Raw genomic sequence first — 72,089 nt, 5'->3', positions numbered from 1 at the left:
AGGCTTCGGATCATATTTTGTGCACAGACACACCCCACACACACAAAAAAATGTGTACCGTGGGTTTTTGTTGCTTTAAAAAAGATCATCTTAGCTTCCCAACTTATAGATCAATCATTTTTGCTTGCCCATTACAGAGAACCAAGAAGCAGAAGGACGAGAAATGATATGGAAGACTTCCTATGAAAAGCTGTGGTGTACAATGATCAGTAAAGTAAAAGGTAAAGGACCCCTGGACGGTTAAGTCCAGTCAAAGGCGACTATGGGGTTGTGGCGCTCATCTCGCTTTCAGGCCGAGGGAGCCGGCGTTTGTCCACAGACAGCTTTCCGGGTCATGTGGCCAGCATGACTAAACCGCTTCTGGCACAACAAAACACCACGACGGAAACCAGAGCGCATGGAAATGCCGTTGACCTTCCCGCCGCAGCGGCACCTATTTATCTACTTGCACAGGCGTGCTTTCGAACTGCTAGGTTGGCAGGTGCTGGGACAGAGCAACGGGAGCTCACTTCATCGGGGGAATTCGAACAGCCGCCCTTCTGATCGACAAGCCCAAGAGGCTCAGTGGTTTCACCACAGTGCCACCCATGTCCCCGATCAGTAACAGCACATGCAGTCAGGGTACTCTCATTGGCACAACTGTGTGGCCCCAACTTCACCGGCACCCTGCCCCCTCCCCATCCATGTAAGAAGAGACAAGTGTGGTGTTGGTCATGTGGGTCTGCTTCACCACACAGGCTGCTATTGATGAGAATTCATGTGTACTTTGTTCTTAAGATTTGAACCTTTCCCAGTTTCCGACTCTATCAGCCCTTTTCTCATGAGTAAAAGATGGGCTATCAAGCCTATTCACAGACTGGCTTCATCCTACTAAATGCTCCTTGGCTTGCCTTGAGCTGCAACACCTCCGCTTTCAACTCATTGCACTCCCTTCCTCCCTCTCAACCTGAGCAGCACACACCTGTCTCACATGGCAGTACAACTCCAAAAGACACACGTTCCAAGTTTCAATTGAAAAATGTAAGTGGCTCTGCTATAGAGTGCCAAGTATTCTTGACTGGATTTTGAGGCGTTGAATACACAGCTATGGGGGGGGGGAATCATACCCACACTTCGATTTTTCATTGAAATGATTGAGGCTACAAGATAGTTTGGTTGCTTATGGGGGGGGGAGTTTGCATATGGAGGAAAATAGTGAAAATGGAACAAAAGCCTTAAAATAACAAGTTATTTCACACACACACATACACACACACACTAGATTATACTTGCTTGTTCAGTGTAAAAAAAAAGTAAGACAAAATTCTGTCTTGGAGACATTGTACTATCTAATTTACAATGCAATGCCTCCTTCTCAAATGACTCCGTGCATTTTGTAGTTCATTACAGTAGCTCTGGCATTAAACAGAGAGAATAATATACTGTTTGCAAAAAGTAAAAGATTTTAATTAATAAAACAAAAACAAACCTTTTTTTTTTTTTACTGAGCTCAAATTAAACCCTGGATACTAAAAACACAAAAAATATGCTTATCAGGCTTGCAATGCTAAAAATGCATGGAATTATTTTCTTTCATGTGCTAATACTGACAGGGAAGACAACCTTTTCTCCCTTTCTAATCAACATTTCAAGAGGGCAATGCAAAGTAAATCTGAACTAATTAGCAGGTCTCCTTTCCTCAGGAGAAAGGCAGGAATCTGAAGACACTAATGAAAAATGACTAAATACTTTTAAAAGAGCCTTATAAACCTGAAGTGCCAATATACGTACACCTGGGTAAAGTATTGATCTGGAAAAGAGAACAACAAAGAGTGTGTTTGCCAGGAAGAGTTCGTGTGTGTGATGTGATTTTTCAGTTTAGAGAGCATAGGGTGAATTACTGATTTCTCACTTACTCAATGCAGTTGAGTGCATGTACTGCCACAAATTTCCAATAATTTGCAGTATCATATCTGTATCATATCCATGGATGATGAACTCACTCACTTTTCTGGCCTATTATAGGTACTGTATTTTTTATTTCATTTTTATTTCACATCTGACTGATTTTACATTTTTCAAGTACATTCACATGTGATGTTAAGCTCTTATGCTATGGAGAGACTTTGTAATTTCAAGAGCCCATACTTCTTGTTTTATAAATCCAACACGTAATGTGTGTAAACGAAAACAACAAAACCACCAATCATGTACATTGTAAGGTGTAAGCCTGTGTCTCCTACTTGTATTCAGGCAAAAGGGAACAAAGCTTGCTTTGCTATTTCCCCATGTAATCTTTGCCTTGATGTGAACAAACACTCAATGGAACTTGACTCAGTATTTCTAGTTTTAGACCTATACAATAAAAATTTAAAGCCTTTATTTTCATAAACAAATGCCACTGCAGAGATAAGGAAATTTTGTTTTAAATATTGAAGTGCTTGAGCAATTTAGTTTTGAAATCTGTGGTTTTTTTGAGGGATTTCTCATTGGTTCCATGAACATTTCGTTGTTGTTGTTGTTGTTGTTGTTGTTGTTGTTGTTTTGGCAAAGAGTCCATATTTACTTAGTATTGCACTGAAGGGAAATAAATGACAATTGGCATTTCATTAAATTGTGCTTTGACTTGAATTGCTGCTGCATTTGCTGTATTAAAATAACCTTTTAAGGTGAACATTGGCTCCAGATAATGGGAATCCATTTTTAACTCATGTCCCAGAAAGATAATACCGATACTAATAAGTGCAGTGTGTGTGTGTGTGTGAGAGAGAGAGAGAGAGAGATTCCAAACAACAGTGCGTTGATAGCCCCTCAACTCTGAAAATAAAATAAAAAAATGTTATGAATGGAAGCATAATAATAATAATAATAATAATAATAATAATAATAATAATAATACCTCAATCATCTGGCTGGGTTTCCCCAGTCACTCTGGGCTGCTTACAGCACATAAAAAATGTAAAGCATTAGACATTAAAAATTTCCTGATACAGGGTAGCCTTCAGATATCTTCTAATAGTTGTGTGCTTCTTTGCCTCCTTGACATCTGATGGGAGAACATTCCACAGGGAGGGCATCATTGCTGAGGAGGCCCTTTGCCTGGTTCCCTGAAACTTCACTTCTCACAATTAGAGAACCAGCAGAAGACACTCGAAGCTGGGCCTCAGTGGCTGGGCTGAATGATGGAGGTGGAGATGCTCCTTCAGGTATACTGGGCCAAGGCCATTTAGGGCTTTAAAGGTCAGCACCAACACTTCGAATTGTGCTTGGAAACGTATTCAAACATCTGATCACATTCTAAACAAATGCAAACACGGTTTTTTTTTCTTTAACTTTGCTTTGGCTACAAAAGTTACACATCCAGACTCTCTGTTTTCCTCAAAGGGTTACAATTTTCAGAGTTCCCCAAGAGGAGGGATTGGCTGTTAAACCACGCTGTGAATTGTAGGTCTCTGAAGAAAATAGTGGTCTCCAAACAAAACTTGGCACCCTTATCACACTACATTTCCCAGGATTCTTTGACGGGAGAGCTATGACTGTTTAAAGTGGTATGACACAGCTTTAAATGTGTAGCGCAGATGAGGGCTGAGATATGAAAGCAGGAGTCTAATTTAAGAAGCAAAAGGATGCAAAGCTGAAGAACATAGACAAAGGCAACTAAAACAACAGCAACCCTTCTTTGGAGGAGCAAATTGGATAGCAAATTAGGAGAGCAAATATTTAACCCATGCTATATAACTAGTGTGGAGAACTTCAGATCTAGGGCCTAATTGCAGTCTTCCATGTCCCTCTTTCTGGCCTTCTGATGTTGCAGGCCTGAGTTTAAGTGTATGAATCAGCTGCTATCATGCCTAGCTTGGCCCTTGATTGCCAGCAAAGAAGTCCACAATGAATGTATGGAAGAGATTTTTTTTTGAGGCAAATCAAAAGATGTGCTTGTGTGAATTTTCCCTCATAGATATATAGCTCCGCATCAAGGTCCTATTCTGAAAGAGCTAGACTGCTTTACAGTGGTGCCAAATTACATGTTCAGATGCCTGTTATGAAGGGTACAGTGGCAATGCACAGATATCAAATAATGTCCAATCACAAGGGAGCCAGTCTTAAGATGCCATTGATTGAATGCACTTAAAGAGAAATCCAAGGTACATTTGGAGTGTCCTGTCAAGGGGAAGCACCCATCAATATTTTGAGGGAGTTTAATGCCTATAAAATTAGCAAATATAATCATGCTATTCTTTCTTCTAGATATTTTTTGCCAGATGCGGCCATGTAAGTAAGCCACTTGTGAAACAAGGGACACTGAACATAATTGTTGAAAAGCATTTTCCTATAGTCCCAGGCTTTCTCCATCACTGCTACAATATTCTGAGTTCCTTTCCACCTCCTTAATACTTCTTAGTTCAATTATCAGCCCTTGCTGACTGTGGCGTCCCTTATTAAAATAACTCCACTAAGCATTTTGGTTGCTGAAAAGCCAAATAATCAATGTATTGAAACATCCACGGTCCCTTCCAGCACTGCTTAAATACATTTGCACTCTAAAAGCCTGCTGTTTATAATCCCTCTGACATTCTACATGGCTTCACTGTTGTATTTTCAAGCCCCATAGTACAATGCTAGCCTTCTCATTATTTCCATTTTCTAAAATTCCACCTTCTTTGCTAGCATCCATTCTGTACAAAGGCTCCATTTGTACGTTCCTGAGGTATAAAGAGCTGACATTCTCACCTCCCAACTAGATAAAACTGACAAGCATTTGACCCGGATCCAGAACAGACAGCGCTATTCCATAATGGTTACTTGATGGGAATTAAAGTCTAACAAGCATCTGAAGGGCATGTGCAAATGTACAGAGAAGGCAGAGTTTGTCACTATGTTGGGCCTCCTTCCTGGTGCCCTTATCACTTATATTCCCATGTGGTCTGCAGGAAAGTATCTCCTGCAAGTTCAAAAGATACCAGAAGCCGGCTCCTCAGTACCTTAGAGCAGGGCTTTAAAGTGTGGCTGACTCTGTTCTGTGTGGTAGCTTTTTTCAGGAGTTCAGGCAGGAGCCAGGCCCTGTGACTGGTAGGGCCTCGCAGGAATGGGTCCTTCCTGAGTTTGGCCTGGAAGGGCAAGGCATGGCTGCACAGGCTTGGCAGAAGACTCGTAGCACCTGGTGGCAAGGGCCGGGAGGGGTATATAAGACCAACATTTCCCTCTGGCTCTTTGCCATAGCAACACGCTACCCACCTAGCTGTGCTTCGGCTTCCTGACTCCTGGTATCCTGGCTCTTTGACCCTTGGCTTCCTGACTCCTGGTTTCCTGACCCTCGGACTCTTGGCTTCTTGACTCCTGGTTTCCTGATTCATGGACTCTTGCCTTCTGGATCCCTGGACTGCTGATTCCTGCTTCCCGTCCTCTACCCCGGTCCCGACATACCAAGCTAGGACTCCGACTGCCTGTAACCTAGACCGTGACAGCTTTCCTGTTAACGTGTGCCCTCCATCTGCACTTTCCAGAAACAATTGCAGACATTTTTGTTCCAGCAGTCTTCCCAGTAGGATAAATGGGCCAGGAAAGCCTGTTCTGTATTGTTTTAATTTTGTTTTAAACATGTTGGCTGATTTTTTTAAAAAAATTAATCGAATTTTGCTGTTTTTATTGCATATATTTGTGCAGAAGCTGGTGGTGGCAGTGGTGATGATATTTTTTCACTTTTTTCTATGATGTAACTATTCCCTCACAATGTTATTAGCATCTTCTCTGCAAGGGATGTCTCAAGTAGTTTAGCATTGTCGCATTCTTTTGTCAAATGCAATAATCTCCATTTGCCCTTATCAGCTGCCCAAGATTTGCAGGGTCTTTTATTTCTCGCGGCGTGAGTGCCAAACTCAATCAGTTCAAGCACTAGACTACCAGATGAATATGGGATGAATTTGCTGCTGTTGGTTCCTTGGCTGATGTTATTAGGTCAGATGCTCAGATTATGGCAGTGGGACCACATTTCTCCCACAATCCATCCAATAAGAGCTTTTAGAAATGATACACAGCCCCCATGTGATATCATGTGATATCCCAGAAGGAAATGTGGCCCTTGAGCTGGAAAAGGTCCCACCATAACAAACACATGAGCTAATGCTGAGCTTAAATGGAAGGCATTTTAAGGAGATTTCCCTTTTCCCCATCACTGCCCCCCCAAAACACTTTGCAGATTCCCCCCCCCCCAAATAGATCCATAGATGTTTTATTTCTTGCAGTGGTTTTCCTTCTACAGTGCCCCACAATGGTATGTGCCCAGGGCAATGTGAAAGATGCCAGACAGTGGCCAGGTTGCCAGCCGAGCTCCTACTGGTACCAAAAAGCAACATTCACTCTTTGTGGGAAGAGGAGGGAAAAGCTGTGCTATTGTCACTGCTAGTGGTGAGCTCCACCCTGGAAAAAAAAACAGTTGGAGATTTCCCCCACATTGGATAAATTTGGTGAAATTGTCCCCCCAATTACTCTGCCTGCAAAGAGAGAATTTAGTGAAGTCATTTGTGTACAGCTCTTGTTGTCGTTCAGTCGTTCAGTCGTGTCCGACTCTTCGTGACCCCATGGACCAGAGCATGCCAGGCACGCCTATCTTTCACTGCCTCCCGCAGTTTGGCCAAACTGTACAGCTCTATCAGGGATTAATTGTGCTCAGAGACAGAACATCTGTTTTGCATGCAGAAGGTCCCAGGTTCATCTCTAGTTTGAGCCGAGAGAGATCCCTGTGTGAAACCCTGGAGAGCCACTGCGAGTCAGTGTGTGCAATATGGGGCTAGATGGACTCAGTACAATGCAGGTTCCTATGTTCCTACAACCCACCTGATTATAATTTTTCTGCTTTGCTGTTAGATGCATCAAGAAAAAGCAGCATTTGGCAAGTTTTCTCTTTGCCGTGCCCTCCAGCAGCTCGTCAAGAGTATCAACATTTGTGACATGATGTTTCCCAATGTCCATCTTTATTGTAATATTCCTTTCAGTTGAGAAGTGACATTTTTCAAAACCAGTTCAATAAAACAAGGCATCTTCTAAGGAGTGTTTTCCTCTCTCTCCTCCCAAGGGCTTCTCATGCAGGATGCCCGTTCTTGTTGTTATATCGCTTTAAGCTTATTCAGAGTGCATCACAGCACCGATACAATTACCTGAGATTTCGGAAGGAAATGTATCTTGTTATATAAGCAAACAAAAGGTGCCTGGGGTCAGTTACTGGAGCTGACTCGTGATTATATGCTACATTCCTCTCTGCTCCACCTATATTAGATGTTTTCAAACTTTCAGGGTCTCCTTTCAATTGAAGGCCAAGTTCCTCTGCTACAAAGACCCCTAATTGTTGCAAGTGATTAGGGGGACCATTTGAACAAATATACTCAATTTAAATGGCATAACTGCCAGGGCTGTTTAGCTTCACCACCACCCCTGATGAAGTAAGAGCACAAAAATACAGCCAGTACTGCAAAACAGATCCTGAAGTTGAGGCTCCAGTACTTTGGCCACCTCATGAGAAGAGAAGACTCCCTGAAAAAGACCCTGCTGTTGGGAAAGAGAAGGGGACGGCAGAGGATGAGATGGTTGGACAGTGTTCTCGAAGCGACTAGCATGAGTTTGGCCAAACTGCGGGAGGCAGTGGAGGATAGGGGTGCCTGGTGTGCTCTGGTCCATGGGGTCATGAAGAGTTGGACATGACTGAACGACTGGAAAACAACAACTGCAATTGTGCTTTATCAGGGAAGGCTGGTCACGGTAGACTAGTAACATTGCTCATATTTTCTCCAAGAAACTCCAGGGTTCTTTGGAACATAGACAGAAAACCACTGAGCTACATTCAGGCTCGTTTTTGATAGGTATCCCTGAAGTTAGTTTACTTTCATATTGTGTCACCAAAGTACATAGCACATTGCAGAGTGCCATAGAGAAAGAGAGAGAGAACAGATGCAGGTCCCTGAATTCTAGGCTTTTAATGTGTTTGTGGGGGGAAGCAATAATAGGAGGGGCAGAGAAGAGTTGTGAACAACAACTCATAAGGCAGACTGCTGCCATTGGATCCTGTTGTCAGTATTAAAGAAATATTTGACAACCAGTTCAGTTGGCTTGTACATGGAATGAGGCGGAGGGAGACATGGGGATGACATTTTCTCTTTTCCCCAACTCAACAAAATGTCTTGTGCCAGCCCTGGCCATGCTCCCTGCAGTTTTGGAGCGTACCCAAACCAGCATCCATGTTAGGGGCATGGTAACTCTTTCTGGTCTGGCAAGAGAAAGAGGACAACAGTAGGGTCTAGCATTAGAAGCGGTCTCTAAGAAGCATGAAAATGTTACATCTGTTGGTTGGAATAGTCACTGTCAGAAAACACAATCGATGATAAGTGAATTATCTGTCCTTTTCAGGCAATTCAGTCCTCTCTTTTAAACTGAAATCATTTCTCCTCTACCTATAGAAATATATAATGCAATGTACTGCAGGCTTTAAATATTATGCATGTGGCATAAGCACCATGGACAGTTGCGGGTGCAGAGAAAACCTCTCAGCCCTGCCCCTGTCCATCATAATGAAGGGTTTCTGCCAGAGCACCAAGGTAGCTGGCAAGACGTACAGCTGGCAAGAGCATGACCCTGTCATTTTCATACATCTCCTCTATCACCTTACCACCATGCCCAAGGTTGACACTGTCTATTGCATTTGATGGACTTATCTTTAGGAACCTGCATGCATATGACTCATTTGCAAGATGGTTACATTGCTTTAAAAAGAAAAGAAAAGGCTGTAGCCAGGCATATTCTGAATTAAAGAATGAAAACTGCACTAAATCAAACAGGGGTGTGTGGGGTTTGGGTGTGTAGGATTACTCAAATTGTGCATGATGATGCTGATATATTTTATATGCCACCCATCTGACTAGGTTGCCCCAGCCACTCTGGACAGCTTTCAACAATTAAAACATTTAGCACAGTAAAACATCAAACTTTTCTACATCAGTACAGGGATGCATGTACAAACTTGCATCTCCTGTTCAAACTGCAAAACTCTTTATTTTGTAGGAAGTTGAATGCTTCCCCTTTACTTTCCTAGTGTTGGAAACATAGGAGGAGAGTGGATTGACATCAACATAAGGACAGATTGACAAAAAGGGTATTGATGTATTTTGCTTGATAATCAGTACAGAGAACCAAGTGGCATGGGAAGGAGAAGTTACCCAATGACCCTCTCTCAAACTGGCCCCACAGAAAGAAACAGAACCACCATGCCCCCAACTCCACCAAACCAGTCCAGCAATATACCATGGTTGATGGCATGAAAATCCATTGAAAGTCCCAAAAGATTCTACAGGGTTGCACCCACCTCCAAATCGCTAACCCTAGACAGGGTCATCCATCTGGGTGGCCATAGCCATTTCAGTACCAATCAGAGGTCTAAACCCAGACTGAAATGGGTGAAGATTATCAATTTCTCCAAAGAGCATGTGTAAGTCGCCAGGGGCCACTCTCTCAAGAATCCTGCCCCCCCAAAGGGGAGATTGATGTCTGATCATTCTAATACTTTTGGTTCCAATGGAAGTGCATTATTGAGTGGTCAGACCACCACTTCTCTCACAAAGGCATATTAAGTAACTCTAGGACCCACCCAGTCAATATGCTACGTCTAGATTTTATCAGCCATAATGGCTAAGCGTTCAGACTAGCCGGCAGCTACAAGCATGTTTTCAACATCCCTGGACCTTAAGGATAAAACTGATCCCATGAATTCCAACTAGATGGCATGCTGAACACCTCCACAGGCATCCAGATCCAAGTGTATCTGTGTGATTTGGTCTTAGCTTTGCAAATTTCTCACAGCAAGCTACCAAGGGTTCCAGTATTCATCTGTCTGGATGAGATTCCAGTAAGCCCATCGCCACTCAAAATAGTGCAGCTCGATGGCTCTGTCAATTCCAGGGTGAACTCCTTAAAATATCAGAAAGAATATATTTCATTTGCTTGTAACAGACAAATTATTTTTATACCAAAGGGCAGGGGTGTGGAAGGATAGAACCACGCAGAGCATCAAAATACATATCTGTCCAAGTTGCTTTTGGCGATACCGACTTATTAATAATTCATTCCAAGCATCCCATTGTCCTCTCGGTGAGAGGAGAAATGAAGTGACATTGTCACCATTTGCTATGTTTTTAAACCCAACATCTTGTCAAATTGTCCCAAAATAAACTCTGGACTGGGGCAGGTTCCCTGGGCAAAACAATAAATTATATCAAGGTCTTTCACAACGGCTAAGCTAGAACATCACTATGCTAAGAACCAATTCACTCACTGACTGCCCAGATCTAACATGCACAATAAGACAGTGGCTTCTTATTTATATGGAATACAAACACACACACAGAAGAAAAACAAAAGCTTGACTTCGTTCATTTTTTTTTTTTTTTTAGAAGGGCTGGATGACAGGAATCAGGTATGTATATATGGTTTTACAAACATTTGCTCCACTTCACCTTTTTCATCAGTGGGCACAGAGAATGCATTCAGGGCCCTGCTGCCCTCTCTCTCTCTCTCTCTTGCATGCACAATATGTCCAGGTTACAAATGTGTGAACTGGCCCGATGCCACTCCACACACTACTATGAAGGCTGAGACATAAATCGTGGTGTTTTGTCATTCGTGAAACAGCCAAGGTTTCCGGCATGCTCAAGTGGCACTTTTGAAATTAATATCCTCACAGAAAAAGAATGCAAGGAGAGGTACTGGTAGCTTTCCTTGTGTTTCGGGTAAAGGGAAACAGTCTGTGTTGACTGGAAGTGGATAATGCCTCATTATTGTAGGGAATCATGCCAACTGCCTTGAAAGAGGTGGTGAAAGATGGATGGTGGCTAACAGATTAAGGTTGAATCCTGACAAGACAGAAGTACTGTTTTGGGGGGACAGGGGGCAGGCGGCTGTGGAGGACTCCCTGGTCCTGAATGGGGTAACTGTGCCCATGAAGGACCAGGTGCTCAGCCTGAGAGTCATTTCGGACTCACAGCTGTCCATGGATGTACACGTCAATTCTATGTCCAGGGCAGCTGTGTACCAGCTCCATCTGGGACACAGGCTGAGACCCTACCTGCCCACAGACTGTCTTGCCAGAGTGGTGCATGCTCTAGTTATCTCCCGCTTGGACTACTGCAATACGCTCTATGTGGGGCTACCTTTGAAGGTGACCCAGAAACTACAACTAATCCAGAATGCAGCAGCGAGACTGCTGACTGGGAGTGGCCGGTGAGACCATATAACACCGGTCCTGAAAGACCTACATTGGCTCCCAGTACGTTTCCGAGCACAGTTCAAAGTGTTGGTGCTGACCTTTACAGCCCTAAATGGCCTTAGCCCAGCATACCTGAAGGAGTGTCTCCACCCCCCAATTGTTCTGCCCGGACATGGAGGTTCAGCACTGAGGGCCTTCTGGTGGTTCCCTCACTGCGAGATGTGAGGTTACAGGGAACCAGGCAGGGGGCCTTCTCGTTGGTGGTGCCCACCCTGTGAAACGCCCTCCCATCAGATGCCAAGGAAATAAACAACTATCTGACTTTTAGAAGATATCTGAAGGCAGCCCTGTTTAGGGAAGTTTTAATGTTTGATGTTTTATTCTGTTTTTAATCTGTTGGGACCCACCCAAATAATAATAATAATAACCATAATAACAATGAACTTTACTTCTTCATTGAGCTGTCTGCATAGCCTGGAAAACAGTTATGCGTAGATTTAAGGGCATTAAAAACATGTAGTACTAACTCAGTCCTCAGTTAAAGTTAAAGGGTACACATTCTTTGCAAGTATCCTTGTTAACGGTCTTCCTTTGATAGCATTGAAATATTCATACATTTATTTGTTTCTTCATTTTACCTTCCTAAAGATACATGTTGCTTCAGTTTATCCTCTTAGAATGGCACTATCCCAGTTACAATTGATGTGGTATTTCTTTTCTATTTCAAAGCCTTTTTTGAAAGCACAATACATGGAAACATAGGAATATCTCACTTATCCCTAATTAAAGAGCATTCCCTCCAGCAAAACATTCAATCTGAAGTCTCTGATCCCCCCCCCCATTCCCAATTCAAAACAATGTTTTGAGAGTTATCATTTTCTCATTCAACATTTCAGGTCTTTTTGTTTTGAGACACACAATTTTCCGGCATCCTCTTTTATGACAATTCACTGTGATAAATTATGATGCAATGTCAAATTTCCTATCATTTTTCATGTTACATTGATTTCCTTTGTGAACATGGTTAGTCATTATTTTACCTAAGAGTCTTATTGCATTGCCATTCCAATAAAAAAATCTGCAGAAGCCAGTTACCCGCAGCACTTACGTGAGGAGGAAGCAGAGGCTTTGGAAGAGAGAACTAGGGAAATAATTTGAGCCCAAAGGTTAGCCAAATGTTGGGAGTAAACAGGTTTCCTACACTGGAGAAGTGAACAGCACCAAGGCTACAAATAGAAGGGCAGTCAATATCTGCACATATGGTGGGAACATTCCGTATGCAGCGAATTTCATTTATCTGTGTGCATGCAGCTATCAGAATAACAGTACACGAGCATCATGGCATTTATAGAAAGTGCTACTCATTTTCTTTTAAAAGCAGTTACTAGCTATGCAGATACACTATGGGGCAGGGAAATCTTCAAGGTGATAGTAAAATGTAAAGGACCCTGGACGGTTAAGTCCAGTCAAACTTGACTATGGGGTTGTGGCACTCATCTCAATTCAAGTCGAGGGAGCCGGTGTTTGTCCGCAGACAGCTTTCTGGATCATGTGGCCAGCAGGACTAAACCGCTTCTGGCACAACATGACACAGTGATGGAAGCCAGAGCACACGGAAATGCTGTTTACCTTCCCACTGCTGTGGTACCTATTTATCTACTTGCGCTGGTATGCTTTTGAACTGCTAGGTTGGCAGGGGTTGGGCGCAGAGCAGTGTGAGCTCACCCCGTCGCAGGGATTCGAACTGCCAACCTTCTGATCAGCAAGCCCAAGAGGCTTAGTGGTTTAGACCACAGCACCACCTGCTCCCTTAAGTGGCCCACACTAATACATGTGTCAAAACAAAATTAAAAAATTCCTTCCAGTAGCACCTTAGAGACCAACTAAGTTATTGGTAGGAGCTTTCGTGTGCATGCACACTTCTTCAGATTTATTTAGTCATTCAGTCATTTGTCAAAACATTTCCAATATGCTTATGGACCATCGTTAATCAAGTGAGGATTGAAGTGAGCAGTACTAAAACAAGTCACTGATAAAGTACACACAACAGGACCACAACTAGGTCCAGATTTGTCTTACATATATTGATAGAAAACTTAGGAAGGGGTGTGTGGAGACTGATACATCCCACTACCATTTTGATTGTAAAGTATAAACCAGGGGTCAGCAAACCTTTTCAGCAGGGGGCTAGTCCACTGTTCCTCACACCATGTGGTGGGCAGGACTATATTTTGGGGGGGAAATGAACGAATTCCTACGCCCCACAAATAACCCAGAGATGCATTTTAAATAAAAGGACACATTCTACTCATGTAAAAACACACTGATTCCCAGACCATCTGTGGGCCAGATTTAGAAGGTGATTGGGCCGGATCCGGCCCCCGGCCCTTAGTTTGCCTACCCATGGTTATAAACTTTGCCACTCAATTATAGCCCTATTATTAGCCAATAATCCACTGGTCACAATCGAACAAAAAGTTAAGCCCGCTGAAATCAATGGATCAGGATCAGTATATAATATAGTTGTTCACCATGACCTGTGACCCTCCAGGTATTGTTGGACTACAACTCTCATCATCCCTGACTATTGACCATGTTGACTGGGGCTGATGGGAGAGAAAGTCCATCAACTCTTGGAGGGTCACAGATTTCCCATCCCTCAACATGTCCATGGGCAAAATCAAGAAAGCAAGGAAAGTGTCGACTTCTTAATATGAGTTAGACAACTCAGCAATAGGAGCAGTAGCCTCATCATGATAAGAGCTGACACTATCTGAAATAGTTCTTTCACTAGTTCCCTACATAGCTATGTCCAATTTTTGTCCTTTTTTGGTGTTAACATTTAGCTGCTTCTTTCTCCTTCTCCTTCAGAAGAGGGCTATGTCTATTAAAAACCATCCTGCTAATTTATTATTCCCTTTTATCTGCTGCTCACCTAATATATTTTTGCCAGCGGATTAATAAAATCAGACTCAGGCTTCAGAAGGTGACAAAGCATGAGTCAGTTAGGATGATTTATATTTCAAGGGAAGAGCAGAAACTCTGCTTTAGATAAATATGCCAATCAAGGTAGAAAGTCAGCTCCTAATGAGGTGGGTGAATAGGCGCGATAACAGCATATTACCTTGTATTTTGTGGCACCTAAGTGTTAAAATCGCCAGCAGAGAGGCCATGATACTAAGGAGGTACACTGATTATATATTCTCACTGGGGACAATCATATTTTATGATCCCTGGTTTTTCCTTCCAAAGAGGTAAGAGGCATTAATTCTTTTCTTATGCATGGAGCTCAAAAATCCTTTTCGGAAAGCACAACTGATTTTCACGCTGTGTTCTTGGTGGATCCTGGGGTTTTTCAGATGGTTACTTCTGCTTATAACCTTGTCTTACCTCTAGCCAACATTTTATCCTTGCTTGACATTTCCGTCTCCTACCTCCCTACCCCATGCCTGTTAAAACAAAAGAGACTGGCTCTCAGTTGCATAGAATAGTGATTTCCAGCATGTTTCAGAAAACCATTGTGTTCCTCAGAAGCTTATAGGAGCCCTCAGTGAGAAGACCAGCAATGAGGGAGAAAATAACTTGACCACCATAGTCCCAGGAGAGTGTTTAATGTGTTCTAGGTTGCCCTACATTAATATATTGCAGGACCTAGAACAGGGTGACTCCAACTCCCAGCAGCCCCAACCAGTGGCGGAGCTTCATGCTCCGGCACATGGGGGGCGGAGAGCAAGTGGGGCTGGGGCTGGCGTGCATCCCAGGGGCATGGCACACTGCCCACAGGGGCATGGTGTGGCACACCACCTGCGGGGCGTGGTGCCCAGCGTGGGGGGGGGGATCGTGCTGTTGGGAGTGGTGCGCTCCCCCCGCACTCCTCTTCCTCCGCCAGTGGCCCCAACCAGCATGGCCGATTGTCAAGGATTGTCAAGGATTTATTTTCAAGGAGTTGGAGTCCAACATCTTGAGAACCTTCAAATCCTTTGCAGTATGTTCAGGGTCCTTGATGCTGGGGTTCTTCAGGACAATGAAAAGGTGGAAGATAAATGCTTGTTGAATGGGGTGTGGGCGACTAAATTTAAACATTCTTTAATCTCCACAAAGCTGTTATTCTCACCTTGTAATATCCCTGAATGACGTTAAGGCAAAATAAGTCTGCAGAAGCAGTTAATGACTATGGCTATATTCCTCTTATAAACAGGAAGCTACAGTGAACATCTATTATGCTGAGGGAAAGTGACTCATACCACAGAACATGTTGGCAATGAATGCCTGCAGACATGGACTTTCAGCCAGCATCAGCAATTTTGTGAAGAATTGCTATTCATAGAAGCACAGAGCTGAACAGGTGCAAAAATGACCATCTAGAGACCCAATATGCAATGCAGGAGCACACCTGTGCTTCCCACTTTTCTTTCTTGTTGGAATTGTCTGCATTTGTGCCTTCAATATTTCACCCTTAAGAAAATCCCATCCATCTTGGACCTCCTTCTCTAAGAATATATATCCTCAAGAAACAAAGGAAAGCCAAAATGATTGTTATCTATTTGCTACTATGTATATATCTCGCCTTATCTCCAAGGAATTAAGTAGCGTACATGGTTCCCCCCCCATGTTATCATCACAACAACCCTGTGAGGTAGGTTAGACCAGTGTTTCTCAACGTTTTTCTAACCGTGGTCCCCTTCCGACCTTGTTTCCTTCCTGTACCCCCCCCCCCTCCATGGACGTAGCCAAGGGGGGGAGGGGTAGCTGTCCCCAATAAGTAAAAATCAATACAAATCAATACAAATCTGAGGTTCTGCCCTGCACCCCTCAGCAACATCCAAAGGCCTTGATCTGCTAGCCACTGGGGTGGATTGCAACCTGCACCTTGCAGAGTCAGGCCCAGGCGACCACCGGGCCTAGCGCTGGCAGAATAAAAAAGCAACTCTGGCTTGCCCAGCCCTAACCATTGCCACCCCACCACCACACTTACCTGACCTAGGGGTTCTGGATTGCGGGCTCCACTGGTCAAAATAGGAGTCTCAGCGATAGCCCTCTCCCACCAGAAACAAACCAGGACTGCTCCCCAAAAATGTGTGTGGCCAAAAGGAGCACTGGGTCCTGATAGACTGCCCCCTTGCACCAGTGTGGTGTAGTAGTTCAGAGCGGTAGACCGTAATTTGGGGAACCGGGTTCGTGTCTCCGCTCCTCCAGATGCAGCTGCTGGGTGACCTTGGGCTAGTCACACTTCTTTGAAGTCTCTCAGCCCCACTCACCTCACAGAGTGTTTGTTGTGGGGGAGGAAGGGAAAGGAGAATGTTAGCCACTTTGGGACTCCTTTGGGTAGTGATAAAGCGGGATATCAAATCCAAACTCTTCTTCTTCTTCTTCTTCTTCTTCTGATTGGCCAAGGGGATAGCAAGCCAATCTGGATTTTTTAAATAAAAAAATGATTCCACCTTTCACTTTTCACTTTCCTCTGTGGCTCCTTAGCCTCGTGCTGTGCCCCCCATTTATGCAATTTTCACCTGTGGCCCCCTTGGAACATCCTGGGGGTCCCCCAGGGAGCCATATGCCCCTCAGTTGGGAAACACTGGTTTGGACTATTAACTCTGACTGCTATGTTCCACCTCCACTGTTGGGAACAGTATGTTTTGGAAATCCAGGAAGGGAGAGTACTGTAGAGATCGTAGGAATCCCACAGGTCTCTGGTTGGCCACTGTGAGACTAGATTGCGGGATATAAATATTACAGTGCACATCAGCCCAAATCCCTTTTACATTTGTAATTGCATCCACATTGTTTCATTTTATTTTTTTCCAGTTTATGACAGATGTACTGTCTGATTTGATTTCCACCTACTGATGTTTTTCTCCCCATCGCAAAGCCAGCTCCAACACAGCTTCACTAAACAGGAAGAGAGGCTCTTGTTGGCTTGGGTTGGGGGGGGGGAGAGAAGGATGACTGACAGCAAGCTCTTCCGATCTACAGCAGTGGGTATTGCTATGCAAGGGAACACAAGAAAATTACCGACAACTCTTCTGTACTCACAGGGTCTGTTTCTGTAGATTTGAAGCTCGGCTGCCCATTGCATTTGAAAATTAATTTCACACATTTGAATCAGAACAAGCATTACAGGCAGGTCTGCTGTGATCAGAACTCCCTTGCAATGAAAATTCAGAATCACAGAAGCCTATTATAGCAAATTGAAGGCACAATAATGCAAACTAGGAATATTAAAAATAATACTTTTTTTTTAACTTGAGTACTGTGCTTATTGTAGGTAGCTTGCTATAAGTAGTTTCTCGATATTAAAGAATTAATCCCTCTTCTTGGAGTTTTCCAAAACTACAGTGCTCATGGTATAGCAAATCAGCATCAAAACCAGAGTTGCCAGACCAGAGCCTCCTTAACTAGAGATAACACACAGCAGGATACATTTCTTCCTGCCTTTGTGGATTCTCTCCCATCCTAGAAAAGATGCTGAAAATCTCAACCAAAATTATCAATGGGGTATAGCATCTTCCCTACAAGGGCTGACTTATTTTGGTCTTGTTGGTTTAGAGCAGGGTTTCCCAAACTTGGGTCTCCAGCTGATTTCTGGATTGCAATTCCCATCATCCCTGATCACTGGTTCTGCTAGCTAGGGATGTTGGGAGTTGTACTCCAACAGCAGCTGGAGACCAAGGTTTGGGAAACCCTGGTTTAGAGTAAGGTCAGCTAAATGGGAAGAAGGCAGAGGTTTATTAAAGCATTCACAAGACAAGGCACTTAATTTTTTTAAAATATATATATATTATTAGTTTTACATAAAAGTTATACAGCATAACCATAACATTTTCACACACTAAAAAGAAAGAAAGAAATGGGTTCTTTCGAACCTTGAGACCTCCTTCCTTTCCTCCATGGGTTCCAATTCTAAATTTTATTTCTGCAGATTTAACTGTAATCTATCTGTTATATAATCATAGTATCCAAAATCTATGTTACATTACACGTGTCGTTGTATTCCTGCCAATGATTTCAGCTGTTCACAGTGATCTCTCAAATATGTTAGAAAGTTATTCCAGTCTTTTAAAAATACCTGCCACTCTTCTCTGGTCCGTACTTTTTCTTCTTCTCATCTCTGGGCAAGAAGCAGCCTTGCTGCTGTCATTGCATACATAAACAGTCATCTATCTATCTATCTATCTATCTATCTATCTATCTATCTATCATCTGTCTATCTATCTATCATCTATCTCTATCTATCTATCTATCTATCTATCTATCTATCTATCTATCTATCTATCTATCTATCTATCTATCTATCATCTATCATCTCTACACCTATAATGCCTAACAAAAAAGCCTCTGGTTTTTTTTTAAAAAAACAAGTTATCTTAAACATTTTTTTCAACTCATTATATATCATTTCCCAGAAAGCTTTTACCACCCCACATGACCACCACATATGATAAAACATGCCTTCTTCCCTTTTACATTTCCAGCACACATTTGAACTGTTTTTATACATTTTTTTGCAATTTTACTAGGTGTCAGATACCAACAGTACATCATTTTCATACAATTAAGACAAGGCATTTTATATGCTACTACCTGAAATGTGTAATGATAATTAATAAATGTGCACAGGACCTGGGACATAAGATAGAAATGAGTGAGTGGGAAAAACTTTGGAAGGAGGATTTAAAATTTTCTGCATGTACAGCACTAAAAGAGAACTATATGAAAATGATATGTTGATGGTATTTGACGCCAGTGAAACTAGCTAAAATGCATAAAACAAGTTCTTATAAGTGTTGGAAATGCAGAGAAAAAGAAGGTATATTTTATCATATGTGGTGGGAAGGTAAGGTTATTAAAAGTTTCTGGGAAATGATTAACAATGAATTGAAAAAAATGTTCAAAATGACTTTTGTTCAAAAAAGAAGCTTTCTTAATTAGGATTATTAGGAGCTGAAATACCCAAAGGACAGAAGAGGATATTTATGTACGCCACAACAGCGGCCCAGATCCTGTTAGCTCAAAGATGGAAGTTGAAACGATACCAACAAAAGAAGAATGGCAAATTAAACTTACAGACCATGCAGAGATGGCAAGACTGACAGCAAAGCTCAGAGACTGTGATAATGAGAAGTTTAAAAAAGAGTGGGAAACATTAATTGTATAGGTGCAAAACATTGTAAACAAGTTGAAGCATTAGCAGGCTTCAACTAAATGCTTGCAATTACCAGAAAGTTTGATAATTAAGGATAGAAGGGACACATACCTGTTTTTGATGTTATTTGTAGAATTATTACTTATTGTGGAAAGAAGAAAAGAAAATCTATCTATCTATCTATCTATCTATCTATCTATCTATCATCTATCTATCTATCTATCTATCTATCTATCTATCTATCTATCTATCATCTATCATGATAGATAGATAGGAAGCGTATTAAGGCCATTTACACCATTTACCTGGTAAGTCTTACTGAATTCAATAGGATTTCCAAGTAGACATGATTAGGATTGCAGTCTTTGGCAACAGATGGCCAATGAAGAAGGAAATCAGAGGCACCTGTATATGCAAATAATGTATATTGCAAACCACTTTATGTATTTATTTATGTGTGTCTATGTTTTAAAAGCAGTTCATTTTAGAGAACCAAGGTGAACAGCTTTCACAGCAGGAATCCATACCACAATAGACAGATGGAAGCAAACCCGCTTGATAGTCCATTTTCAGCAGATTCCTCCAACATCCCTAAGTGAAGCATAAACTGATCAGAGGAGAGCTAGCATGCCCTTTGTACCCAGTGGGGATAGATCGGGTAGATCAAAAGTGTGATCAATGCATCTTTGCAGGAAGGCTGCGTTCATGTGGTCCTTAAGGAGGCTATAGTGCACCAACTCCTCATTGATTTCAGAAGTTGTCAATATCTCCCTTTCAGGGAAAGTGCTTGAGAGGGTAGAGGCTATCTAGTTTCACATGCTCTTGGATGAAGCTGCTTATTGAGACCCATTGCAATTTTGATTCAGGCTTGCATTTGAGACCAAGTCAACATTGAACACCCCGACAGATGACCTTTACTGAAAAGGGGCTGGGGATCTTCCTCGATCTTTCAGCGGCCTTTTATACCATTGACTATGGCTTCCAGCTGGAATGGGTCTGTGGGTTGGAAGCTGGTGGTGTGGCACTACTTCTGTTTGCAAGGCTGCACGGTAGCCCCGTGGCAGGGCTCCCATATCTTCCCAATGCTGTTTACTAGACAGATGCATGAAGACATTGGGAGTGGCTGCCACAAGGTTGTCCAAGTTGCCCAAACTTGTTTGAGGCACAAAGTGGCTCCAATGGGAAGGGGAGTTTGGTGGATGCCGCCTGCCTCCCTTCTGCTAGTGGGAATATCGTGTGAACAGAACTCCATTCACAGAAGAACCTTAATTAGGATCTCAGACTGCAATTCTAACCATGTCTCCTCAAAAGTACTTTAGAATTTACTTGGCCTTACTCCCAGGTAAGTGGGGTTTGGGGTTGTAGCCTACAAATTTATCCTTTCAGCACATAGGAACCTTTGTTCTAGCACTTTGGGGCATAAATATTGGATCTCATTAGTATTTTTTAAAATTAATACTAGTGTGATGCTGTTACTCTTTGGTGTGTACGCACACAGGTTTGTATTATGCTTCTTGTGTTGTATTGTTCTTGAAATACAATACGTGTGTGTGCATAGGTCCAGTTTTCTGGTGTTTTTAAGCCGATTTAATGTTGCTGTTGCTTCGAACCAGCTTTGAAACACACAACATTCTACACCCACTGGAAGTCTTCAAGAGTTATTCCCATGGATTCAGATTTGTGAAAATGTATCACTGGTAGTTCAGCCAAAGACAATTCTAGTAACTGAAGCTGGATAACATAAAAAATAGTCTTGGTTATGCTTTCAACTCAAATATATCCTCAGGGCAGTTTATAGTCAATTACATCCAAAAAATAGTCAAATAACTACCTAAGAGCAATGCTAATTCAGTTATTCTGCAGCTTCATGAAAACCAGTTGGCAAGGAAAGATAGAGCTTGTTATCAATGGTGGTTTCATGTAGATCTTAACATAAAACATGCTTCTATAGATGGGCTTTCTGATGAAAGATTTCCACATTGTTGGATCCATGGGAACTGTTCTCAAAATAATCCAACAATTGCAAACTATCTCATTAGAAGATACTGTTGGGTATTGGTGTATTCTTCCTCAGAAACTAAATATTAAAATGAGTTGAGCATTAATTAAACTGTGCAGTTTACATGACAGGAATTAAAATCCCCACCCCTGGCATGTGAGAAATTCTAATTTTACTGAGGTTTACTGGGCTATATAGTTTATTCAACAGATTAAAAACCTATTATATCCCTTCATCATAAAAGGATATTAATTGCAGCATTGTTAAAGAATGACTTCTGGTTTGACCATGCTTAATGCTTCCTCAGAAATAAATGTAATGCGGTAATATTTACAATAAAATTAAAGGCTGCTGGACAGCAAATGTCATGTCCCAGCATTATACAACACAAAAAAGGTTTCTGTTTATAGATTTCATTATCAACCGGATTTATGTTCAAAATGTCTAATCTGTCCTTTTTATGGAAAACCCTGCATTGACCTTCATTATCTGCTGGCGGATTTAAACTGTGTAGAATGCTGCTGTTTAATCAGCTTTATTTTAGCTTCTCTGAAAGCAGTCCAGAGGCTTAGAGAGCCCCCATTAAAATCCAAATTCAACACAGACAAATGTCCTACTCATTCCCTTGCTGTTCTTACAAGGCTGGCTAGAGTGACAGAGGTCAGTTACTAATAGATCTATTGATACACAGCCCCTTCACTTGTGATGGACCCAAAGGAGAAGGCTCCAGGGTCATTCCCTTTTGCCTCACACTCCATGCCACACAGCTCTTGCTGGTCCCACCTCCATCTTCCATGAGTTAATGTGGACATCTGGGGCAGGGAAGCCTTTGAACGTAGCACTCTATGTACAGAAGCTCTCCCAAGATCCTGGCGTAATTCTTGGGACCCAAGTAGCTAAAAGAGTGCTTTTCCCCAGTATCAACCATCTTGGGCCCTATGTTTAGCAAGTGAGGCCTTGGTGGTGGCACTACCATTCTGGGCTGCCTGGTTGGTGTAGGTTCATGATAGGGCCTTTTTAGTGCTGGTTCTCCTTGTGTAGAATGCTCTCCCTGCGAGGAGCTTATATATCCGTCATTATTGAAGTTCGGGAGCAATCTGAACACATTCCTGTTTACCCAGGCTGAGAAGTTCTGGCAACCATCAAACTATACCTGGCAACCCTGAGATGACTGGATGTAAGTCCTATAGAATTCAATGGGGCTTACTCTGAGGCAAGTGGGGTTATGTTCACAGGCTTAGTCAGGATCCAACTTCTTCTTCTTCTTCTTCTTCTTCTTCTTCTTCTTCTTCTTCTTCTTCTTCTTCTTCTCTCTTTCTCTACCCCCTTTCCCCCTTCCTCATTTTTTTTCTTCTTCATCCTCTTCTATTTCTGCTCTGTGCATTTATTTAGATCAGCTTTTTAGCCTTGATAAAAAGATATCTCATATTAATATTTGCATTTTGCCCCAAATTTTAATAAAATGCATTCAAAAGAGAGAGTGTGTCTCAGTTGGTTAGAGCGTGGTGCTGACAAAAGGTTGCATGTTTGATCCCTGTATGAGCAGCTGCATATTCCAGCATTGCAAGTGGTTGGACTAGAATTCAGTGTTTCCCAACCTTGGGTCTCCAGCTGTTGTTGGACTACAACTCCCATCATCCCTAGCTGGCAAGACCAGTGGTCAGGAACAATGGGAATTGTAATCCAAAAGCAGCTGGAGACCCAAGGTTGGGTAACAGTGGACTAGATGATCCTCAGGGACTCTTCCTACTCTACAATTCTATGATTCTATGAAATGGCAGGCTGTGTGCTACATCGTGCCATAGTGGTCATACATTTACATGCCTTCACATTGCATGCATTTCTATTAATGTGTGCAAGAGACAAGATTGGCTGCACACCCACCCATCTGATATTCAGCTCTAGAGACGGGTGCCTAACCTTTGCCCCTCCAGAAGATGTGATGCAGTTTGGGAATTACAGCTGCAGGCCATACAATATGCCAGTTGTGGGTAACCTCTGGAGATCTACAGCTGGCATGGGCAAACTCAGCCCTCTAGATGTTGAGACTACAATTCCCATCATCCCTAACCACTGGTCCTGTTGGCTAGGGATCATGGGAGTTGTAGTCCCAAAACATCTGGGGGGGGCGAGTTCTGATCTAGAGACTGGAGGGAGAGACTTGAATGAATGAATGAATGAATGAATGAATGAACAGTGCTGGCTCCAGGATTTCATGGGCCTTTTGAACAAGCCACCCCAGTGAACTTAACTTGGAAGAGTCATTCCATGTCTCTGGACATCTTGTGTGCTGCATGTTCATCCAACTGAGAAGGCTTACACTGTTTGGGCGCTCTTTTACCATTCTTTCAGCCTTCCCAAATGACCAGCCTTCCCATTCTTCTGGAGCCCGCTCTGATAAATAACACTTCTGCTGCAAAGACTTTTAACATGGTGCGTAAAAACATTTCTAAAACTTCTCCCAAAAGACAAAATGAGGAGAGCGGGCGATTTATCAAGGATAGTTCCCAAAAACCTGGAGCTCCTCTTCAGCCAGCCACACACCAAAGGAACTTTTTTTCTGCAACACGGTGACACTGCACTGCTGGTTTTGCAGCTTATTTACTTTAATCACTAGAGGTCAGAATTGTGCTGGTAGATTCATAGCAGCTCCATTGCAAATAACTTAAAACTAATTAATCATATCCTGACATGGAGACAGAAAAGAAAGAGTGATATTTTAGAAATGGTCTGGAAAACCCCTGGGACACAGCTGTTTGCAATGCAATTAAGAAGAAGTATGTCCAGGAAAGGGAGGGAAGGAGGGAGAGGAATCCACAAAAATACTAAGTTTCTTCTACTCCATAATATCCTCACAAGGCCAATATCAAGAGTGAAAAATAGAGAGGTCATAAAAAAAACCATACAGTACTGGAGGAAAGAAATGCATCTGTTGCTACTTTAATTATATTATTTATTATTATTTACAGCTGCCAATTTATTCTTGAATTTTAATCTTGAATTTGATTTCAGGATTTAATGATGATTAATGAATTTGATCTGGGGGCTCTCAAACCTCTCCATGGAAGTGTCAGGTAAAAGCCTTTTTTGCTTCCCGAAAGCATCCTGCACTGCTAGAGGGGTCCTGGAGGACTGCATGAGTTTTCCTGCCACTGGAATATAAGGATGCTTAAGGAATCCCCCTCCCCAATTATTATTATATAAATTAAACTTATATACATCTCCCAGACTAAGGTACAGATTGAAACATAGATATCCACTGGTCTCTACATTTCCCAGATGTTCTGAAATAGTTCTTGGCACACAAACTGTTTTAAAATGTGTGTACTTTGAGAGAAAGTGCAATTGGGAATGAGTATTTTGACTGAAAATATGTTTAGAAGTTTGTATTTTGAGGGGAAATATGTGAAAACATGCATTTCATATGCAAGTGGGTTTTGGTTTTTTTTTTAATTGAAACATAGATAAATGCAGAAAGTGACACAGCCTGGAAATAAAATGGCTTACCCCTCCTTACCAGAACATCTCATATTAACTAAGCAGCGATGGAAGGCAGCAAAAATGTCTACACACCATCCTGGGCACGGGAAATATGTGGTCCTCCATATATTGCTAGACTATAGCTCACACCACTACTAACATGAGTTTGGCCAAACTGCGAGAGGCAGTGAAGGATAGGCGTGCCTGGCATGTTCTGGTTCATGGGGTCACGAAGAGTCGGACACGACTGAACGACTGAACAGTAACAAATAGCTCACACCATCACTGGCTACTGACCATGTGGAGGGGGAATTGATGGGAGCTGGAGTCCAGAGTCTGGGTGGACATAGGTTCTCTGCTCCTACCAGAGATCAAAGCACAAAAATAGTGATTTTTTTGGCCTCCTACCTCCTTTCAGGGCACATTTCAACAAATGATAATAATTTCCACACTGATACACTCACCATGTTCATTCAGAAGTAACCCCCATTGTTTCTGGTGGAACTTCCTTCCCAGAAAGATTGCTGTGTTTTTGTTGTTCAGTCGTTCAGTCGTGTCCGACTCTTCGTGACCCCATGGACCAGAGCACGCCAGGCACGCCTATCCTTCACTGCCTCTCGCAGTTTGGCCAAACTCATGTTAGTAGCTTCGAGAACACTGTCCAACCATCTCATCTTCTGTCGTCCCCTTCTCCTTGTGCCCTCCATCTTTCCCAGCATCAGGGTCTTTTCCAGGGAGTCTTCTCTTCTCATGAGGTGGCCAAAGTACTGGAGCCTCAACTTCAGGATCTGTCCTTCTAGTGAGTACTCAGGGCTGATTTCTTTGAGAATGGATAGGTTTGATCTTCTTGCAGTCCATGGGACTCTCAAGAGTCTCCTCCAGCACCATAATTCAAAAGCATCAATTCTACGGCGATCAGCCTTCTTTATGGTCCAGCTGTGTTTACTGATTAGTATTTTTTAAAAAATAACAATCTAAAGATCATTCTAGAAAATATTTACCTCTAACCAATAAATTTTTCTCCCATTGATACTGTTTTCATAGCATGCATTGCAAGAGCAAAGCTGTGTTTACAGTTTCCTGAATTCCCCGATAAAACATATCATATCTCTACTTCTTAAAAAAGCTCAAATAGCCATAGGGAAGACTAAGAGATATGTAAGGGAGATAGTACATTGGGAACCAACTGTGAAGGTCAACATTTGTACGTAGCTTTTTGATGATCAGAATCTATTCTGGTCTTCCATTTTCTTATCTAGAGCTGGAGAATATTTTTCATCATATCCACCCCCCCCCCCCCAAAAAAATAGCACATAGCACAGCTCCTGGGTGAATTTACTTCTGCCTGAAAGAAGACACACAACATTCTGAAACCTCAGCAGAGTCTGTGGCTTATATTATAAGGATAAACTCTGTAGCCTCTTTTAGCTAAAAGGTATGTGATGTGTTAAAATGAAAATTCCTGGAATTAATATTAGTGTACTTTGATTTCCTGGAATTAATAATGTTTAGCACTGATAAGGCACTTTAGTTATTTTATATATGTTATCTTACCGACCCCTCTCTCTCTTCCCCCCCCCCTCTCTCTCTCTCCAAAGTATTAGCTTGCAGGGTTGCAAAAGACATCTCCACCTGAGATCCATAAGGGCCACTGAGAGTGAAAGCAGACAGTATATGGACACCCAATGGACTGATAGTTTCATTCATTGTAAGGCAACTACATACATTGAAATATGTAGTCATATGTTGTTGAAAGTTCACACAAATTCCAAACTGGTTTGTCACACAAAATGAACTGATTTTGTTCACAACAAAAGTGTCAAAACCCAATGGGTGAGACAAAGCTATGCACTCACGTGCGGTGCTGTGGTCTAAAACCACTGAGCCACTTGGGCTTGCTGATCAGAAGTTCAGCAGTTCGAATCCCCGTGACGGGGTGAGCTCCTGTTGCTATGTCCCAGCTCCTGCCAACCTAGCAGTTCGAAAGCATGCCAGTGTAACTAGATAAATAGGTACCGCTGTGGCAGGAAGGTAAACGGCGTTTCCATGCACTCTGGTTTCTGTCATGGTGTTCCGTTGTGCCAGAAGTGGCTTAGTCATGCTGGCCACATGACCTGGAAAGCTGTCTGTTGACAAATGCCAGCTCCCTCGGCCTGAAAGCAAGATGAGCGCCACAACCCCATAGTCACCTTTGACTGGACTTAACCGTCCAGGGGTCCTTTACCTTTACATAACTTTATTCACTCACCACCAAAGACATTATTCACGCCTAGTTAATGTGTCATAAAAAGTTTGTAGGCAAGAGGAGGGGATCTGGATTGGGACCATAGTGTTGGTGGCTTAAACCCTTTGTTCTCAGAGTGGTCCAGGTCTTGATCAGGTCCACTGATGACAGTGGGAGATTTCTTCCCGATGTAAATAGCTGCCATGAGAGGTCTTGGTCCAGATTGTTGTGGTTCCCTTTTATCACATACACAGTGCAATAGGACAATGACCTACCACCCACCCCCTACCACAGCATGCAAATCAATTTGGCTAACGTGACCCAACAACTTACAAACAGGTCACACTGCAACCGACTGAATGCAACCAATTAAGCTATGGACCCCCTAACCTCTTGCAATGTCTACACACACACACACACACACACACACACACACGTGACCTATCCATGTGATGTTGACAAAACTCCTACACTAACACTACACAAAAGAACTAAAGAACAACACACCTATCTGGAGAGCCAGTGTGGTGTAGTGGTTAAGAGTGGTAGACTTGTAATCTGGGGAACCGGGTTTGCGTCTCCGCTCCTCCACATGCAGCTTCTGGGTGACCTTGGGCTAGTCACACTTCTCTGAAGTCTCTCAGCCCCACTCACCTCCCAGAGTGTTTGTTGTGGGGGAGGAAGGGAAAGGAGAATGTTAGCCGCTTTGAGACTCCTTCAGGTAGTGAAAAGCGGGATATCAAATCCAAACTCTATCTCTCTCCCTACCACTCTCTCTTCCCTCTCTTTCCCCCCAATCTCAAGATGTCCATGCCAAAGCGTCTCTCATGGCATGTAAACAAACAGTGAAAAAGACTCTATGAATTGATAGTGGAGACAAAAGATGTACTTCCCCCCGTTTGTTTGTTTGTTTGTTTGGTTGTAGCACAATAAAATCGTTAATAAAAACTAATTAAAAATAAATAAAAGCTCCCCCCACATATACATACCACAATTTGAATGAGTCTTCATGCCTGCTATTTTTAAAAATGCAATTAGCAATTGTATGAATAATGTCTCAGCAAGCTTGACCTTTACACTCTCTCCCTTTTTAGATTGTGGATATTCAATTTTCTCATACTTTTTGACAGTTCTAGAAGAATGCAGAGTGTTTCTCTACAGGGCTTATTCTAGAGCTCCGCCTAGAAAAGTACTGCCCTTTGTTTCCAATGCAGCCCGATCCTACATTTATTTACTCAGATGTCCATCCTATTTAATTCAGTGGTACTTACTCCCAAGCAATAGTGCATAATAGGACTGCAGCCTATAAAACATTCAAGCTTGTGTGTTCCAAATAACTAATGGCTGGTGACAAAAAGTTTTTAAATGGCTCATTTTCCAAGGTTCACAAAATGTCAGACTTTCAATAAATATATATTTAATGCAAAGTATGGCTCTCCTCACTGCCAAGTACAGATCAGAGCCTTGATTCACAGAAGACGTGACCTTTTCCAGTAGAGGTAAGAGACATATGCCATGAAAAATGTAACAGGTTGTCTACAGCTTATCTGTACAACACTCATATAACAATCGTTTTCTCATTGTATGAGAATAGTCAAACATTCCCATACCTATATACATACAACGCTAAAGGTTGTGTGCATTTCATATTCAGAAAATGCATGTAGCATTCCTGTAAGTAGCGCAGCACTCAAGAGGGCTGTTCGACATGCTTTCTCTACAAGGCTGTGTCTTGCTATGTAGCTCAAGGTAGAGTGTATATATTTAATATAGGAGGTCACAGGTTCAATCCCCAGGATCTCCAGGTGGGATTGGATACATCACCTCTCTGAAACCATAGACAGCTGCGGCCAATCTGAGCAGATGGATTAATTATATGGTTCAGTATAAGACAACTTCCTGTGTTCCTATGATGCAGGGCAAAGCAAACATGCTTTGGTGGTGGTGCCTGATTGATAGTGCCTGATTAGTGCAGGAAGACGTGTGCACTGGCAGAGGAACGGGGGTGGGGGAGCGCACCACCCCGGCACCATCGGAGGGGGGTACCATCACGCCCGCCCCCGGACATGCATCGTGCACCCCAACCGCGCCAGGCCCCATGCCCCCGTGGGTGGTGCACCATGCCCCCAGGATGCATGCCACACCCCCAGGACGTGCGCCAGCCATGCCCACGCCTACTCTCCTCCCCCCGGTGCCAGATCATGCAGCTTTGCCACTGGACGTGTGGATGGACAGAATAGATTCCTGACTTCTGGAATGCTCCTCAATTGTACCTCTTGATTCATCCTTCAAACCCAACTTACTCTTTGGCAACAAATCTGGGGTCTTGACTCAACTCAGGCCAGTGCTCAGTCCTGGCAAAAATGAATGACTTGGCTCTAGTCTGACTTTCAGAGATTTAGCTTCTTGGGACATGGCCATGTGGATTTAAACCAGAAATGGAGACCTTCCAAATACAATATAATTTTCTCCCATTCTTTGTTAAAATTTTGGTCTTCCTGCTTTCTGATTTTCCCAGTCATTCTTGCCATTTCTGCATAGTCCAGCAATTTATTCTGCCATTCCACTCCGGTGGGGACCTTGCAATCTTTCCAGCTCTGGGCTAAAAGCATCCTGGCAGCTGTCGTTGTATGCATTTGAACTCTTTAGCAGGTTTAAAATAACTCTTGTAAAGTAACAAAGGCTTTGGATATAATGGATAAGTGGGAAATTGGTGTGATGTATGATATGCAGATGGTTGGACAGTGTTTTCAAAGCGACTGGCATGATAGTTCCAGTTACAGGTGGGTAGCCGTGTTGGTCTGCCATAGTCGAAACAAAATAGAAAATTCTTTTCAGTAGCACCTTAGAGACCAACTGTGTTTGTTCTTGGTATGAGCTTTCGTGTGCATGCACACTTCTTCAGATACCAATAAAAACTCACATACCAATAAAAATGTAAAAAAAAAAACACAATCTGTTCTCTAATTAGAGAAATAGGATGAAACTGATAAGGCATCTTGTAGCTTTTATAAATTCCAACTGTATCTGTTAAAATGTGCTGTCAGTGACGACAACTCTTTTAGGTGGAGTGGGATAAAACTAGGAATAAAAAAATAAAGCTTTGCTGTAGACCTATTTCCAGGGGGAGAGAAATCCAATCTGATAATCTGACTGTTCATCTGCTTTGAAGAATAGCATTTCTTGTAATTAATTAGCTGCAAGTTTGTTAATTCATAGCTACTTTCACACATTTTAAAATCAACATTAATTGGCATCAGTGCGCTCTTTGGAGCTGAAAACGAAAACACATTTATTTCAAAAGAAACACTTCTTTCCTTGCTCCACCATTGTAGGATGGAGGGTGATAGTCAGTTCATGGTTCCTCCCTGTGTCTATGCATGAAGGGGCTGTCATTAGACCCAACAGAAGGTGAGCTGCATCTAAAGGAAGGGAAGCTAACTCGTAGACCATGGGCTGTCTCCACCTCTACAAAGCAATATATAGTGCCCCCAACAAAAGCTGCCAACAATCTGGCTTCTGGTTTCCAGCTCAGTCATGTGACCTGACAATCTGGTGGAACTTACAGTTGCAAAACAGGTGGTATAGGTCAAACTCTGTTTTAAAGACTTGCTTTCCCTCTGCCAGGCTTAGGTTGGCTCAGCAGGCAGTAGTAGCCCTGATCCTGAACAGCGTAAGTTCTGCAGGCTTCCTACAGAACTTAGGATTTCTCTGTTAGCCAGGGCCGTGTTTACTCAGGGGCGCAAGGGGTGCGGGGCACCCGGGCGTCAAATTCGGGGGGGCGCCTGGCGCCCGCCGCTGAAACTCCCTAAGCTCTTAACTATCTACCTGTTATGAAATCATAAATATTTTTGATCATGCTAGAAAAACAAAATACATATATATCTAGGTATTGCTGAAATGTACTGTTTCAATAAAGGACTTTCGACTTTGTGCGCTCATTCAGCAAAGATGCGCCGCGCCAGCGGCAGAGCTTGCAATTCACAACGGCGCATTTTAATTTAATCACTTACAGTTCAAATTTGTTTAGAGGACATTAAAAAAATAATGTTTATTTTCCACTAATTGTCGGCATTTTCTTTGACTAACTACTTATCTGAAGAAGTGTGCACGCACACGAAAGCTCATACCAAGAACAAACTTAGTTGGTCTCTAAGGTGCTACTGGAAAGAATTTTTTAATTTTATTTTGTTTTACCTACTTAGTACTTAGGGTTTCACTTCACATACGTTTCAGCACGTGATTTTAGTTTTTGGGGGCGCTGGCCGGATCTTTGCACCCTGGTGGCACATATGCGAAATACGGCCCTGCTGTTAGCCATTCTTGCAAGTGATTCAGTTACCAAGGCAGTGGTGTGTTTCCTCAAGCTGTCTATCCAGTTCCCCTCATGACCAGTGCTTGAATTATGTGGAGGCAGAGAGGGCCTAACCCACTTTTGTGATGCCCACCTTTGTTTTTAGAAGGCTAGGGAGGTGGCACAATTCAGGAGTTGGGGCAGGATTTGCTGATTCTCTTGCCTTTCCTCCCAAGATTTGAACATGTCTCTGCATGGAGAGTACTTTCTCAGCATAAGTCTGCTGCATCCTGCTTTGCAGGTATTACTAATAAAGGACGTTGGCATATGTTGTGCAGTATTCACAAATGAATGGATGAAAAATGCCCCGTGACTGAAGCCAAGATTTTCGTTAGAGGCAATTAGCATCAGAAATTCACTTATTTTAAAATGTAATCTCTATATCCACTTTCAGGCACCAACACAGAAAATAAAAATGTAGTTGCAGGGCTGATAGTGAAGCCTGCTCAAAGGCTTCCTTTCTAAGCAAGTTACCCCAAATGACCCCAGCCTGAATCCTGGCTGGCAGATGCTTGGGCAGATCAGCAGTCCAAGGAAGAAGAAGAAGAAGAAGAAGAAGAAGAAGAAGAAGAAGAAGAAGAAGAAGAAGAAGAAGAAGAAGTTGTTACTGGTGTGAGCGTTTGCTGAAACATTTACTGATGCTTTATGCTGTGATCTACAGGCAAATCTAACGTGTGTTTATGCTTCTGAATCTAATAACTCAAGGAGGCATGGATTAGTCATTTATATCCCACTATAGAAATAAATCATTAAATCTAGTGGATCTTGGAATACTGAGAGTATCCCAATTAACTCATCTCACTGCGCACCCCCACACCCCAATAGATCAGCAGCGTTCAAATAAAGGGTGTTTATTTTAGATTTGAGTGGGGAAGATTTCAGCAAGGGAAGGGCAGGATTCAAAATGGGAAAACTTACCAAACTTTCCCTTTAGTGGGGATCTAAATATATGCAATGTGTACCTTGTGCCTAACTGCAGGGCCCGCTCTCATTGGCTTCGCTCTACAGCAGCAGCATTGAGGCAGTCTATGCTTAACTTCAAGCCAGGTGCTTATCAGAAAGGAACTCCAAAGTCCTGAACCTCTAACAAAGTTGTTTGAGGATGGAGCCCCCTAGCCACTTTAATTATCTGGAACTGTGTGAGTTCAGGCAACAGGGCCATTTTTTCAGGCACAGAAAGTATGACACCTTATGCCCTGTGGTTGGTAGGCAATCTGCAGTGGTAGAACTACTACAAGCCAAGGTCTTCTGCTGGTTATCTTCACTTCTCCATGGATATAAAGTATCACCACCACCCTCTTAAAATGTTAGACTTCCTCCGAGGAATAGGATCCCTAGCCTTAACATGTTAACATCTCATCTGGCTTGGTTACTGAGACTTGGTAGGTAGTTGGGCACTTCTATAGCTCGCTTGGAAACCTACTGGACAGCTCCCAAGCTTCACTGGTCAGAAGAGAATATAGGGAATGGTGGCAATATCGGGATGCTCAGCTCCAGCAGTAGCTACAACTCCAGACCTAGCTCTGGCTCTGGCTTGAGCGCCAGACCTCAGAGGCTCTGGTCTGATGGATCTGAGCATGGCCACATGCTGAGAAAAACACACCGAGAAGGTCTTGGGTGTGTCCTTCAAGCAAAACTCAGTTCTGATCAGTTTTCTCTGTGGCAATGTAGGAATAGCAGCAACATGCAATGTTCTCTTCCCCAATCCATGATAAAAAAACCACCACAAAGAATCCACAACAATACTGAGTTGTGTGCATTCAGCTCTCTCAGTGCATCGCAGTTGTGATTCAAGGCTGGCCTGCATGCGCCAGGGCAAACATGAGGTTGGGAATCTGTATTTTGTGAGGCACCAGTTTTCCGATTCCATATCGCAATTGACAAAAATGGCTGAGATTTCCCTCAGGGTCCTGTGGCAAGTCATTAGTCATAGTGGGATTAGGATTCTGGTCTCCTATGTGTAAGCCATGCAAGGTTCCCAGACACACTCTCTCTGGAATTTTCCTCTCTTTGTACAGTCCCTGTACTTGTATTATTATTTTTTAAGCATGTCTGTGGTTTCCAAATTGGGTAGAAAAAAAAATCAATGAGACAAGCCAGTTCAGCCTTAAGGGCAAGTCATGGGTTGCCAAGAGTGCAACATTTCTTGGGACATGAAGTTTGATGAGCACTGAGCTCCTATTACCAACCGTCGTCTTGTTCCGTTCAATTAACTGTCCTGCTTTTGTTCTGCCTCCAAGGCTACAAGATCACTAAGAATCTGTGATCTGAAACAGGGTTGAAGAAAGAAGCCCCCCTTCATCCTTAAAGATAGCAGAAGATTGTAACAGATAAAGCTGAACTTGCTGGAATAAATATATCCTTTGCAATCATGACAACGAACTGTAAAAAGAAAAAAAGGGGGGGGGGAATCCTCAAAGAGAATATGACTGCATAAGTGGGAGGAATAATTAAAGGACTATGGGTGTAGTCTTAAGATAATTTAAATTCTGCACCCAGGCAAACCAGATTCTGTGGTAAAGAAAACTGGTTTCTGTGACCTGCGTATGCATTGTGACAATTGAGACAATTAGCATAATTCATTTTGGGTAATATATTTTGTAGTTTTTGATATTTCGCTTAATTAATTAAAGATTTGTTAGCCATTGAAATTGGGAAAGAACTAGACAGTGCACAGAAACAGTGCCTCTACGAATGGGGGATTTTACATAACAAGCCTTCTTACTTCTGAAATTTCAGCAAGCATTGCTCATGCACATTGGAGCATTTAAAAAAAAAAAAAACCAGCACTTAGAACTAGAAGCTTGCATTTTATTTTATTTTATTTTAATAAAAAAATATTATTCAATAGTTACAATACAGTATTTTTAATGAATAAATTCCCTCCACAGACACCTCTGTGACAGGAGCTTGCCTTTTGTCAAATAACAATAACTCTGAAATTCTCAGGAAGGTAGAATCTATGCTTAGGTATTGAAATATGGGTCAAAAATCCCCCTGCACTTTCGTGAAACTTTTCATTTCCCACTAACCTGGTGGTGGTGGGAGGTTCTCTTTTGCCTTGGGTGTGTGTGTGTGTGTGTGTGAGAGAGAGAGAGAGAGAGAGAGAGAGAGAGAGAGAGAGAGAGAGAAATTCATTGGAAATTGAGTTCATGTTAGGCAAGGTGGCTGAAGGTTTTTTTTAAATATAGTTTTGATTGTGTGTGTTTTTAAATGATGGCAGGTGGCGCTGTGGTCTAAACCACTGAGCCTCTTCGGCTTGCCAATCGAAAGGTTGGCGGTTCAAATCCCCGTGACAGAGTGAGCTCCCGTTGCTCTGTCCCAGCCATAGCTGTCAACTTTCCCTTTTTTGCGGGAAATTCCCTTATTCCAGCGCCAAAAGGGAAGGTTGACAGCTATGGCCATTTCCAAATGCAAGAAAAAGGAAGGTTGACAGCTATGGTCCCAGCTCCTGCCAACCTAGCAGTTTGAAAGCACACCAGTGCAAGTAGATAAATAGGCACCACTGCGGCGAGAAGGTAAATGGCATTTCCGTGCGCTCTGCTTTCCGTCATGGTGTCCCATTGCACCAGAAGTGATTTAGTCATGCTGGCCGCATCACCTGGAAAGCTGTCTGTGGACAAATGCTGGCTTCCTCGGCCTGAAAGCAAGATGAGCTCCGCAACCCCATAGTCACCTTTGACTGGACTTAACCATCCAGGGGTCCTTTACCTTTTTTTACCTGCAAGGGTAGCTACCTGAAGCAGCTGTGTGACTTGCAATCACAGCGCAGGCACATCTCCTAGGCTGCAGTGGGATGCTCACTTACCTAGGAGAAATGAGCAGCACTGAATAGAGTAGGACCTTCTTCCGAGTAAAACACACATTTCTGATGCAGCCCTTGAGAAACGTGCAGAGACCCTTGAAGGTTGTATACCTGATTCAAGCCTCCACACTGTTGTTGTTTTTAAGAATTTTAAGAACCCTCAGCAATCTCATCTAACTAAACTGAATAAAACCCACCCACCCATTTCACAGATTTGTTCTGCCACTATTACACAGTTTGGGGGACCATTTCTGTTTATGTTAAAACACACGAGAGAGAGAGAGAGAGAGAGAGAGAGAGAGAGAAGCCAGATCTATTTCAGACCTCATTCTCCACTGAGTTTTTGTATAAAGCGCTTAAAAACTTCTGGCTGTTTGTCTTAAGTCTATCATGGAGTCAGAAGAGAGACTAGTGGTTTCCACAGGACAAAATAACCTCTGGTGGCATGGCTTCAGCTGGTCAAAGGGATGTGTTAAAATAATTTGAATTAAAGCTCCATTTGCTACTTAGTTGTGGGTTTGTTTGATGGAGGTGGGACACACACACACACACACACACACACACACACACAAGTGTACATTACTCACTGACCACATTGATCAACTTTGTTAGCCTGGCTCTTATTTATTTGTTTTTGAGTCAGTGACTCTGTCAGAGAAAATGACAGCAGTTGCCCAGATCATTTCAAGATCAACTTTTATTGCTTCAGAGCCAATTTAGCCCTTTCAACATGCTGGTTAATCTGAAAGAACGCATAAAATGAAGGCAGCTCTTTGGAAATTTGTGTCAAAGGCCCAGCCCTCGTGTCAGTTCAGGTAATTCGCCCCTTATAGAAAGTAACATGAAGCAGGAACTGAACAAGCCAACACCATTATACAGCAGTCCTCTGACAGCTGGCTATTGATCATCAGTGGAGGGCCATTACTTTTCAGACATTGACCTGCTGCCAACATCAATCCAGGAACAACATCAAAATGTTCTTGGCACCATTTACTGTTCTGAAGATGAGTGCTTTGGTGGGGGAGAAGAAATCCATGAAATTATAAGTATTCAGGCCTTGGGAGGGAGGGAGGGAACTTTAGGATATAGAATTTTATCTAATAATATACCAAAAGGATGCCCAGAAAACAGTGAGAATGTAGAAAGAGCTCTGCTAGATCAGACCAGTAACCCATTTAGTTTGACATTCCTTTCTCAGCTCTCTATGGGAAGTCCACAAGCAAGATCTGGGCACAACAGCACTCTCTTCTCCTGCAGTTTGCAGCAAAACTGGTATTCAGAGCTGTTCTGACTCTGACAGTATTTTTCCATCACAGTACCCACATGTCAATCAACTGACATCACTGGGTGATGTCAGCTGATGGGTGGAGGGGATCAGAATTCAGGCCTGCTTGGGGGGGGGGTGCTTTTGCAACTCATTCCCTGATGAGAACAGGCTGGTGAAGACCCCGGGAGGGAGCAGGATTGAATCCTCCAGACTTCAGCTGGTGAGTGGATATTTCAGCCTTTCTGGCACTGTTTCACCAGTGTGTTTGATGTAGGGTATGCGCTGGTGAAGGAGACACCACCCCCCTCCAGAGGTCAGCATTGACAACTGGGGAGGGGGCTAACCACCTATCAGTTATTTGGCATCATCCTCATGCCAACAATGACTGACAATTTACTAGTGTGCCCACCTGCCAAAGTTGGACTGCACGGTGAGGGGAAATATAGATCTGACTCACTAGGCCAAAAATGTTCCGCATCTATTTCCTAATCTATTGAATCAGGAGGTTTATGCCCATAACACAGGAGGGGAATCATAGAATTGTAGAAGTGTATTGTTGAAAGGGACCCTTAGGACCAGAGCTGTCAACCTTCCTTTTTTGCATTGGGAAACGGCCATAGCTGTCAACTTTCCCTTTTTTTGCAAGGGGAAACGGCGCTGGGAATAAGGGAATTTCCCGCAAAAAAGGGAAAGTTGACAGCTGTGCTTAGGACCATCAGAGCCAGTGTGGTGTAGTGGTTAAGAGTGGTAGACTTGTAATCTGGTGAACCTGGTTCGCGCCTCCACATGCAGCTGCTGGGTGACTTTCGGCTAGTCACACTTCTTTGAAGTCTCTCAGCCCCACTCACCTCACAGAGTGTTTGTTGTGGTGGAGGAAGTGAAAGGAGAATATTAGCCGCTTTGAGACTCCTTTGGGTAGTGATAAAGTGGGATATCAAATCCAAACTCCTCCTCCTCCTCCTCCTCCTCCTCCTCCTCCTCTTCTTCTTCTTCTTCTTCTTCTTCTTCTTCTTCTTCTTCTTCTCCTCCTCCTCCTCCTCCTCCTCCTCCTTGTACTGAGTTTCCCAAACTTGGGTCTCCAGCTGTTTTTGGACTACAACTCTTACCCTCTAACTCTTCCCCTACAGTACGACCACATGGTCCACCAATCTTCTGTTTGAGGGCAGAGTCTCAACAACAAATATGTTTCTTTAAACACAGAGCTCAAGGCAGCACTTGTCCCATTCCTTGAAAGTCCCCCACCCAAGCATTGACCAGATGGAACCCTGCTTAGCTTGCGCAACATGGCTTCATCAAGTGCTTTCAGACTATCTCCTTGGCCTACCACCAACATTCAGGTAGGCAGACAGGCCTGGCCCATTGAGCATGAGGCTTATACGGCAAAGCAGTGGCAGAAGGGAAACAACTTGCCACTGACATAAGAGCTTTGCAGTATACTGAAACATTAGAAGAATTGCTTTAATAATCTGGGCTCTCCAAGGCAGTAAAAGACAGGCAATGCGAGCTCTATATTGAGGAGATGTGTGCAATGCAAGCCCTTTGATAACTGCTGTCTTTTAGTAGCAGGATATTATTCCATTGTAGCATTTTGCTGACCGTTCTTCTAAACTAATAAGATGGTGACGTTCCTTAGAGGAGTGGAAAGGTCACGCCAACCCGGCAGCTGTAGTTAGTTAAAAACCACAAACACGTTTTGTCATGAACTGTTTTGCCCTGTATGTGTTTAGTCTTAGGGTAATTCTAAGGAAGCGACAGCACCAAATCACACAGAACCTGAACTGCTTTTCATGCTCTCATCCTTTCAATCCTTTGGTTTGTTTGTCATCCTTGTTTCTTTCCCTTGAACAAAAGGCATGTGACAATGGCATAAGGAATGCATTCAGTTATCCCAGCATCTTCTGAAGCAACCCCAGTGCTATATATAATTTCTATTCATTTCCCCCCCCCCTTTCTTTCTAGTAGGCATGTTGGCAGCCTTCCATTCTGTCTGAAGAGAGCCGCTTCATTTCTCGACACTAATACTCAATGTAGATCATAATGGGTAGCAATTATCTGACAGTGGCTGATTTGGGCTTGCTTCACAGAATATTTCAGAAGTGTTCTATCTGAAAAGAACCTCTCTTCTGGTCACATTTTAAGGGACAGGCTGAAGAAATATTTGTGAAAGGTTGTTCAGTTGTCACAGGAGGTGTTTTAGAGTAGCTTTCCCATGCCAGGTGACCACCAGATGTTCAGGACTACAATTCTCATTATCCCTGATGCTGGTTGGGAATTATGGGAGATGAAAAACATATGGAGAACATCAGGTTTGGGAAGGCTGTTTTAGAGAAGGCACACCCTGTGTAGAGTTGCCATCTCTCTCAGAGAAAGGAAAATGACTATTATTTGTCTTATTTATTTAACATGGTGTGTGTGTGTGTGTGTGTGTGTGTTGTGTTTGTACTTAATCATAAAAGCCTCTGATCAGTTTATGTAAAGCAATATAAAATGCAGATCTAAAAACACCAATAAAATCAGATTATTATTTCAGGGGTGGCTAATCTGTGTCCCTACAGATGTTGTTTGATTGCCTAACTCCCATCAGCCCCAACCTGCATGGTCAATGATCAAGGATGATGAAAGGTGTAGCTCAGCATCATTTGGAGTGGCACAGATTAACCGCTCCTCATTAAGTTAAACTAAGGGTGTGTAGGCCATGGTCCCCCAGCTGTCGTTGGAATGCAGCTCCTATTAGCCCTATAATTTGTGTCCAACAGCAAGCAGGATTGTGAAAGGGATTGATCGGCCCTGATTTGTGGTGTTCTTCTGTGTCACCTCTCCTCAGTCTTTCTTCTGGTCATGGACTGGTTGGGCACAGAATAATGGTGGAAGGAACCATCTGGGGAACCACCAAGGAAGAAGGGAGTAGTGGTACGACATTGATGAATGGTCAGAGGGAGAAGAGGGAGGAGACTGGGAAGAGGAGGTGTCAGAAGCTGGAGAGGTAACAGGGCTTGGAGAGCTGGAAGCGTCTGTGGCAGAGAGAAGTCCAGAATCAGAGGCAGAAGCTGAAGGGAGGAGGGAGACCAAGTGGCAGAGACTAGTCAGGTTGGTGAAGAGTTACGGGTGTCTCTCCATCCTGCTGTGGAAAGCTCCCCTCCTCCCTGGTCTCCAAGAACCAGAAGATGCATGAAAAGCGGAGGAGGAGAGGTTGGCTACACAGAGGTGCAGTCTTTGATTGCTTGGGGAAAGCCCTGAAGCGGGGGAAGGGGGGGGGCTTAGACAGCTACAAGGAGGTGGGAACTTTCCGTCTTGGCAATTGATTTTCATGGAGAAAGACCACTGGGAATGAGCTACTCTGCTTATTAGGCCAGGTGCTCAACCAAGTCTGTGGAGTTGCCTAAAGAGTTGCCTCCATCTTTGAAATGTGCGATTACTGATTGGCACACTCCTATCACACCTCTTAAACTCCTGCTCTCATTCACAGCCCAGAATCTTCTGAAACATGTGGCTCTCGCTCATCAGTGCAGAAATATCAGAAGGCCAAGGTCATGTGAAGACCTCATGCCATGACTTCTTGCCACAAGGGATAAAGCTGGCAGGGAAGGGAGCCATGTTATGGACTCCTCTCCCAGGGCCCAGGCTTTCTGATACTTCTAGAGAAGACAGCTGTGGTCACTCCCCTGTAGGGATGGGAGGAATTCAATTCAGTATGCATTTAAAACTCCACCTATCTCATTCTTCCTTTCCAGAACAATATGCAAAGCAAAACACAGCTATCTTTTTCAAAGTTCACACTAATCTGAATTTTTCAATGCAGTTCACCAATTTACGTTTCAAAAATGCATATATTATGGGGAAGTGTGCATAAAAACGAATAAATTTGTGGAAACAGTAGACAAAAATGCATTCCTTTGGGGGGAATGTTTGCATACATGCTTACTTTATTCAAGAACTGAAGATAGAAAGGTGTTTCTTAGGGGAAATGCACACTAAAATGCTGATTTAACGTTTGCAAAGTTTTTTGTTTTTAAAAATAGCAAATTGCTGCAATTTAAGCTTGAGAACCAAAATGGACATATCCCATCATGCACATCTTCCATGTTATTATTTACACCAGAAAGAGTCCTTAAGAAGGGTTCCCAGGGAGTGAACGTCTTTGTAGAAGGAATTGAGCGAAACTTGCTGATTTTAAAAAGAGCCCTTACATAAATTGGTTCCAAATATGCATTGGCTGGAGCAATACTGCTAAATAAATCTGTTGAAAGAATATGTGAAGCTTACCTCCCGTCCCCCGTCCCCCATATCTTACCAGCACTGCTAATGTGTTTAACATAACATTAGTCAATGTGTAACTGATTGGGTAACTCACTATGGTTAATTTCATTTTTAGCTAGTTAACAAAAAATGTGTAAGTCATCAAGGTTAAATTCTTATTCACATGAAACGCCCTGTTGCATTCTGTTCTACTTCACTTCATTAAATCAAATTTCTCAGCAAAGATGGACCATTAACCTACAAATTATTGCCCATCCTTCCCCAATGTGCCCTATATAAAAACAGGATACAGATTGTATGCTTCAATAAAGGTGCATATATGGAAGTCTGTACTCACACCTATTTAACTTTCTCAGTTAGCTATGTCTCAATTAAAATTGTGGCCAGGTGCCATGCTTATGAGGCATTCTTTGTAAAGTTTTCTCTTGATGATAAATTGGATCAGGGGGGAAAAAGACACCTTGTTCATATATTGGCAAAAAATGGATTTTGGCAACATCAAATAAATATCCTCTCTTCAGAAAAAAAGGGGTGTAAGGATGCTGGACTGAGTTTGGCTGATGATTCTATTTTAAATGCTTAACTTTTTATTTTTTGTCTTCTTGGTGGTAGATTGCTCAGTGTGTGCTTTTTCTGTTTTCTGTACGACATTCCAAACCACCCTCGGATCTTAATCCTACATACATTGGTATAAAAGTTGAATGAGTAAACAAATAAATATACAGCAAAGCGTGCCTGAATTTAAAGGCAACAATATCAAAAATGCATCGAGATGAACCACTTAGTTATCTGGAACATTTTCAGGTATGTTTCAGGTGCTGTTTGGGGAGCAAAACTTACCTGGTTATCCTAATGAATTACACATGCTGGAGGCAGATGTGACCAGATCCATACCGTACACACTACAGTTCCAATCGTTCTTCTTGGGAAGCCATGTCCTTTAAATGTATGGTGTGGATCTGGCATATACTAATCTCTCTGCAACCTTTGATACCATTGCTCAACGGTCAGGGCTGGATTTAGGTTTGATGAGGCCCTAAGCTGCTGAAGGTAATGGGGCCCTTTATATGTCCAGCTGTCCTTTGACCGCAGAAATTGATAAAAGCCCCCCATCCAAACAATGACTATCTTCAGTGCAGGTAAGGGAAAAAATTAATTTTAATTTTTTATCATCTACAATACTGTTTTATTTATTTTATAGTACAGTACATTGAATATTGCTTTCATTTTATGGATCAATGGTCTCATTAGATAGTAAAATTCATGTTAAATTGTTGTTTTAGGGGTTGCTTTTAAAAGTCTGGAACGGATTAATTCATTTTGCATTACTTTCTATGGGAAAGCCACCTTGGTTTTGGAAAGGACTTCCGGAAGAGATTAAGTTTGAGAACCAATGTACCACTGTCTATAGGTAAAGGTAAAGGGATCCCTGAGGTTGTAGCGCTCATCTCACTTTAGTGGCCGAGGGAGCTGGTGTACAGCTTCCAGGTCATGTGGCCAGCATGACTAAGCTGCTTCTGGCGAACCAGAGCAGTGCACGGAAACGCTGTTTACCTTCCCGTCGGAGCGGTACCTATTTATCTACTTGCACTTTGTGCTTTCGAACTGCAAGGTTGGCAGGAGCAGGGACTGAACAACAGGAGCTCACCCCATCACGGGGATTCGAATCACCGACCTTGTGATTGGCAAGCCCTAGGCTCTGTGGTTTAACCCACAGCACCACCCACGTCCCACTGTATATAGAAATGAGCAAACCAGTGATATTTTAGGGAGCTGGGTAGCAGGTGGGGCCCATTACTTACATCATAGGAGCCTACACAACACAAAACACTGTTGCTGTATGTAGGTTTTATGTTATTTGTTTTTTATCTTATATTTTGGAAATGTACATCCAGTTTTATTTCCTTTATTTGGGGGGGGGGCAAGAGAGTGGGGCCCTAAGCTATAGCTTGTTTAGCTTATACATAAATCCGGCACTGCTCATGGTCTTCTTCTGGGTCACCTTGCATGGGTATCAGAGCTCAGGTTTGGTTTTTTTTTTTTCTCCTTCATCCAGTGTCTGGTAAATATTTGGCATCCAGATTTGTAGACAAGACTTTTGAGGATTATTATTTTTTTGGTCCAAGGCTGCTCCAGCTGTAACAAAGTTAAAGGGAAAATATCAAAGTTTAATATAATGGTCCAAGTACTGACTGTATTGACAGACCACAACAGTTTTTCTGTGACTGATTTCACATATTTGTTCTTTATAACTTACATCAGTTCCTATTATTGCTTTGTTGGTTGGATCCCTGGGTTTATTTTAGTGATTTAATATTTGAGATACATGTTCTGGTATAAAAATACTTTGCAATAGAAATTTAATTTAATTTATTTTTTTTTTTTTAAAAAAAAAAAACCTAACAAAGTTAAGTGTTCTCCTGCGAGCCAAGCTTTGACACCCAAGCAACATAAATATAATACTTTTATTCAGCTTTATGTGGACTGTAGCACTTGCTGGTTGAGGATCACAATACAAAATTCTCAGTAACCACAAAACTGGCACAGCCAAGGGTCTAGAGGTTCTCAACTAGCCGTCTTCCTGACTGGATGTGAACCTGACCATGTAAGCAGGGTGTGTGTGTGTTTAAATTCTGGGCCATGCAACTTCCCATCAAATGCTGCAAAAAGGTTGAGCTGATTATGCACCAATAAACCCAAACAGTGTGACTTGTAGGAATTGGAGATGTTCCTGAATTCTGCATGCTGGGATTTGGGAAGGAAAACTCAGTGCCAGAAGCATTTTTGGAGCAGGATGCCCTCATACATACCACACAGTGGGTGGAGTTTTTACTAAGTACACGAGCGTCTCAGAATGTCTTACATGTTCTGAGATTGCCTGGTGAGAATGATGCCCACTCATCGCACTGGAAGCTCAGTGGGTAGAAAGTGGCTTCCAAATGTACCTCATGACGTCCTGAAGACAATCTTCCTCTTGCACACAAGGTGGCCAGAATGCATCATAAGGACTTAAAGCCATAAGATGAATCCTTTGGGATCAGGCCAAAGGCCCATCTAGTCTAGCATTCTGCTTTCACAGTGGCCAACCAATTGCCCACGAGAAGCCTCTAAGCAGAACATGAGTGCAATGGCACCCTCCCCACCTGTGTTCAGAGCAACTGGTGTTCAGAGACATACGGCTTCCGGTACTCTTTTAAAGCTATTCAAGGTGGTGGCCATCACTGCCTCATGTGGGAACAAATCCCCTAATTTAACTATGTGCTGTGTGAAAAAGTACTTTGTTTTGTTTGTTCTTGTCAGGGATCGTGCTGGGGAGGGCTGCACTGGTGGGAGCCTCCCCCTCCCCCAGCTCCTGATCCGGATCCTGAATCTTCCCAGGAGCAGGAGGACAGTATAGATTTGGAACAGTGGTTTGCGGAGGGGCATAGTTCAAAAGGCAGAAGCTGGGAAATACTGGATGGGGAACAGCTAGGAGAGCCAGTGTGGTGTAGTGGTTAAGAGCGGTAGACTCGTAATCTGGTGAACCGGGTTCGCGTGTCTGCTCCTCCACATGCAGCTGCTGGGTGACCTTGGGCTAGTCAAACTTCTTAGAAGTTTCTCAGCCCCACTCACCTCACAGGGTGTTTGTTTTGGGGGGGATGAAGGGAAAGGAGAATATTAGCCACTTTGAGACTCCTTTGGGTAGTGATAAAGCGGGATATCAAATCCAAACTCCTCCTCCTCCTCCTCCTCCTCTTCTTCTTCTTCTTCTAGAAGAAACGCTGGAAGAGTGAACGTTAACAGATTCACAGTTGTTCAACAGCATTCCTCCACTCTCCTCAAAGTCAAGAAGAGCTCAGAAAGTCTCAGAACAGAAAGCGCAGAGAGTACAAACTCAGATTACAAAACATAGGAGAGGTGTAGATTAATAGGGACAAAGGAGGTATGAGCCTTAATTGGGAGCACCACCAATCTAGGAGATGTGTTCTTTGTTTTCTCACTGTGATTATTACAGTTTCTAACTGGTAAGACTTCATTTCATTTCATCTTTTGTTTACTGCCATGGGGGAGGAAGGCAATTCGCCGAAGCCTGTCAGTTCTGAATCTTCGGACATTCAACTTCATTGGATTCAGGGCTTTTTTCAGGGGGAACTCACCAGAACTCAGTTCCAGCACCTCTCAGGTCAGTTCCAGAACCTCTCAGGTGAGTTCCAGCACCTCTCAGGTGAGTGCCATTGCCATTCTTAGCAAAAAAAATTTTTTTAAAAAAATAGTGAACTCACAGTGAGTTCCGGTACCTCTTTTTTCTAGAAAAATAGCACTGATGGGATGTTTTCTTGTACTATGAGGGAGGGAGAAAAGCTTTTCTCTATCTGCTTTCTGAACATCACACAATACAAGGTGGCTTCCAAAATGCAGCCCATTGGTTTATTTCAATATTTCTCATGCCACCATTCAGTAAAATGTCTCAGTAGTATACAGTATGTTAATGGAAACAGTAAATATAAAAAGCACTAGGAAAACAAAATGGAGATAGACTACACCAAATTGCAACAAAAGAGGTGCAATTTGCATGTCATAATTTCCTACCCATTCTCTTTGCTGCCTATCTTCCCTGAGGTAGCAAAACCAGGATTGCCACATAGAATAGATGAATGAACACACATCCAAAAATATTATTTCCCTTCTATTCATTTCATATTAGAGTAGTTGATGGCTTGTTATCCATGGATAACCATGTTATCCATTTTTGTTTTGGCATATAAAAAAAGCATGAGGTGTCATGAAGATCACAGTGTGAGGGAGGTTTTGCCCACAGACTTTTAAAAAACACATCTTCGCATCCCCTAAGGCAGTGCTTTCCAAATGGTGTGTTGCGACATGTTAGTGTGCTGGCTGCAGTGTGTAGATGCATTGCCTGACCAGGCAGTGACAGCCCCAACCCCCAGAGATCATAAGGAAGGAATACTCTGACAGCGTGTTATGTAATTAAAATTAGGCCACAACTTTATTAAACTTCTGAATGTAGGAAGACCTTGGCTTAGGCCTTGGGTGTTTTTCCCTCCCAGCCCCCCAGCCGGGGGAACTGGGGCTCATCAGGGATATGGGGATATGGGATATGGGATAAATGGGATATGGGGGTGCTCTGCGAGACGTAAGTGTAGCAGACAGCCAACCCCATATCCCCAGATGCAGGGTAGTTCACTGACGACCTTTCAGTGTATGGCCAGTGACACCCATATATATATATAACCCCTTTAAGAAGGGGACCCTGGAATCGCCGTCGCAGGGGAATGAGTCACCACTTCACACACACCCTTTATAGGAAAGAAGAAAAGACTAAAAGATTCCACCCAAGGCCATAACCACCAAAGTTGTGATGAACTTCTACGGGGAAGACAAAACCTGCCAATGCAGGAAAATTTCTTCCCGGTCCTTCAACAGCAACCAGTCAAAGACAGTAGCAGCGCCCGCTAAACAGGAAGAAAAAGCTAACCTGCAAACAAGAAACATTAATCAAAGAGAGGGTAGGGAAGGTGAATCTCCAGAGCCGACTACCTGGCTATTGTCGACTCTACCCCCTATTTATAAATGGGGCTGGCCCCACCTCCCAGCAAGAAACTTGATTACTGAACTTGGGCATTAACCTCCAAAAATTAACACTGAGAGGCAGGCCAGCCCCTGTTTGCCAGCAAGTTCCCTGGGAACTGTAGCACCACGCACAATCCCGCAATTTAAGTGTGAGTGCTCATTACGAGAACAGCCCAGCGCTCCTCCAAGAGTTTAGTTTAACCTCTGGCTTGCTGGTAAAAGTGAATTACTGTGTCGCAAAATGACGCATGTCTAAAAAGCGTGTCACCAACATGAAAAATTTGGAAAGCTCTGCCCTAAAGGGTAGGAACTTGTTTTTAATTAAAAGCCTGGTCTCTCAGGAAACTGAAATCATTACTGAGTGCTCAAGTCGTTGCATTTTCTGCGTTCTACAGAATCACCACAGTCCATTGCTATTGCAGAAATCCTATTCATGGGATCAAACTGTAAAACTGCAATCCTATGCTCAGTTCCTTGAAAAGAACTACTACTGAAATTAATAGATTACATGTCCACATTACTGAGGGCTGTGTGTGTGTGTGTGTGTGTGTGTGTGTGTGTATTCAATTCAATTAAACTGCAGGAGGATAATGGAGAAATGGTACCAATGAAAGCCACAATGAACACTTAATAAAACCAACTTTACAGAAATAAATATTTTGAAAGAAAACAACACTGCGGGGGGAGAAAGACTCTTTCTCAAGCTCAAAGAAATAATTAGAAAGCACAACTATAACAAAGAGAAAAGCTAATAGAAAACCTTCCCTTCGCGCAATCTGTAATTATGGAAAATAAAGGCACTATATATAGAGTCGGACACGACTAAACGACTCTCTCTCTCTCTCTCTCTCTCTCTCTCTGTGTGTGTGTGTGTGTGTGTGTGTGTTGTTAATCTCTCTAGGCTGTGTGACAAGGATGAAATGGAAAAAAAATGATATACACAATCAATGGGTTGGCTGAGGCATTTGTACCACACGCACAACGTTACAGGCTGTATGTAATTATATGAATTCTTTTTTTAAAAGATTCTTCTTTAATTCTTTTTTAAATACAATTCAACATGTCATATCAAAATATGTGGTTCTGTAGACCAACTCATCATATAAACAAAACATGTTATGAGAAATTAGAGTCCAGCAGATTGACTAGGAAATACAATCTATTCAGCTCTTATGTTAGCAATATCCACGATGTGGAATTCTTATTTCAATCTTGTAATGTTCCATGTGAAGATGCTTTTAAGAATTCTAGTGTTGTTTGTATGCAGGTTTCAGGCGAAAGACTTAGAAGAATGGCATATGCAGAAAATAAGACAAAGGTTCCAGGAAAATTCCTTGTTTCGCCCAACTGGGCTTCGTCAGCCGTGCATGTGCCATTGATATAAGAATTCCACATCGTGGATATTGCTAACATAAGAACGGAATAGATTCTATTTCCTGACAAAGGATTTGGTAGTGTTCTGAGGCATTTGTACCAGCAATAAGCTTTTATGGGGGCCAGTGGGTCACCCAAAGCATGGGGGGCAAGCAACAAAAGAAGATGCAATGATGAGAATGAGGCCAGAAAGAAGAAGAGGAGGAGGAGGAGGAGGAGGAGGAGGAGGAGTTTGGATTTGATATTCCGCTTTATCACTACCCCAAGGAGTCTCAAAGCGGCTAACAATCTCCTTTCCCTTCCTCCCCCACCACAAACACTCTGTGAGGTGAGTGAAGCTGAGAGACTTCAGAGAAGTGTGACTAACCCAAGGTCACCCAGCAGCTGCATGTCGAGGAGCGGGGACGCGAACCCGGTTCACCAGATTACGAGTCCACCGCTCTTAACCACCACACCACACTTGGCTCTGCTCTCTTCCTCCATGCAGTTATGATCATGTAGAACAGGAATGGGGAACCTCAGATCCAGGCTCCTCTACCTGGCCCTGGAGACACATTCCAGGCCACACCTCCTCCCCAGCCACACCCCTTTGTTCCAAGTCCCCTACCCTGCATTTCACTATCCTTGAGTGGTGTTTGCCTGCCTAGAATGTGCCTTTGAATACTCATAGGGCTTCTTGCTTGCCTAGATGCAGAATGGAAAGGTATATGTGAATAAATTAACATGCCTTGCTCCATCTACATTTGGTCCTGCCACTGGCCCATTGCTTCCCTTTTAAGGTTGCCTAAAAGGGAATGCAGTGCTCAGACTGGGGGGGGGGGTGTTCCCAATGCAGAATTGTCCAAATTTAACTGTTGTGTATTGATGATATATAAAAGTGTGCCAGCTAGTTTTGGTTCTCTCAGTTTCTCATTCCCCCCCATCTCAAATCCAGTTCTCTAAACTTCTGCAGGAATTTGCAATTTTTAATTTTTTAAAAAAAACCTTGTGAAATTTCTTTAGCATTTTAGAAAAAAAACCCACAACTTTGTATGCAGGTGGGGTTTTTGGGGGGGGGGACATAAACATTTTTGCAAGCAATTATTCTAATATGATGCATTTTGATGTTATCTTCACAAATATCTTCAATTTTATGCACACTTTCCCCTTAACTATGAATTTTGTGGCAAATTGTTTGGAGAACTGCACCACAAAATTTGGATAATGTGAGGATTTTGAAGCAGAGTTTGGATGGCCACCTGTTAGGGATGCTTTATTTGAGATTCCTGCATTCCAGGGGGGGGGTTGGACTAGATGACCCTTGGATCCCTCCCTTCCAATTCTACAATTCTATGAATGGCTGTTTTCTCATATTGTTTCAGAAAGTGCCAATTTGGTAGATCTGGTTTTAAATCCAAACTGAAATTAATTTCTCTACGATCCCTGGTGCCTGCTTAAAACATTTGATACTGTGGTGTGTGTGTGTGTGTTAAATTGATGTTCCTTCTAAGATAGGCTGCACATTGAATTTTGTGTTTTAAAAACAGGAACTTCTATCTCATTTTGTTCCTGCCTTGTAAAATTGACTGCTACTTGGGCTAAAAGATTCAGCCTAACCATCCTGCAGGCTCCAATCCCTGCAACCAGAAATAGCCTGCATTTCAAATGGATCCCATTTCAAGGTAAATAAAGAGCCATTTAGCAACTCGGGTCTTGGGTGAGTTTCACAATTCACTTCTCCACAGGTTACAACTTCTGCATTATGCTACAATGATAGCTTATCTGAGCCGCTTCCCCTCCATAAAATGGCATTTCACATTGAACAAAAAGACAAAACAACTTCATCCGTACAATGACTAGAAGCTGAAAAGCTTGCCATTAGCATTAGACAGAATACCGATTCCAAGGCAGAAGGCTCTTTAAAGTAGCTGCAGGAGACCACTGAAGATTTGCAGCACCCAACCATTCCACTCCATCATCTAAAGAGGCAAGCCTCTGGAGGAGATGCCAGGAAACATTCATAGTTTTGAGATCCTCATTAGTTTTACAAATGCACTGGTCAAACAGTACAGAACAAGAATAGATAAAATGAAGGCATAGCTTTGATACACTTTGGGTGGGTGTGTTTTGCTGTTGTTTTGCCCTAAGGAAGCCAGACTATCCTCCACCAGGGCAACGGCTTTTTCAGTGACGGCTCCGACCTGGTGGAATGCTCTGTCCCATGAGACTAGGGCCCTGGAGGACTTGATCTTCTTCCGCAGAGCCTGTAAGACAGAGCTATTCCACCAGCCCTTCAATTTGAATTAGCCTGATCCTCCATTCCCCTTTCCCTTTCCTCTTCTATGAAGAAACACTTTCTGGGACCCCACATTTAAATTCTTCCCTGGTCTCCTTGCTGGCCCTAGTAGGACCAGCATGGCCAGTTAGCCCTGGTACACATTTGATGTCTACTGACTGGGTTTTTACTAAATTACTAAAAAGGCGACTGAGTAATGCTGCGGGATACTTCAAGAGTTGTTGTTGTTTAGTCGTTTAGTTGTTGTCTGACTCTTCGTGACCCCATGGACCAGAGCACGTCAGGCAGTCCTGTCTTCCACTGCCTCCCGCAGTTTGTTCAAACTCACGTTAGTAGCTTCGAGAACACTGTCCAACCATTTCGTACTCTGTCGTCCCCTTCTCCTTGTGCCTTCAATCTTTCCCAACATCAGGGTCTTTTCCAGGGAGTCTTCTCTTCTCATGAGGTGGCCAAAGTATTGGAGCCTCAGCTTCAGGATCTGTCCTTCCAGTGAGCACTCAGGGCTGATTTCCTTCAGAATGGATAGGTTTGATCTTCTTGCAGTCCATGGGACTCTCAAGAGTCTCCTCCAGCACCATAATTAAAAAGCATCAATTCTTTGGCGATCAGCTTTCTTTATGGTCCAGCTCTCACTTCCATATATCACTACTGGGAAAACCATAGCTTTAACTATACAGACCTTTGTCGGCAAGGTGATATCTCTGCTTTTTAAGATGCTGTCTAGGTTTGTCATTGCTTTTCTCCCAAGAAGCAGGCATCTTTTAATTTCATGACTGCTGTCACCATCTGCAGTGATCATGGAGCCCAGGAAAGTAAAATCTCTCACTGCCTCCATTTCTTCCCCTTCTATTTGCCAGGAGGTAGTGGGACCAGTGGCCATGATCTAAGTTTTTTTTTAAATGTTGAACTTCAGACCATATTTTGTGCTCTCCTCTTTCACCCTCATTAAGAGGGTAAAAGGTAAAGGTAAAGGGATCCCTGACCATTAGGTCCAGTCGTGGATGACTCTGGGGTTGCAGCGCTCATCTCGCTTTATTGGCTGAGGGAGCTAGTGTACAGCTTCCGGGTCATGTGGCCAGCATGACTAAGCTTCTTCTGGTGAACCAGAGCAGTGCATGGAAATGCCGTTTACCTTCCCGCCGGAGTGGTACCTATTTATCTACTTGCACTTTGACGTGCTTTTGAACTGCTAGGTTGGCAGGAGCTGGGACTGAGCAACGGAAGCTCACCTTTGTCATGGGGATTCAAACCGCCGACCTTCTGATCGGCAAGCCCTAGGCTCTGTGGTTTAACCCACAGCGCCACCCCCTACCTTTTAAGAGGGTTAGCTTCCCACATTGCCATTTTCCTCCGCAGATATTGTTTGCCATTTCAAAATAAATGTGTCCCTAGTTCAGTCCATTTATCCATGCCTCCTGCTCCTTATTCCCAGGTTCTGGGTGCAAGCCTTTAATCATGTGACTGCCACCTGCAGTCTGAAGGGTGTGTATCAGAAACAATAACTTTCCCCCATGAAATTTTGACTGCCAGAGTTGCTGCTTGCAGATCACCTTCCCCGCTAAGTCCAGTTTTAGACTCTCGCCCTACTTTGAACATCTGACACATTCCACAAGCCTAACGATCATCTTAATCAGCCAACCTGTCAACTGTGAAGGATCAAGCAGCATGGCGCATGTTGTTTGAGGAAGAGAGCATAGCTGTAATAAAATAATTTCAACTCATTTTCCTTGATTGGGAATTGTTTTGATGTGATAGGGAGAGGGAAGCTCAATAAGACTAGATTCATCTCTTTCCATGCTCTTCATTCCCTGCTGGCCCTCAGCTGGACACTAACATGTGCCACGAAATTATTCATGCTTGAGGAAGGTTTCACAACCCTGTATCCTTGGAGAGAGTTACCAGGGATCTACGTAGCATCCTGACAGGTGCTTGCCAAAGACCACCCTTTAAAAGAAAAAGAAAAACCACCAGCCCAGTACTCTGAACTCATTCCAGCCACCATCTTAATTTACCACAATTTATGGATTGCTCACCATATTAATTTCCTGCAAAATGCCACACAAAGCAACATAATTCCTATGTGTTTTTAACTGACCTAGCTGCTGTCTCTCCTATGTTTGCAGGTGCATCTGTTTATGCAGGCATTCCTTTGATCTCTCAGCCTGAATCTCCTGTTTTAAAAGGGTTCCTCCCCATATTTTAATATTTAAACGGGACTGTTTTACAGTGGTACCTCGGGTTACACACGCTTCAGGTTACAGACTCCACTAACCCAGAAATAGTACCTCGGGTTAAGAACTTTGCTGCAGGATGAGAACAGAAACCGCATGGCGGCAGCGGGAGGCCCCATTAGCTCAAGTGGTACCTCAAAGTTAAGAACAGTTTCAGGTTAAGAACGGACCTCCAGAATGATTTAAGTTCTTAACCCGAGGTCCCACTGTATTATGTATTTTTGCTGTGGATGTTTATATTTGTAATGCTTGTATAACTGGTTTTTATACTTGAAAACTGCTTAGGAGCCTATTTGGGCATTAAGAGGTATACAAATTATAGTAATAATGTTCGCCGCTGTGCAGTTCTGCCAGCTAAACATGCTGGGGCCCACTGTTGTGAGAATTTACTTTATCCAGGGGCCACTTCATACCTGGAACCTGCTCAGCACAGGTCCAAGCCTAGAAGAATAGAAGATTTCATTCATTCTTATGGGAATCCCCACTGAGGTTGATGGCTCATCCCTGTTGCTTTTACATCTTTCATTCAATTCTCTTTGCTGGCTCTAGCAGAGTCAAAATAGAAAACAATGTTGCGTGTTCAGACCCAGAGTCCTCCCCCATAAATAAATTCACACTTGACTCAAATTTTAGTTTGGTTTTTGGCAGGATTTAGGCCACAACTTTATTGATTACAGAAAGTGAGTGGTTGCATAGGCTCTGGTTCGACTAGCTCCCTGCACCCTTGCAGGTAGCGCTGACCCAGAGCTCTATCATAGGTCAGCCAAGGGTGAACACCTGAGGAAGGTAGAAAGCCCGGGAACAGGCTATGTCTGCCACCCAAATATCCCCCTGGACTCAGGCATGGGCACAACCCCCTCTCAGGGGTTGACCAAACCATTTGAGTCCCTGGATTCCTTTAACGGAATACCCTTCACATAGGGATGGTGAGAGCGTTCTCCCATCCCTATCACCTGAACCAGAGCCTATCCACAACCTTACAAGTTGTGTTCCGAATGCATCCACCGAAAGAGGAAGCTCCGGGACATGTGCATGGGTATATATAGGTCCCTCGATCTGTTTAGACTGCGCCCCATTGGCCAGATTACACCCGGCAATGAGGGACCTACCAATCAGGTGTTGTGGCTGACCAATCTTACCCACCAACAACACAGGAGATTGGTCTCACCGCAACACGTGCCCTCTTTGCGGGAGGACACAATTTCCAAATCTCATCCAGAGTAGCAAGGGGGCATGGGGAATGAATAGCATGTTTCAATGATATTCACCAACGGCTCAAGACCTCTGCTTGATTCCCTGACGAATGTATAAAAACAAACACAGTGTTGATATATTAGCATAAGAGGAATGTTTTTTTCTGGCCAATTAGTAATCATATGTTGGTTGCAAAGGATTGATATTATACAGCATGAATATCCAAAGAGTTAAAAGCACGAGTAAGTTTAATTGGCCATTTACAATAAATATATCTAGAGTCACATACATGTTTCTGCTAATGTTAATTGATGCCAACTGCCAGAGAAATTTTCTTAGAAAAGATCACAGTTGTGCATTATTACTATGGATCTGATATCGTCTTCTTGTACAACAAACACCCAGAAATTGAATGAAAACATCAATATCAGGGGCGGGTGGGGGAGGAATACTATGAAATACAAACGGAGAGATTCTCTGAAACAGAATTTATTTCCACAGATACTCGGGTTGCCACTGATATTTTGTCTCAGATAAAATCTGACAGTTCTTCCTTAACTAGGCAATTGTGCCCCCACTTCTCCACAAAACTGACGTGGCCCAGAATGAACAAATTAGTCTAATTCTGGTCCATGGCATGTATTCATCCATCCATCCATCCATTCATTCATTCATTTAATATTGCATGTATCCATTCATTCCATATCCTGTTCACATTGATGTACAAGAGCAAACAAATCTGCACAGCACTTTGCATGGAAACTAGCTCGCTCTCTCCTCCCAAAATATGCATTTCTTTTTATTTAATAGAATCGATATCACTGCTTAATTGTTTTTTTTTAAAAAAATCTTGTGTTTTAAAGAAAATAAGAAAAGATGCATTAAAATTGCAGATTAAAGCCAGAAGTTAAAACAGGTTGACCTAAAATACTTTATAGGGCAGTAGTGGCAAACTTTTTATTGACTGAGTGCCCAAACTGCAAACCAAAACCCACTTATTTATCGCAAAATGCCCAGAGTTGTTGAGCTTTTTGGGGGAAGCTGCTGACCAAAATTTTGGAGCTTTTTGGGGGGGTCTCACACAAAAGTTCCTTTGCTTTTGTGGGGGGGAGGGTTCCCCCAAGCTGCTGAGTTTTTTGGGGGAGAGAGAGAGAACAGAAATAAATGATGAATAATACCTTCGCTGGAACTAACGTGCAGCACCGACATCATCGTCTACCAAAGCGCCAAAAAACCCAGCACAATAAGGGTTAAAAAACAAACGCTGTTACACCCAATCAGAAACAGCCACTGACGCAGCAAATTGAAAAACAGACCAATTGCTGAACACAATCTCTGGCTAACAGCAAAAAAAGAAAAAGAAAGAAAGAAGGGAGGAAAGGTTCCGGGTTTTAACAGCAGGCACAAGCTGTAGTCGGGGGGGGGGGGGGAGAAAAAATGGGGAAAAAACAACAACAGCACGGATGGGCCGATGGCGCTCGTGCCAGCAGTGAGGGCTCTGCGTGCCAAGTCTGGCACGCGTGCCACAGGTTCGGCACCACTGTTTTAGGGTATGCTTACCCGAACATATTTTTAAGCAGGTGCCATATATACAGTTCAGCGAAAGTACCTGCCTAATGTAAGTGAGCAGGGAGTTCCAAAAGTTTAGCTGCTACCATGCTGAAAGATCAATTGCTTACAATAGTGGAATGAACATTATGTACATATAATTTTTATTAAATTTTCTGTTTTTCAATTTAAAGCACTCATTTATACATCCTTAAGATATCAATGACTTCTCTTTCTATGGTTCATTTTACATATCACAAATCCCTACATATTTTACAGGAACTATACCATTCAATATTCCATTATTACATCCATCACAACTTATTTACACTGTTGAATTTATCTTAATGCTGCCAGCGTTTTCAGCTGTACAGTTATTTCCCATATATCCAATAAACGTTTTCCAATCTTCTCTAAACGTTATGTTCTTCTTGTTCTCTTATTCTATATGTTAAGTCTGCAAGCTGTGCATATTCTGTCAGTTTAAGTTGCCGCTCTTGGGACCTTAGTTGGAACCTCGCTCATTTTCCATTTGGGGGGCTAACAAAACACGGGCCGCAGTAGTGCCATACATAAATAACCTTTTGGGGCAGCTGGGAATTTCAGTCTGAATTATCCCCAACAAAAAGGACTCTGTGGGTGTGTTGTTGTTTATTTTGGGGGGAGTTCTTTTAAACATTTTTTTCAGTTCGTTATGGATCATTTCCCAATACTCTTTTACCCTTTTACAACTCCACCACATATGAAAGAATGTTCCCTCAACCTCTTTGTATCTCCAGCACTTATCTTATTCAGTCTTATACATCTTAGCAAGCCTACTCGGAGTTAAATACCATCTGTAAATAATTTTCAAGTAGTTCTCCTTCGAAGAATAACATGCTGTGAACTTCAAATCACTTTCCCAGAGTTTTCCCCAGAGGTTAAAATCTATATTAGAATCATAGAATCATAGAGTTGGAAGAGACCACAAGGGTCATCCAATCCAACCCCCTGCCAAGCAGGAAACACCATCAAAGCATTCCTGACAGATGGCTGTCAAGCCTCTGCTTAAAGACCTCCAAAGAAGGAGACTCCACCACACTCCTTGGCAGCAAATTCCACTGCCGAACAGCTCTCACTGTCAGGAAGTTCTTCCTAATGTTTAGGTGGAATCTTCTTTCTTGTAGTTTGGATCCATTGCTCCGTGTCCACTTTTCTGGAGCAGCAGAAAACAACCTTTCACCCTCCTCTATATGACATCCTTTTATATATTTGAACATGGCTATCATATCACCCCTTAACCTTCTCTTCTCCAGGCTAAACATACCCAGCTCCCTAAGCCGTTCCTCATAAGGCATTGTTTCCAGGCCTTTGACCATTTTGGTTGCCCTCTTCTGGACACGTTCCAGCTTGTCAGTATCCTTCTTGATATATTGTGACCTATATCTATTGCCCAATGTTTCATTATGTGGCATTTTTTCTAAATGTGTTTACTCTCAAGCTATATACCGTTTTAGATAAATTTTGATACATGCTGGAGCTGAGATCTCCATCTGGAGGTGTGTGAAATCTGGATGGCTACATTTCAGCTTGTGCATTGGAACATCCAACCAAGGTAAACTCAGAGTAGGCCTATTGAAATTAATGGGTCTGCCCTGTTTCCTCCATTTTGATTTCAACTGACTTTTTCTTATTAGTTAGTTATGGTTTAAGCTTGTTGGTGACTCTGGTATCTTCTCTCTCTTGCATCATGGATGTTGGCTTATGTTTTGGATATATGTTCTGTATTATTTTATTGATACTATTGCTACAGGTTTGTCGGGGCCTTTGGCTAGAACAATAAACTTACAAACCGAACTGAAAAGGTTAAGGTATTCTGGAGCATTTTTCTTATTGTTTGACTGTTGGCTGTCTTACTGGATTTTAATTTATTTTGCTGCTTCATGTTAAATACTTGCAAGCTGACTTGTGGGTGCATTGCATAGAAAGGCAGGATGAAAGCATTGCAATAAACGAATTCCACCATGCAGAATTGGCAGGAGGCTAAAATGGAAGTTGCTCGCCCTGAGTTTCTTGGAGGAACTGGGAGGGGAAATACAAATATGTTAAATAAGTGTTAATGAGAGAAAGCTTTGTACAAGCTACGGCATATGAGATTTCCTTGCCTTGCTATGCCAAGTCAGATGTCACCATTATTTTGACAGTGTATCTTCAGAGGCCTTTCAGCGGCAAGTGATTGTTTTATGATTAAGCTTCCTGCTGGCTTGCTAAAAAGTGAAAAAAGAAGCAATATCCGATGCACATTATAAAAGCCAGTGGGAGATTAAACCCTGCTCATCACAGATATGTAAAATAAGTATCTGCCTGTCACTGCTGAGACGTTCTCTCTTGCACACAGCCCAAGCGCTCCCCCACCCCCCCAAAAAATTTAGTTCATCGCTCTGGAATGTTGCAATTGAGCTTGTCCTCTCACATGAAATGTGAAAAGAGAGTGCTAAAAATAGTCTCATTAAAACAGCTCTTTCAAAAGTTGTGCTGTATTAAGAATTCTCTTACTACAGAGAAAGAAATAAAGAAACTCACTCTTTTTTGGTTCAGGAAGGAAAACTGCGCATGACAGCTTGGTCTGACTATAGAATTGTTTCTTTTCAAAGGATCAACTTCTAAAGAGTGATGCTCAGCTCCTGCTCCCTCTGGTCAGGGAAAGCACTTTGTAGAGAAAGGGCAACTCCAGGTGTGTTTTTGGCGGATGAAGATCTCTGTGGCAAAGTGCCTTCTGGTGGTCAGTGTCCTACCCTGGTGGGTCCCTTGTAGCATCAGGGTTTAATAATAAATAAATAAATAAATAAATAAATAAATAAATAAATAAATAATATCACCATGTCCCAGAGAGACTCTATATCAGGACATTTGGGAAAGCTAAAACGACCATCCAGTGCAGCTGCCCACAATGTCAGGGACCCAGGGAAAAACAGAAAGCAACCATGGGGCCTACTAGGGCACTTCCCTTCCATTTCCCCACCACCACATATGGGCATTGTATTGATGTTTAATAAAATTGTGCAACAGATATAATCATTTATTTGAATGAGAAAACAGATTTACCAACATGCAACTGATGCCGCTTCGAAATCGGAGCTTCCCTTGGTTCAGTTATGTAGCACTAATGTATGCCCTGTGACACACCATGGAACAAAAATACCTGCTGCGCTCCAGAATCTGTAGTGTGAAGTTCTATGACATCCAGTTTCTCTTTTGTGGAGATACATTGGTACTTTAATCTTTTTTTGGCCTTTTGCAAAATTGCACATTGTTCAAATCTGCACTGGAGACATGTTCATTTTTTTAAAATTTTAATTACATTGCATTGCAGTAAAGCCTCAGTGAGAGGAAGCGATTTTTTTTTTTAAAAAAAAATAACTAATACACACAAAAAGGAAATAATCATTCTCATATACCCTGTCAGTAAATGCCTGTTTTAATTAAAAGGTGTAACATCTTTTCCACACAACACCACATCTGATGGTTCCTAACAGGAACTGAAGTCTAAAGCTAAGCAGCAGCCGCTGAAAATGTTGTGGATATTGCGAATATCCATAATATTTTAACTTTTGATGTAAAAGCTGGGTGTGGATAACTGTTTCACAAAGGCAGCATCTTCAAGAATATCATCTCAGGATCTGTACCCCCACCCCCACCCCTAAAATGGTGATCATATATATAAGGTGTTCCACAGTTAAACCAAATGTGGATAGCAACCTGATTAGAAATGTATATTGGCTTCTGAATGCAGAATGTGACCCCCAGTTATACCACATGCATTATGCAGTACTTGGAATGAACTGGTTGATTTTTTTTTTAAAATATCTCTGAACTATGTGTGAAAGTAGTTTCAATAATGGCTGAGTGAGCTTAAGGTGAATTAAGTTCATTTGTGAGTACATTTCTCATTCACCTCACATTCATTCTCTTCCTCCCCGCCCAAATGTAGAACCAAATGTCTTAGCTCCCAATTTTTTAAAAAGGAAATCAATTGGCCATTTGTAATGAAAGGTAGAAAGCAAAATGCGGAGGGAATGTTCTAGGGCTTATTAGGCAGATACGGAGACACTGCTATTGCTAAGGTTGCTTATTCACTTAATCACTGTTGCTAAGCAATCAGAAGGAAGGAATGTAAGGAATTTCCTGTATCTATCATGCTGCACAAATTCATTCTCTGCCAACAGGAGCAGCCGGCAGCAAGAAGTACAGGAACAAAATGAATGATTCCTTGTGCCTTTAACATCTCTCAGGATCTGTACCCCTCCCCCCCCCGACCACAGCAAACTATGGCAAGTTCTTAAAGAAATGGGAGTGCCGGATCACCTCATTTGTCTCCTGAGAAATCTCTATGTGGGACAAGAAGCTACAGTTAGAACTGGATATGGAACAACTGATTGGTTCAAAATTGGGAAAGGAGTACGACAAGGCTGTATATTGTCTCCCTGCTTATTTAACTTATATGCAGAATTCATCATGCGAAAGGCTGGACTGGATGAATCCCAAACCGGAATTAAGATTGCCGGAAAAAAATATCAACAACCTCAGATATGCTGATGATACTACCTTGATGGCAGAAAGTGAGGAGGAATTAAAGAACCTTTTAATGAGGGTGAAAGAGGAGAGCGCAAAATATGGTCTGAAGCTCAACATCAAAAAAACTAAGATCATGGCCACTGGTCCCATCACCTCCTGGCAAATAGAAGGGGAAGAAATGGAGGCAGTGAGAGATTTCACTTTCTTGGGTTCCATGATCACTGCAGATGGTGACAGCAGTCATGAAATTAGAAGACGCCTGCTTCTTGGGAGAAAAGCAATGACAAACCTAGACAGCATCTTAAAAAACAAAGACATCACCTTGCCGACAAAGGTCCGTATAGTTAAAGCTATGGTTTTCCCAGTAGTAATGTACGGAAGTGAGAGCTGGACCATAAAGAAGGCTGATCGACAAAGAATTGATGCTTTTGAATTATGGTGCTGGAGGAGACTCTTGAGAGTCCCATGGACTGCAAGAAGATCAAACCTATCCATTCTCAAAGAAATCAGCCCTGAGTGCTCACTAGAAGGACAGATCCTGAAGTTGAGGCTCCAGTACTTTGGCCACCTCATGAGAAGAGAAGACTCCCTAGAAAAGACCCTGATGTTGGGAAAGATGGAGGGCACAAGGAGAAGGGGACGACAGAGGATGAGATGGTTGGACAGTGTTCTCGAAGCTACTAACATGAGTCTGGCCAAACTGCGAGAGGCAGTGAAGGATAGGCGTGCCTGGCGTGCTCTGGTCCATGGGGTCACGAAGAGTCGGACACGACTGAACGACTGAACAACAACAACAACAAAGCCTTCGGAAATTCAATATGGAAGCGCAGTTACTTCTTGTTTGTGGCCCCTGAATTACTTTTACATCCTATGCTTCAGAACAGCAGCTTGTAACATGCAGAATGTAAATTCCCCCTGCCCTTGAGGATGATTTTGATATGAACTAAAAAGTTCATTTGGATGAATTTCAGTTGAACTATTATGCAGCACGTGATTGTAGACTCTTTTGGATAAGAGTTCCAAACATTCTAATACAGGTGATGGGAAGGATCAGGCCCTGGAACTCATACAGTGTATTTCCAGAGTGCTTATTTAAATACTGTGATGAAGCAGTGTGATTTTATGAAATAGACTCCATTTTATGAAAGTAGGTTTCTGACAAGTTGGATTTATGGCTTATGTTTTAGAGTTTATGCATTAAATCACATAACGTGCATTATTCATAGAACCTATTACCCTGTTGGTACAAAGTAGAATAGTCCGTGCCTTTATATAATACACAAATTTCCACTGCTCTGTATAAACAATGGGGATCAAAGCTATTAAAAACCCTGAATTTTCCATTCACCTCATCTTTCATCATGTTTTTTTTTTTTACATGTATTGCATTCACCTGTAGTGATTAATATGCAGTTAAAATTTAGTGGGGGGAGGACACCAGCTATTTATCTCTGTGTGAATTTTCGGACACACTTAACAGTTTGAATCTTCCTGAGCAATTCCCAAATCCCAGACTTCCATGGATGCAAATGTGCAGGTGAAAAAAGAAAAGATTTGGGTGGTTACCTGGTTGCAAAGGTCACAGGAGCTTCCGATAAGAATGGGAGCAGACTGTCTCAGGCCACACCCATGGAGATGCCCAATTGCTAGGAGAAGGGACAACCAATGTAGTGACCTCCAGATGTTTTTGGACTACAACTTCCATCAGCTGAAGCTAGCATAGCCTATGGCTGAAGTGATGGGAAATGTTGGCATCCGTCTTGGGAAACAATTCAGTAGTGCACCTTTGAAGATGAAGTCAAACTGTTGGAAGGTTGCTGGTGATTGAGTTCAAAGCTTGCAGTGTGAAAGTGAAGTCTTGGCCCCTGCGGCAAGATTCTCGAGTTGTCAAAGCTTGTAGTCCAACCCCAGGTTTCAAATTTAAAAATTAAGGATGAGGAGAAAACAATTCCTATTTACAATGCTTCCCGGGAATAATGGAAATTGGAGTACACAAACATCTGGAGGGCCACAACTTCCTCTCCCCTTTTGTAGGCAATACTTGGCTAATGTATCTGAAGCATTGCAAACACTCACAAAGTTCTATATAAATGCTAAACATTTTCATTTTCTTCTTCTTCCATCATTTTCACATGGGAAGATTATGCTGGGACTGCATCAAAAACAGGTTGTTGTTGTTGTTGTTGTTGTTGCTTTTGTAAGTGCTTCCTGAATACATATGTTTTTTATTCAGGCCTCTTCTGACCCTGGGTAGGACTTTTCAGTTCTGTACTTCTGCCAAAAAAATAAAATTGTTTTGTTTATGGCTTTTATGATGTTTGTGGTTGATGTATATCATGTTGTGGGCCAACTTGCAGTGCCCTCTCTCCACCTAGTGCAAAGGCAAGAGGGCAAGAGTTCTGTGTAAAGGAACAGACTTGGCAATACAACGATCTGGGATAAAAATGGCCACAACTTTATTGATTGCACATTGCAAGTAGACTTTGACTCAGGCATTGGGTGTAAATTCATTTGAGCCTTCTGCTGGAGGGCTGAAAGGATCCTGCCAAGGATTACGGCCTTCCTAAGATGCTAATCTACCATGGTGGCCACCCTCAGGCTGCTGCTGGAAGCTCTGTGGTGTGTCTGCCCCCAGTTGGCTACTGGACAGAGACTTCCACCGAGACCCCTCTCATGGGGTACCCACAGTTTGCCTGCTTTAGGTTGAGATGATGCACCAAATCACCCATAACTTTGATGACTAGGCACAAAACAAAATTCAGGAGATTGATGCTGTCAGTGTCAATTCCATCACAGGGAATACACTGAAACATTTGAGAAATGGGAGGGAGGCAGGCAACATATTTGCTCTACCTGGCACCTCCTGCATCTGCCACCAGAACTGGGGCTGTGAGAAACATCATGTCCTGAATCCCGGTGTACCCGGAGGTAAGTTCTGATAGTGGACACAGTCCCAAGGGCAACACTGGCAAGTAGTCACATAGTCCAAATGATCAAATACCAGACTGGGTTCAATGCAATGATCAAATAGCAGACTGGGAGAGCCAGTGTGGTGTAGTGGTTAAGAGTGGTATACTTGTAATCTGGGGAACCGGGTTCATGTCTCCGCTCCTCCACATGCAGCTGCTGGGTGACCTTGGGCTAGTCACACTTCTTTGAAGTCTCTCAGCCCCACTCACCTCACAGAGTGTTTGTTGTGGGGGAGGAAGGGAAAGGAGAATGTTAGCCGCTTTGAGACTCCTTCGGGTAGTGATAAAGCAGGATATCAAATCCAAACTCCTCCTCCTCTTCTTCTTCTTCTTCTTCTTCTTCTTCTTCTTCTTCTTCTTCTTCTTCTTCTTCTTCTTATGTCTTAAGTCAATCTGCAAGGTCAGATTCCCACCTCTGCAGAAGATTCAGGGTTGGAAAACCTGGGGTTAGTGCTGAAGTCACAGTCCAGTACAGTTCCCAAAGCAGCCAAGCCATGGTCCATCAACGGAGAAGGTTGAGCAGATACAGAGTCTCTGCCTGTTCATGACACATCAGTAGCAGCCACTCAGTGAGGACATCCTGGCCTGTTTGGGACTGGCATCTATCCTCTTCAAGAGCTGCAGAAGGACATTTTCAGAGCCATCAGACAAGAAGAGCCATGGGGACTTAGACATACATTGTTGCTCTCCTGTTGTTGTTGTTTAGTTGTTTAGTCGTGTCCGACTCCTCGTGACCCCATGGACAAATTGAAGGAGGGCAAAGGCTAATAGGGTTCTGCCAAGAGAACAAGCGGGTCATCACAAACACTTTTTTCCAACAACACAAGAGACGACTCTACACATGGACATCACCAGATGGGCAGCATCAAAATCAGATTGATTATATTCTCTGCAGCCAAAGATGGAGAAGCTCTATACAGTCAGCAAAAACAAGACCTGGAGCTGACTGTGGCTGAGATCATCAGCTTCTTATAGCAAAATTCAAGCTTAAACTGAAGAAAGTAGGGAAAACCACTGGGCCAGTAAGATACAATCTAAACCAAATCCCTTATGAATACACAGTGGAAGTGAGAAACAGGTTTAAGGATTTAGATTTGGTGGACAGAGTGCCTGAAGAACTATGGATGGAGGCTCGTAACATTATACAGGAGGCAGCATCAAAAACCATCCCAATGAAAAGGAAATGCAAGAAAGCAAAGTGGCTGTCCAATGAGGCCTTACAAATAGCGGGGAGAGAAGGCAAGCAAAATGCAAGGGAGATAGTGAAAGATACATGAAATTGAATGCAGAATTCCAAAGAATAGCAAGGAGAGACAAGAGGGCCTTTCTAAACAAGCAATGCAAAGAAATAGAGGAAAACAATAGAATGGGGGAAACCAGAGATCTGTTCAAGAAAATTGGGGATATGAAAGGAACATTTCGTGCAAAGATTACCATAATAAAGGACAAAAGTGGTAAGGACCTAACAGAAGCAGAAGACATCAAGAAGAGGTGGCAAGAATACACAGAGGAATTATACCAGAAAGATATGGATGTCTTGTACACCCCAGGTTGCTCGTTGCTGACCTTGAGCCAGACATCCTGGAGAGTGAAGTCAAATGGGCCTTAGAAAGCACTGCTAATAACAAGGCCAGTGGAAGTGATGATATTCCAGCTGAACTATTTAAAATTTTAAAAGATGCTGCTGTTAAGGTGCTACACTCAATATCCTCTGCTGTAGTGACTATTATATTGCCATCTATTTTAATTGCTATTTGAATATATAATGTAAGCCTCCTCTGGAACTTTGGTTAGTAGGTGGGGTATAAATACGCCTAAATAATTTTTTAAACAACAGATAGTGTTGTGCGATGGTGAACCTTTCTAATCAGATGCGCAGGAATTGACATTTGCTGTTGTATTTGGGTTTTCATTACATATTGGCATATTTTTTGGGTGATTGTAAAAGCTGCTTGGAGCACATAAACAGAAGGGTGGGTTATAAAATTTTAAAATCAAATCAAACAATTAATAAAGCACAGAACTCTTGTAGCCATCTATAGCCTTGGGATTTTTCTGCCAAATATTCCAGATGTCAATCAACGTCTCCAGAAGGATGCCTGCCAGAACCATGCAAACACATCAGTTTTTAATGCTTTTGTTCCTTCTGAATAGCAAATGTCCAATAAGGCTTTTGTTTGTGCGGAGAAATTATATTGACTGTAATTCTCCTCTACTGAGTCTACATTATTTCTACATTTCACTCATAAGTTAAGCAGAGTGGGCACCAATTTGCAAACTTAAGTTTTAATGGTGGCATTTCTCCCTTCATTATTCATGGGTTTATAATTTCTCTATATTCAATTGTGTATAAAACTCCTGGCTATCTGGGTCATATCAGTCACATACTATCCAGCATTTCAAGATGAAATTTATATACTTGCATACTTTATATACTTGTATATTTTTTCAGCTATTCTTGCACCAAGAATTGCTGTCTCTATATAGTGTGTACACACACAGAAAACACACACACATACACCTGTCTACCTGCTTCCTTTGCTTGCTGTATACTGTGCAACAGCTTGTTCTGCACTTCCTTCTGGAAGATTTGTTAGTAAACTTGACCTAATAGCTCCCTTCAAGGATATTTAAGAAAATGTTTAATTGGACATTTCAGGCTGCTATCCTCCTAACAACACATTTTAAGAAGCAAGAGCTATTCAAAATAGTGTGATTTACTTCCAAGTAAATATGTGTATCATTATACTTTCATTTTTTAATAATAATAATAATAATAATAATAATAATAATAATAATAATAATAATAACAATAATAACAATAATAACAATAATAATAATGTGTTGCTACTAACATGAGTTTGACCCAACTGTGGGAGGCAGTGGAAGACAGGAGTGCCTGGTGTGCTCTGGTCCATGGGGTCACGAAGAGTCGGACATGACTGAACGACTAAACAACAACAATAATTTATTGGAATAACGAAACAGTCATACTATCTTTGTGACTAATTTTTTTAAACACACACATTGAGAAAGGGGGGGGGGAGGGAGAGAGAGAGAGAGAGAGAGAGAGAGAGAGAATTGTATTGCTGGAACACCCCCTTGGGTGATAGGTGGATAAGAAATCAAATAAATAATAACAACAGTTGTTGTTGTTCAGTTGTTCAGTCGTGTCCGACTCTTCGTGACCCCATGGACCAGAGCACGCCAGGCACGCCTATCCTTCACTGCCTCTTGCAGTTTGGCCAAACTCATGTTAGTAGCTTCGAGAACACTGTCCAACCAATAACAACAGTAGCAAACCTTTTATAAAATACATATTATAATAACAAAGATTAACAAAACAATGGGCAATGGGGGAAAAACCCACTGAAAAATCAAACCAGATCTTTCCTGTAAATGGATTCAGACATGTTTAATTGAAATTAGAAGCAGAGATGACATACCCCCATGCTTTAAACATTATAGTGAAATTTTGTTTGACTATCCAGCCATACTGCAATGTGAGATTGAGATGAAACATTTACTATTTGCATTAGGCAGATATGGAGGCGCAGAAGGCATATGCTATGAATGGACATTTTGCATTCATACACGTCCACTGAAACATTTTGTGCACTAGAACAAAGATGCATCCAGTCCTACACTTAAAAGATTTAACTTCTAGAGATTTAAAGGAAAGGGATGAAGCCAAAAGAACTCTAGAACATGGATGTGCATACTTGAGGAGCATCCTGAAAAAGGAAAATATCGACAGATTTTTCTGAAGGGAAGATACTAGAAAATAGGATATGTCCCTGGGGAATAAGAACAGTTGGAGCATATGTGATCATGGCTATGCTCCTATGTTGTGGCTGGAATTATCAAAGCAAAAAGCATAAGATTGACATTGTCAGAGTCTGCTCCACCACAGGGAACTCAGTGAAGCAAAAGGCCATGATAAAGTTGCATGGTCGCGAAAATGAGGCAGTCATTTTCCACTTCTATTCTTATGTAAAATGCATGTTGTGGAAGTGATGTAATGTACTATTATTCCAACTGGGCTATGAGGAGGGAGAATTTTTGAGGAACAGTTAATATGTTGCTGCTCATCTGGACCCTTGGACTGAGGTGAGCTGAGCTCTAAGTCAAAATGTGAAAAACAAACTGGGTTCACATATTGGAAAAACGCAGACGGCGGAAAGCATATAATCAGATATTCCTTCTACTACCATATTGGTGGAGTCTTTTGCAATCCATTCAAAAGGATCTGTCTAATTAGGGCTGTTCGTTTTCAGTGATTCCATACACCAGATGTCCATGCAGGTGCATTTCCATTTTAGCTGCCATAATGGTGACAAACGGCATCTGTAAATATGTGGGCAGAGGGAGAACTTTCATGTACCATGCCTTTCTCCATCCGGCTATCTCCAGTCACTGTCTCCCTGCTCTAAGTTCCCTGTTGCCTGTCACTCATTCACCACTCACCTTCTCATACCAATTCCGTTCCCTTTCATTTCAAACAACACACCTAAATTGTGCAGAAATGAATGTACAGGACTGAGAATAAAACAATTCCAACTGAATGCAAAATAAGCACATAAGCTAACTTCTGCAGGGTTGGATGGAGAGTGTAAGTACCATTATAAAGGTAAAGGTAAAGGTTAAGTCCAGTCAAAGGCAACTATGGGGTTGCAGCGCTCATCTCGCCTTCGGGCTGAGGGAGCCAGCGTTTGTCCACAGACAGTTTTCTGGGTCATGTGGCCAGCAGGACTAAACTGCTTCTGGTGCAACGGAATACCATGATGGAAATCAGAGTGCACGGAAACACCGTTTACCTTCCTGTCACAGCAGTACCTATTTATCTACTTGCACTGGTGTGCTTTCGAACTTGCTAGGTTGGCAAGAGCTAGGACAGAGCAACGGGAGCTCACTCCATCACGGGGATTCGAACCACCGACCTTCCGATTGGCAAGCCCAAGAGTCTCAGTGGTTTAGACCACAGCACCACCCGCGTCCCTCAAGTTGTTATAGCTTGACACAAAAACACAAAAAAACTGTATAGTATGCATGATCTTTTATGGCACATTGCATACATCACCAGCTCCTTGGGCATCTATATTGTGATCAGAGAGTCTTCAACCTGATCTCTGTGAAATCAATGCACGGACAGCTTCTGTCTGTTGTTCCTTTTTTGTCATTCTTTCCTTGCACCGTTAAGCGTTATGTAGCAAGCTAAGTATTTCTCATAGCAAGTCTTTCAACAGGCCGTTTTTGCCACGAACCAGAGCCAATCCTTGCACCTTCCTTCATGCTTACTGAGGCACAGCTAAAGGCAGCTAAAAGGAAAATTCATTACATAAAGGGTTTTTCCTTTATTAAAATGGAGTTCACCTTCACCTTCACATCCAAATTCCAGACTTCCCCAATGCATTTAGACAGTGTATCAGCACACCATCACTACAGCAAATGTCCGTACACAAACTAAGTTTTCATGTTTAAGTAGTCAGTGTAAGACCAAAAGAAAAAAGAAAAAAGGAAATATTCCTAGTGTAATCCAGTGTTCACTCCACAATGAAAACGTAGGACTCAACTACACTGGCAAAGAAAAAGCACTTTATATGTGTTGTTTATGCATTCTAACACTGACACCAGATGGCGCTGTGGAGTTCCATTTTTGCTAATCTGATTTCTCGTACAAACTTTAAAATGTGTTTAACTGAAACGCTTCTTTGATGTGTCTAGATCCAGCTGAAGCCTTCCAAAGCTCTGCCCAGCAGCAGATTTTAGATGGAAATAAAATCTTTTAAATGCTGAGGCATGAGATTTTGAAGAGCTACTGCTCCAGAGATGAAGTGGGAGGGGCCCAGTAATATTATGTAAGCATCGCATATCCTACAATGCAATCCAGCAAATATAATTTGTAACACATTCTACACGTTGTAAACAAAGCTAAATTAAAATACGATATTAACAAGCCAAGGAAGCTTTGGTAAACAAGATCCTTCAAAAGAGTGTATTTACACTGCGTAAAGAGAGCATCCCAATTTGAAGCAGTTAAGTATGGAATATTATCAAAGGGATAATAACCACCTCATATTTATGCATGCAGCATAATGAAGAGAAAAGCACAATAGGGCAGATACATTAGATTAGCATAATTTTATCCCACTATTCAAATGTGTAAGTTGGAAACGGATTTTGTTTCAATTACTGCTTCTCTCCATGGGGTTTAGACATTTTTATTCAAAATCCTTGCTCTGTTTTTATTTTGTCTTATTCATTATATCCCTTCGACGTTTGCTCTGCCTCTTTTTATCAGTAGATGTGTTTCAGTAATCTGTCCCCAAACATTTACACTGTACCAAACTATTGCTGAACTCCTGATTATTACATTTATCTTAGGGGTAATCCCAAAGTTTGACTGAACACCTAAGTGGACTGAATACTAACAGGGTCATTTCTTCACATCCTCCCTGCCCAAGATCGAAGAATAAGGAAAATAGTAATGAAACCTAGAACGTTGTTGGCAATTCATGAAAGCTAACTAATGAAAGTTATTAATAAAAAAAATAAGTAATATAAAAGCAAGCTGTAAATGTGAATGACCCCAAAGGCTACTTCAAGGAATGAGCAGAAGTGTTTGTCCATGTTCCCATATTCCAGCATATGCATTAAACCAGGCATCCCCAAACTCGGCCCTCCAGATGTTTTGGGACTACAATTCCCATCATCCCTGACCACTGGTCCTGTTAGCTAGGGATGATGGGAGTTGTAGTCCCAAAACATCTGGAGGGCTGAGTTTGGGGATGCCTTCATTAAACCATGCAGATAACTAGACTACCACCCTAGAGTCCCTTTTATCAGCCCAAGGTAGCAAGGTCATCTGTTGACCCAATGAGACATGATGTTAAATACATCTTTACATTTAACATGCACATTTTCTGGAATTGTAAAATTCAAATAACAGTTTCTGGGGAAAGCATGATAATTAATCATTCCACAGCATTGAGAGGATGAGGGAAGAGTTCGAACCAGCTCTTTCCTCCTGAAGGATAATGACGTACCCTCCAATGTTTCTCGGATGAAAATAGGGGCAGCTTGGGTCAGTTTGTTGAACCTACCTCACAGAATTGTTGTAACGAAAAAATGTGTGAGGAAAGGGATCGTGCACAACACCGTCAACAGATAAATGGAATAAAAGAAGATTTTAGCTGTAAGCTGCCTTGAGTCCTTGTCAGAGGAAAAGGTGCTGGCCACCATTTGCATTTAAAACAACAAGCAACAAAATGCCGAGATGCATTTAATGACAAGTGTAGTTTGGACCTGTATCATCCCACTAAGGAGAGTCTACCCTTTACCGAGATGACTAAGTGGTAAAATCATGGTCTACCTAGGCTTAGTGCTGTTTTTTACAGGATCCGATTTTCCCGAAGGCAGGGGAACACAATGCATTTCTGTGTGGTGTAGTGGTTAAGAGCGGTAGACTTGTAATCTGGTGAACCGGGTTCGCGTCCCCGCTCCTCCACATGCAGCTGCTGAGTGACCTTGGGAAAGTCACACTTCTTTAAAGTCTCTCAGCCCCTCTCACCTCACAAAGTGTTTGTTGTGGGGGAGGAAGGGAAAGGAGAATGTTAGCCGCTTTGAGACTCCTTCGCGTAGTGATAAAGCGGGATATCCAATCCAAACTCTTCTTCTTCTTCTTTATCCCATTCATGTGTATTTTAAAGTGGAGCGGAGCTAAAACTGCAAACATTTACCCTTGGTGTGATGCGAGGGTGTTTTGTACTCAGGTATGCAAACTGAGTACAAAGTGTCAAGTGAAAGTCAGCCCCAATACAAGGGCAAGCAACAAATCTTCATATCTCAGCACGTAAAGCACATCTTGATTTGTCTGCGTGCGATTGACTAAAGGAAAACCTCCGCCAGTCTGCCATGACTCTTAAACCCGGAGAACAATATTTCTTATTATATTAAAGGCTTTTAGATGACTCATTAAACTGAATCTATTTCTGCTTCCACACTCAAAAATCCCATTTATTGACTCCCAGATATCTCATAAAGGATTAATACCCACATCGTGATGCCACAAGGACATCCTTAGGGTCATGTGAAGTGCAATATTATTCCTTCATTCCTGATTTTGCTTTACAATTTTACTGGGATTGTTGGAAGCAGGTCCGGTGTTTGGCTCCAGTTTCCACATTGTTAGGCCAGTTTCCAAGTGGTCAGCAGATGGCTGGTGCTCTTTGTCTTTCTCATCCAGAGATTATTACATGCCAGCTGCTTTTTTTGCAAACATTTGATCTATAGGGCGGCAGGACAATTTACTATCAGTGGCACAGCTAAATTAGATTCGGTCTCCCTAAATTCAAAAGGAACATTTTGGAACAATGGATATTTATATGAAATTGAGGGAGCTGCTTATTTATGAACACAAGTGTTAGCTCTTTGTGTGATTCATTGTTTCACAGAATAACAAGGCTGATCTACAATCCAATTAAGGCAAAATACTGGTACTCAGATCAATTCTGCCCCAGTCAAGTCAAGTTTAAATGAGGCTATATACAAAACCCCCAGCTCAGATCAAGGTGTGGTCCACAGTATACAAATATCCAAGTGAAAAACAACAACCCTTTATTTATTTGAAAGGATATATGCTCTAAGAGTTGAATTATGGTGCTGGAGGAGACTCTTGAGAGTCCCATGGACTGCAAGAATATCAAACTTATCCATCCTTAAAGAAATCAGCCCTGAGTGCTCACCAGAAGGACAGATCCTGAAGTTGAGGCTCCAGTACTTTGGCCACCTCATGAGAAGAGAAGACTCCGTAGAAAACACCCTGATGTTGGGAAATATGGAAGGCACAAGGAGAAGGGGACAACAGAGGATGAGATGGTTGGACAGTGTTCTTGAAGCTACCAACATGAGTTTGGCTAAACTGTGGGAGGCAGTGAAAAATAGGCGTGCCTGGCGTGCTCTGGTCCATGGGGTCACGAAGAGTCAGACACGACTGAACGACTGAAAACATGCTCTAAGAGAAACCTCTTGGTGGAAACAAACTTCTATAAATCCAGTTTAGAGTCCACAATTACTGAATAAAGGTAAAGGTAAAGGGACCCCTGACCATTGGGTCCAGTCGTGTCCGACTCTGGGGATGCGGCGCTCATCTCGCTTTATAGGCCGAGGGAGCCGGCGTTTGTCCGCAGCCAGCTTCCGGGTCTTGTGGCCAGCATGACAAAGCCGCTTCTGGCGAACCAGAGCAGCGCACGGAAACACCGTTTACCTTCCCGCCGGAGCGGTCCCTATTTATCTACTTGCACTTTGACGTACTTTCGAACTGCTAGGTGGGCAGGAGCTGGGACTGAGCAACAGGAGCTCACCCCGTCGCAGGGATTCGAACCGCCGACCTTCTGATCAGCAAGGCCTAGACTCTGTGGTTTCACCCACAGTGCCACCTGGGTCCTGATTACTCCCTTCCATTATAGTCAAACCTCGGCTGTCAAACGTAATCCGTTCTGGAAGGACGTTCGACTTCTGAAACTTTCGACAACTGAGGTGTGGCTTCCAATTAATTGCAAGAGCTTCTTGCACTCAAGCGGAAACCGCATCAGACATTCGATTTCCAAAAAAAAAAAAAA

This window comes from Lacerta agilis, chromosome 6 (assembly GCF_009819535.1).
Source record: "Lacerta agilis isolate rLacAgi1 chromosome 6, rLacAgi1.pri, whole genome shotgun sequence".
NCBI lineage: Eukaryota > Metazoa > Chordata > Lepidosauria > Squamata > Lacertidae > Lacerta > Lacerta agilis.
Note: the sequence above shows the minus strand (reverse complement) of the source record.